This window comes from Pinus tabuliformis, chromosome 2_2 (assembly GCF_031772625.1).
Source record: "Pinus tabuliformis cultivar Carrire ecotype Pingquan chromosome 2_2, CPIR1, whole genome shotgun sequence".
Lineage (NCBI taxonomy): Eukaryota > Viridiplantae > Streptophyta > Pinopsida > Pinales > Pinaceae > Pinus > Pinus tabuliformis.
Window position 1 is genome coordinate 1087230047 of NC_142300.1, and position 72089 is coordinate 1087302135.

Below are 72089 nucleotides of genomic sequence, written 5' to 3' on the forward strand. Positions count from 1 at the left end.
CATTACTCTACAAAAGATGATTAAACTTTAGGTCCTCAAATTACTCAGCCTCCACTAGTTTATACGTATATTCACGTGAGTTGTATACATGAAAGGATACTAGAAATACATGGGTTATGTCCTTCGATGAAGGAACAAACGAATTTTGTTTATTTTATATTTGTATTTACATATGTGTATAAAATGTATATGATGTCTTCAGTTTCCTGAAGATCATATAATACACATAAAATCTAGATGTTACCAGGCACAGGTCTTGTAAGCAATTTGAGGTTGTCTCTGGAAGTGGCAACATCTTGTTGTGCCATTGTCAGGGAAAGTATTGAAGGATGCTTTCCCTGGGATACGAGAAGTTAAGAACTATTTGTGTAGGTGAGAAAAGACGTTTGGATTGCATTGTCACCACCTTGGTGACTCCACAAATCTCATTATCATTTATCATCTTAGCTTTTAGAAAGCCTCAGACTCACTCAAATGCCTCTCAGTAGAAAACCCCTTCTCTATCTAACCCAAAGAAATTAATTTTCAGAACAGTCTAGAAGGATAAAACTCCTACTACCTGCGCTACTATCTCATCATTATCTGAAGCTTTCTCCTCCAGCTCCCAATAAACTACCATCCACTACTCAGATTTTATTCCTAAGGTCCTTACATAGCATCGAGAAGCTGAGCCAGATCATTGTGCCCCCAAATCATAGATTGAAGAGAAAGAAATCTCAGTTATGACTCCTTTCGTTTCATTTATTCCTCCTCATGAGATTAGAAAAGGTTAATCTATCCTCAATAATAGAAATATCCATTATACACTCAGTCACACTACTCTAAGCCTAGTTACTCCAACCATTGTGGTTTTGGCCCAAGTTCCTCCCATAAATATTAATCCTCCCCCATTAATGTAGACAGTTGCTCTGGGTTTCTTACTAAATAAATATGCCCCTATTGATTTACCTCAACACCTAAGTGATATGCCTCACGACTACCTAAATATTTTTCTTAGGTTCATTGGGGAAGACAAAAACACTGCATAGAGACACATTGAAACATTTTGTGCTTTTGTTGAGAATATAAATGTATAACAATTGGATGTGGTCATGAGACTCTTTGTGCAATCCATTGATGGAGAAACTAGAAATTTGTTTAAATTCCTACCCAATGCATCCATTACCACCTTGGAAGAACTCTAAAACTCTTTCACGCAAAAGTGGGGTGACAAGAGAGATCATGAGTATGTCCTCACAGATTTCAATGCTATAAGGAAGAAACTAGAAGAGGATATTTCAGATTTCATAAAAGGGTTCAATAAGAAGTATAATAACATGCCTCTTGAGATAAAGCCTCCTCCAGCTGCTACTCGTGTAAGATTTTTGGAAGCCTTTGAGTCCAAGTTTGGCTTCACCCTAAGGGAGAGGAAGTCTCATACTTTGGATCAACTCCAAGTTGATTCTCTTGAGGTAGAAGCAAAATTTCACCTCGACAAGGAAGTCAAGAGGAAAGAATGAACCTAATGAGAAGAAAAAGGGGAAAGAATAAACATCCTCCTCTGGTCAAGGTAAAGAATTACCAGACCCAAAGTGTGAAGAAATGGATAAACTCATTAAAATTTTATCTCATAAGGTGGTCATGCTTGAGCTTGAGAATAATAGGCTCCCAAAATAGAATGCTGAAGGTAAAAACTGAGGTTATAACCCACAGTACAGAAGGACACCATTGCAGATACTTGAAAGAGAAAGAAGAGATCAACTCCATCAAATCTCTTCTGCACTATATATAGAATCTTATCGATGAACAATATTCAGATACACCTGAGATGCAAGGAAACTTGTATTCCTCCTTCTCTGAAGAGGAATAGAAAACATGGCTTGCCATGAGATGTGCCATGATAGAGAAGCAACAGTAAATGAGTAACACATAGGGGTTTATTGTAAGAAATTTTCGGATTTCATGCAAGCATAGATACATCGAAAGTATGACCTCAGATCTTTAAGAAAGAGGTCAAGGGAACCTAAACAACAAAAGGAGTTTTCTCCCCAAAATATTCCCCCGGTGTAAAGTAAAGGGAAAGGGAAGTTGGACCCTGACTTATCCAAAGTAAAAGTATCCTTGAATAAGGAAATTATTGCTCGGAGGAACACACAGAAAAGAAGGCACTTGTTCTGACAAAAGCTACTGGTGATAAAGATAGAGAGGTAGAGTTGGGAGGCATAGAAAAGGACCAGTCTGTAGTCAATATTCAGAAGCAACTCGAGACGGTAAATATCATTGTTCCCCTAACTGAACTTATAAAAAAAACAACTTATAAAGCTCAAGTATCCCAGTTCATGCTCCCATCCACCGTAATACCGAGCCATGACTATTTAAACCTTCAGGAAGAGAGACCAATGGTTGTCTTTTGGCCTCATGTCAAATAAGTTGATCCTTCCACTGCACCCTTCTATGTGGCCATCGTAATTCATGACCTCTTATTGCACAAATACATGTTGGACTGAGGAACCTCGCATAACCTCATGACCTTAGCATTGATGGAACAACTTGGCTTGTAGATCACCATACCCTACAAGGACCTATAATCCTTTTAATCCAAGAGGTTCAAATTCTTGGGAATGATAAAAGATATGGTGGTAAACCTAGCTTTGATCCCTATGAAGAGTGTAGTTGTGGACATAGTAGTGACATATATTCCCCCTCGGTTTGGCATGCTCCTGTCAAGGTCTTGGGGTTCCAAGGTGGGGGTTTATATCAAATTAGATCTAACTTATGCCACTATTCACAATTTTGGAGGTGAAGAAAGGAGGTTGTACAGATAGTCTAGATTTCTCAAAACTGTCACCCCACCTAAAGGTTCTAAAAGTTCTCTGGTGTATGGAAAAGAAAGCGACCTCTCCTGCCTATGCCTAGAAGAAGATGAGACCATCTCAGAAGAAACTCAAGTACATCTAACGATGTCGTTAGATGACCAACCCACACATAAAAAAATATGGAAATTATGACTTGATGGAAAAATTCCCAAAGAGGGAAATGGAGTATTTTTGGTAAGACTTGAGGTCGTCTTGATACCTCTCTCATCCAAGCTTGAGTTTGAGGCAACCAAAAACGTGGCAGAGTATGAATTGTTTCTTCTTGGGCTACAAACAACGAGGAATATGAATGTTGAATGTTTAACTGTGCATGGAGACTCTAAGATGATTGTAAAGAAGATCTGAAACCAGTGCCAAGCTAAACACCCCAGATTGAGGACTTATCAGAATGAAGTGTGGGATTTAATTGATAAATTATTCTTGGCCTTTAATATCCAATTTATGTCCAGAGAATAAAACAAAATGGTTGATTCCCTTTTTTTAGTAGTAATTAGTTTCAAATCTCCTCAAAATTTTATTCTCAGGTACGAGGTGGAGGTCAGACATAGACCCTCTATACCTGATAATGTGAAGCACTGGCAGGTATTTGAGGATGATGAGAAGATCAAACAATTTATAGAACTAGTTGGGGAGTTCACTAGCCTGACTATTGATTAGGAAGAGGAAAAGGATGCACATCAAGAACCAACTTTGTGGGAGAACACGATCGCTGGACAGAAATTTCTACAATTCAAAGCGAATACTATTCCTTGTGTGCTAGTTCCACTCGAACGATTATTTAACTAGAATTTTGTAGCCTCTAAAGCAATGGCTCTAGAGATGGATGAACAAGTAGAAGATTTCAATATCATCTCAGAAGATGAACCCGACATGGTCAAGCTATCAAAAGGAATCCCCTCAAAATACAAACAAAGGTATTTAAATCTATTCAAAATATATAAGAATGTTTTTTATTGGTCTTATGAGGATTTAAAAGAATTTGATATTAACATCATACAATGTAAGATACCTTTAAAGAGTGGAACAAAAGCGTGCAAGTAGAATCTCAAGGATATTAATTAACTCTTACTCCCCTATATTAAAAAATAAGTGAGGAAACTTCTACAGGCTAAATCATAGTGCCTTTAAGGTACTCACAGTGGGTGGCCAACCTAGTCCTAGTCTGAAAATAGAATGGAGAAATAAGGTTATGTGTATTTTTTTGTAGCCTTCACAGGGCATCTTTGAAAGAAAATTACCCACTGCCCAGGATGGATTATATATTATAGAAGGTGGTGGGATCAATTAGAATTTCCATGATGTATAGGTTATCTGATTACAACCAAGTGGCAGTTCACCCTGATGATCTTAAGAAGATAGCTTTCACCACCCCTTGGGGAACTTTAATGTATGCTTGCATGCCTTTCGGTATTTTGAATGCACGGGCCACGTTTCATAGAGCTATGGATATAGTGTTTTTATGGGAGAAAGACAAGTTTGTAGTGGTATATTTGGACGATATCACGGTCTTTTCAAACACCAATGAATAGCACATCGTCCACTTGAAGCTCACCTTTCAGGAATGCAGTCCAAGTATGGACTATCTTTGAATCCGAAGAAATCTTAGTTTGATCCGAATGCGGGGAAGCTACTAGGAAACATAGTAGTGCAAGAGGGAGTGAAAATTGATTTTAAATGAGTTGAAGTTTTCAGTCACATTCCTCTACCCATAAATAACAAAATGGTCCAAGTCATTTTAGGGAGAATAAATTTCTTGAGAAGGTTCATACTTAACTATGTTGAAATAGTGAAGGGTGTTACCGATATGCTTAAAAATTAAAATGAAGTCAAATGGATCCCTACCTCTCGAGATTCTTTTACTAGAATTAAAGAAGCTTTTGATGAAGAACCAGTACTAGTCAGCCCTGACTACTCAATGCCTTTCTATATCTTTTCTTGTTCTTCGCTACATATTATTGCTGCAATTTTGTTACAGAAGAATAAACATGGTTATGAGCAACCCTTCACCTTCTTCATCCATGTCCTGAGGGATGTTGAGATGAAATATAACATCTTGGAGAAATAAGCATATGCACTAGTCAAATATTTGAAGGCATTTTGAGTGTATGTGCTACAGTAAGAAATCACCACCTTTGTCCCAACGACAGTGATCAAAGACATCCTTGTGCAAGGAGACAGTGAAGGAAGAAGGGGTCGGTGGATAACAAAGCTATAGGAATATGACTTATACATAAAACCAACTAAGATAATAAAAGGCCAGGCGTTGGCTAAGATTTTATCGGAATCTAACTGGACAAGCTTTGGGAATAAACCTGATAACGGAGGAAGACAAAACATAAGTTCAGTAGAATTGGATTAACATAGCAGAGAAAAATATCTATGCTAAATATGAGGGATCACCCTGGTGTAAGAATATCATCCATTATCTCTTATTCCTAAGGTGCCCACTAGGGCTTGACAAATCCAAATACAGGACATTGAGACTACAAGGTCAAAAGTATATCATATCCAATGGTTAACTCTATTAGAAAGACCCAATGGGAGTTTTTTGTTATGCTTGGTAGAAGAAAAAACTCATAAAGTGATTGAATAATTTCATGGGGGAGTTTGTGGAGGTCATTACAGCTAGAAGACCAAAACTCACAAAATCCTCAAAGCGGGATTCTACTGGCCTACACTTTTTGGAAATGTGCATTTACAAGTCATTTCATGTCGTAAGTCCTAAGTATTTGCTAAGAGACAAAAAATTCTCCTCTTTCCCTGATCCTAGTGCATGTGGACGAACCCTTCTAATAGTGGGGACTAGACTTCATAGGAGAGATAAACCCACCATCTAGTGGCAATCAGAAGTGGATATTAATGGCCACAAATTATTTCAACAAGTGGGTGGAGGACATCCAAGCCAGAAATTCTACAGAATCAGTGGTAGTTAAGGTTATGGAGGAGAACATATTATCATATTTTGGTTGCCGTATCAAAATCATCACTGATAATTCCCAAATCTTCAAATCTGAAAAATTCAACATCTTTTGTCAGAAATTCAATATCATCATAAGGCACTCCACTACCTACTATTCTGAAGGAAACAACTTAGCTGTGTCCTCAAATAAAAAAGTGGTGAGAGTGTTGAAGAAGACCATCAACAGAAATTATAGGAATTGGGACACCGAATTGAAGTTTGCACTCTAGGCTAACTGATTGACTCCTAAACATTCTACTGTAAGATCGCCTTTGGAGCTAGTGTAGGGTAAGGTTGCAGTCTTCCCAATCCAATTAGAAATTCCTGTTGCAAAGTTACTACAGGAAGCTGATGAGGAACCAAGTGCTTTGAAACAAAGGGTAAGACCAACTGGTTAAGCTCCATGAAAAAAGGGAACAGGCGGTGGTTAAATTGGTAAATTACCAACAAAAGATAAAATCCCTGTTTGACAAAAAGGGCAAGGATTTACCTCTTCAAATGAGAGATTTAGTTCTCTGATGGGAAGAAAAAGGTAAACATAGCAATTTTTATTCCCTTTTGTTCAACCCTTTCACAATTTCAAAAGAAAAAGTAAATAAGTCGTACCTACTCGAAAATCAGGAAGGTGAATCATTGGAGCTACTAGTAAATGACTAGTTCCTTAAAATCTATTTGTATAATTATATTGTCTTGCACTCATTCTAAATACTTGTGTGTGTTGTAATAATCATATGAAATTTCCATTTTTCTGTTTAAAGTTCTATTTTCACAAAATTTTGGCTTGTTTAAAAAGACTCCATGCCAAAAAAAGAGTAGTTCACAGCATGCAAGTTCTCAGCACCTTGCTAGAAAGGCATTGTCCCCAGGTGGAGCCAATGTTGTCATCTTCCGAAAATAGAGTTCTAGTTGTACAAAGAGGATAAAATAAATGATAAGTTTGCAGCCATCTTCTAAGCCACAGAAGCTCTCAAATGAAAATCTGACCCTCTCCAGTGGATAGTGCTTAGAGTAAGCTTTCCAATGGTACATGGAAGTCCAAAAATGGACTTCTGCATCAAAAATTAGATCATATTGAAGCTACCATTTGAAAGCCAACAAACAAAGAGAAGAAGACCAAGGGTAAGGCTCATCGCAAATCGTAATCAAAGTTTCCAGTAGTGGCAGGCAAGGGTAGTGAGCTCAGTGATCAAGCGATCACCAATATAACAAATTGTAGATTGGAGGTCTTAACAATCAAGAGATATAAACATATCGACATATCAACTATCAACGACTATTGATATCGCATATGAGCGATCAACGGGTTTTAGGATCTAGGGATATCGGTGATTGATGGGTATAGGGCATCAGATATTGATGATCGACGAATCGTCACGTTGACAAGGTTAGAATTCCAAAAGTTGTGATATGGCGATTTGCGATATGTGAGTGGTAAAGCATCAGGAGAGCTAAAAACACTTTTACAAAGGATGGCAGTGAAAACCCGAGGGAAGGTAGGCCCTTTGTCTCTCCTCTAGGGGGCCATGTGGTAGAGCACTATTGTTCCTGAGAAAGCCACATGGCACTAACATCATCATGATGTGACAATACGAAGGACACATGGCATGCTAATCTAGGATTTTCAGGGACCTATGGGGGCATGTCCGATGACATGTGTCACAAATCAGGAAGTGACACACGATAATTATGATGTCATCAATCGACCATCGATGATCGGTCAAACAACACACCACTCCGTAGTGAATCCTATAATTGCGATCCTCTCGTTGAGGGGCTCTAATACAGGGACTGACATGTGGTCAAAATGAGTCAAAGAACTAAGGGCTAAGAAGAAGGGGGCGATCACATATCGACGATCATAACCATGGAGGAGCACGTAAACAATGTTGTATAAAGGTGCATATCGGGGAAATACCTAATATCATGGGCCTGAATCGAGGCAGACATGTGACATAAAGTGGGTCACACGATTATGTACGCTTTATGTTTCAAACCAATGGTTGGGCATAGAAGTTGCTAAAGGTATTTTATGTGTTAAATCCTTGACGCTGGCGCTACCTTATCCTCTTTCGACATGGGACAAACCACATTGCATATCGCAATCGCAGGAATTGGGAGGGTGAGACCATAGGAAAGGACTAGAGATTCCAGATCTAGAAGCGCCGATATTGAAAAAGGGGCACAGGTTCATACGTAGTTTGGTCCTACATATTATGTGTTGGGACTCATTACAATGCGATATATTAAACAATCAGCCCTTGTCCCAGCTAAACGAATTTTAGCTTTAGAAGGGTTAAGACTTGAGTCCCCAAGCTTCTACTATGCATTTTTCACATAAGTCCCTCGGGCTAAGGCATAAGGGACCAAAGTAGATTGACGGTCGTTGCTTTATGAATCATGTTCAGTTTAAAGTTCCCGAACTACCAAATCCCCAATACACTTGCATGATTATTTCACGGGGCACCATTGGTTGCGTTGGTTTAATAAAGAATGTAAGAAGGGACGGATATGTTGGTAGCAGTGTTTAAAATCAGCTATGACCATCATGGGCGATCACTCCCTCTTCCTGCGAGAGAAGAAGAAAAGCGATTAAGACCGAAAGCGATGGGGAACCGACCAAGATAGCACAGGGCATGATGTAGCAGAAGCTCAGTTGAGTCGGAGGTGAGAAAAAAGAGTGGAGTAGAGATATTTTCTACAGGACCATCATTTCAGTTCACTTGTTAATTATTTTTTGTTGTTTCTTCTTGATATTGTTATTCTATTTTATTTCCAAGAAAAGTATCTTTCTATTCTAATAATTGGAGGTGATAGAGCCAGCACAATGAGACAACTAGTCATGAAGGCTATTGGAAATTCTAACCTGAGATATTTCTTAATTTTCACATTCTTCCTCTCCTTATAAAAGGGAGGAAGAAACACTTAGAAAAGGTTATGAATTCTAAAGAAAAACTACAGGTTATTTTTGAAACTGAATGACTTCCAGATTTACATCTTTCAAGATATAAATGAAATTGTGGTGATTCCAACCTTCAAGTACTACAGTATGTTACCTCTCCGTTAAATTCCATTATGTTCAGATTCCTCTCTCATTTCATGTAATTGTAGCTGCTATAAATTTTTCATATGTTTTTATAGATTCATTCGTATTGATTTGTTAATGCACATGCGTGTATGTATCTTTGAGATCATATCTTTAGAAGTGCACTCCACGAATCACAACATCCAATCCTCTTACATCCATTATGTCTAATTTAACTCAAACAAGTGTAGAATTCTTGATGTTTCAATCTCTATGTGATGAGTTACTCTATCTCCTTCTCTTCTTTCATTACTCTGCAAAATTTGATTAAATTTTATGTCCTCCAATTACTCATCCTCCACTAGTCTATACTTATATTCCTATGAGTTGCATACGTGAAAGGATACTAGAAATACATGGCTCATGTCCTTGGATGGAGGAACCAACCCATGTTGTTTATTGTATATTTGTATTTACATATATGTATAAAATGTATATGATGTCTCTAATTTCCTGAAGATCATATAAGACACATAAAATCTAGATGTTACCAAGCACTGGTCTTGTAAGCAATCCAAGGTTGTCTCTGCAAGTGAAAACGATGTCATTGATATAAGAAATTTGATTCATTTATGTTGGAAATGGTTTTAAAATATGAGAGGTTGATCATTTTTTTTACATCAAGAAATATGAAGAAAAGGTACATTATATTATATTTATATGTCGATGACATGCTAATTGTTGGTCGTGATAAGAACATGGACCAAAAGTTGAAGAAGGATTTAGGCAACATCTTTAGAATGAAATATTTGGGTCCTGTATAGAAGATACTAGACATGAGAATCGTATGTGACATGAAGAGAAAAGGGTTTTGGCTATCACAAGAAAAATATATTGAAAACGTGTTAGACAGGTTTAATATGAATGATGTCTTACTAGTAGGTACACCCCTTGCACCTAACACCAAACTCAGTGATAACTTAGGTCCCTTTCATGATAATAAGAAAGAAAGAACGAGAAGGAATCGTTTTGCTTCATCAATTGGTATCCTATGGTATGCCATGTTATGTACTCGACTAGATGTTGAACATTCAGTCAAAGTTGTAAGTAGGTTTCCTGAAAATCTAGGAAAACAATAGTGGCAAGTGGTTAAATGGATTTTTAGGTATCTAAAGGGTACTAGTAAATATTTTTCATACTTTGGTAAAAACAACTCTAAACTTAAATGTTATATAGATGCAAATATGGTTGATATGGTGATAGTAGAAATTCCACAACTAGTTATTTGTATACTTGTGGAGGTGTACTCGTGTCATGGGTGTCGAAATTCAAAAAGACAGTAGCTCTCTCCACCACAAAGGAAGAATATATAGTTTTAAGTTATGCTTATAAAGAGATGTTATAGATACAACACTTCTTAGAAGTGTTGGGAATAAAACAAGATAGATATGTGTTGCATTGTGATAGTCAGAGCACTATTCACTTAGCAAAAAAACCCAACATATCATTTCAAAACAAAACATATTGGTGTTAGATATCATTTTATTCGCTATGTAAGAGATGATGGGATGGTAGAGTTGAAGAAAATACACAGAATAAAATCCAACCGACATGTTAAGAAAAGTATTGCCAAGCAAGAGCTCTATAGAATCTTCACTAGTGCGATATGAAGGTGATGAGATATTTTTAGGAAAAGACGAATGGCTCTAATATTTGGTCTCAAGTGGAATATTTTTAAGTGTGAGTCTAAATATGGTTAAGAGTAAATGAAAATATTTAATTGTGAATGGAAATATTGAAGCTTGAGTTCAAATATGGTTGAATGAGAGTGTAATTATTTTTAATTTTTTAAAATATGTAATGGAAACTTATCTTAAATTGTAACAAATGATTCTCGTCAAATATAACAGAGAATTCTTCTATAAATAAAATCTGGTTCATTCAGTGTTGAGCATTGAGCAATTGAGAGTTGAGCTCTCAAGAGAAGGTTCATGTAATTATTATTGCTAGTAATAAAATAGTTGTTGAGCTTTTCCCTATGCTTTTACCAATACACTATGGGTTTTCCACTCAAACTTTTGTTATTCTCGTTCTCAATCATTGTTTATTTTATTTCGTTTATCAAATTTATGATATTTTACAATCTCTTTTCTTAACAATTAATCCATATCATGGAATTCCAATGTTCCCTTATAATCTTAAACTTGAAGAATTTTAAATTTATAGATTATTCAGATTACTCTCCATTAATTCACTTTGAAATTTTGATATTTCATAATGAATTTGGCATGTATAGCCACCACAATGAATATGTTAGGAATTTTAATATGAAAATTTATTTTATTTATTTTAATATGGGTTTCGAATTTTATGCTTATAACATAGACTTTTTGGAGAATTTTCTAATAGGTTATTTCTTAGAATTTTTGAAGGGTTTTTCAGTACTTTTTTTTGGTCAAAATTGCATAGAATTCGATGGGGATTTGCTAGAATCATAAGTTTTACTTGTGAACTATCCATAATCCGAGCGCTGAAGGGATTTTCAAGGTGTTGAATGCATATGCATGGAGTCAAAAACCTAGTTTTAACAACATAAATGAATATGTGGTTCTTATGTTCTTGACTATAGTATATACAATGTCGTTGTTGGTCTAGCCAGTATGCGCCCGTCTCCATGGTGAGGGTGATCCTCCCTCCCAATAAAGCCTGACTCGGCTAGACATGGGGACCAAGAAACACAAATACAATATTTGGACCGAGGAGTGGAGGCGCTAGGGCCTTGCCCAGGTGGTAGAGAGTGGAGCACTTCCGGTGAAGGGTGTTTGGTGTGTGAGGTGGTCGTGAATGTGGCAACTCGGTGATGCGGTCTCGGGAGTGGTCACAACAGCCACAGCGGAGCGATGGCTTGCGACAAGGTGATATGGGAAGGCGCGGGTCTGCAAGGTGTTCGACACCTAGTGCGAGGGAAATTCAGCATTGATGTCTCGAGAATTGTCGCGAGTTGATACAATCCCTATTGGAGTGGTTGGAAACGAGTGAACGAATCTGAAGAGAGGAGTACGCTGAATTGCTAGCCACCTTGGATGGAATGCACTACATCCAATGCCGCATTCAAGAAGAAGTGGTGGTGGTGTGGCATGGAGAGAAGCTGCTATCAGTGAAGGTGGAGGAGCTGGAGTCCTAGATGGCTCACCTCGAAGGGCATGTCCAATGCTCCTTCCATCCTCTTCCCCCTCTTGGGACAGCGTCGAACAACCTAGCTTCCATCACATCTTATGACTGGCATGACTATAGGTGTTCACTTTGTTTTACTTGTCTTCTCTATCTCTCGCCTTCTTGGTTGTGGACGATGTCCTTGGGTCTCTCTTTTCTTTTTCCCATATGCTGCAAAGCTGATCGGGGTGAGACCACATGTTTTTTGTTAATCATGATCTACATCGTTTTTTACTAATGAATAAAATTTCGACTTACAAAAAATATAATACTTTTCATATAATATATAAATTTCACATTCTCTAACTATCACTTTTTCTCTCCCTACATATATTAAAAAAATATAAATTTAAATATATAAATATTTTTATTTAAAATTTTTCCATATAAAATGCCTTGGCATAAATTTTTATATATTTATTTATTCAATTTATTCGTTATGGTGATCGACATAAATTATCTTGATTTCAATTTATATGATATAATTTGGACGAGCTAAATGGTTCAAAATATGTCTTTCTTTCGAAAATAAGAGTTAAATTCATAAGGAAAAAAAAGTATTCTAAATATTAAGTTTTTACATATTTATTAATCTAATTTATTTATTAGGATGTAAAGTAGATTATCTTTATTTTAGTTTTAATTTATTTATTAGGGTTATCAACACATATTATCTTTATTTTGGTTTATATAATATAATTTGAATAAACTTAATAATTAAAAGTATGTCTTCCTTTCGAAAAAGTCAGGGATTAAAATCCATAAGCAGTAAACTATATATATCAAATAAACATATGAACCTGAGCAATCAAATCTCTTCTCCCATAAACAAGAAAAGTCACCAATTTGAAGTTTGACTTCAAAGTAACCTTATTAATTGAAAAATGAACAATATGGTTTTCCATTTATGCTATATTTGTTAGTCGTTAAAATCTTGATTCAAATGGTTAATTTCTTCGAACCATATAATTAACATTAATTTGTCCATAACAATTACGAAGAAGGGTTAGTCTACAAGCTTCGAATTATGTCGAGAGCAGGCTAATTCAAGAAAACGGTGATATTACAGGCCACATTCATTAGCTTGGAATATTAAGGCTCATTTCCTCTTCCAAATACCTTACATAATCCATGGACTCCGCTTTCCTTTCTTCGAATTTCTTGATATCAATCTCATCCTGCTCTTCGTCCCCCAGCTTGCATGGAGGGGAAGGACTGGCACTGGTAATTATTGAATCCTCCATACATTTTTTCTGTGCTTCAGTCTCAGCAAAGCAAACAATTGTCTCAGACCAGCACTCCACAGCATTTTCTGGAACAGATGGCTTATATTTCAAAAGCTTCGAATACTCGTTTAGAACATGGAACATGTAGTCGTATACATTGGACATTTTTAATTCGTTCAGAATAAATTCTCTGGCTGCCTGTCCAATATCTTTTGCCTGCAGAAAACCAAATTTAAATTTGCTGTCTGAAGAGGCAATTATTTCAATGGCAGCTATACTGTAGACAACTTTACCTTATCTTTATTATTGTTTCCCCAGTTGACAGCGAACTGTATGGATTCACACTTTTGATCGGCATTCACAGGCCAGTAATGGTATAGGGGAAATAGACCTCTCAGAAAGAATTCATAGTATTGTGGTGTTATCAACAGAGTTGGCGAGTCACATGCCAAAATATTTTTGAGACTAACCGACCAGGCGTTTCCTTCGATGTATATCTTGAATCTGGCGCACAGAAATTAATGATAAATAATATTAGAAAGAGCACTTGTAATCATGAATCAGTAAAAATAGATAAAGAAGACTTCATGCGCTGAAATTACTATTTCTAGAAGGGCAGTCTAACTTTTATTTGATGCTGTGAGCTTGTGAATTTCCATTACTCTGTTTTTAATATATAAATGCATTGAGTATGGCATTTCAATTTTCTAAATTACTTATGTCAGCTTACTATTCTGCCAAATCTCGTACAAGTTTAAATAAAATCAATCAAAAAATATATTTACAAAAATTAAAAAACGAAAAAATTAAAAAATGTAAGATAAGCTAACTAAACTATTTATTAATCAACATCTCAAAAATATTAAACAAAATTAATTAATGAATCATAGCTGCAATCAAATTTTTAACCACCATTGTTAAGTTTTTCAAAGGGAAATAGTTAACCATAAACGAACAGTATATTAATTCTATATATTAAATATCACTCCGTAAGGGTCATTAAAAATAGTACGACTTTACCAACATCTCATTTAAACTGATATTAGAGTGACGATAAATATTTATTGTTTCCTCTCTGCCTTCTTTTTTTTAAATGTAGTGGTTCATAATCCAGAATTAGAGATCACAATAACGTAGAAAGATATCATCGCACATTTTAGGTTAAGTTTTATCTAAATAAAATATGTTATTTTTGCATAATATTTATAATATTAATTTTTTTATCATATTTAAATTCTCTAAATTATAAGATAAAATTAACTTAAAATATGAGGTGACTAATCATGATATAGAATATTACAAATATTTTTTCAACTATTTTAAAGAAGAAAAATAATATTGCTAAAATAAAAATAAATGCTCATGAGTTGCATACTGAAACTAGATCCGGAAACATTGTAGGATGAGTGACTTTTTCATCCTTATAACACTAAGAAGGTTGAAGATAAAAGATATGGTACAGGTTGAAGATAAAAGATATGATAATGTTGTAGATAAATACAAATTAAAACAAAATTTGAAATAAAAATTATTACAAAAAAACCTCTTGAATCTTCTAAATGGTCAAAACTATAATGATCTTTCAAAACTTCTCTTAATGCTTTTCAAACACAAAAATAGCAATTTAAAAATTCAAAACCATCTTTTACCATATTTAAGGTTCAATAAACTAAATTTAATTTTAATGGATGTTATAGTTATCATCCTATACATTGAGATTCTTGAGTTGTAATATTGAATTTTAAAAACATAAGTTTCATAGGTAAAAAAGTGAGTGATTGGGTTATACATATGTTTTTTAAAAATGTTTCATATTACTACTTATTATTAATAAATAGAAAAAGAAAGATAATAAATAAGATGATTCATAATAATTAATAAAAAATAAAATTTTATGGAAAAAAATAAAAATAGAAATGTAGTTAATAAGTAAATTTAGTATGTTTATTTTTTCTATTAATTTTTTTGATAAAGTAAAAATATGGTGTGGCTGATTATCTGGTAGAGAGTCAGCTTGTTCGCATGATAAAATACCAGAACATGATGGTATGGTATAGTTCACAATGTTACAAGTAAAATGGTTCCTTCAACTCACAAATAGGATTCAACCAACTCATTTAGCAGGTAAATCATGAAATTTATAATGATTTTTTATACATTTCTCTATATTATGTATAATCCTATTAGAAATGTGGAATATTACCTATGCTAGGAAATCCTTGTTATAAAGTTTTATCTGTAAATTCTTATGTTTTCATGTACTCTCTTAATTTAAATTTATTAAATATACATTAATGGAATTAATAATCATAAACATTTGAAAATCGAGAAAATATGTTGTCAAGTTAGAATAAATTAAATCATTTCATATCAACAGTTGTGTGTATGTTTTTTTCTATTAAATCTATTACATTTCTCAAGCATGAACACCAGATAATCAATACTATGTATATACTAATAATCAACTTTTTCTCGTGAATTTTTTTGCTGGATCCTTTTGGTAAATATTTATTCCAGCAACTTGCACCTAGTCGGCTGTTGTCCTGTCTTCTCAATCTATTTATTCTTTTATCCTTTTTGGCCTTGCAAAAATATTTGCCACAACTCATTATCTTTAATGTTGTTTAGGTTCGAATCCAAGCAATGGGTAGTTCTTACAGTTGTTTTGATTGCAACTTTGCCTTGGTATTTTAATTTAATTGAATAAATTCCAGTTCTCCAAAAAATTAAAATTTGTTGTATAAAAAAATCCACACATATCTTCTTATATAATAAATTATCCTTCTATCTTATTAATTTTCTTGTCTATTATAAAATCGAAGCTTAAGGAATTAAAAATCAACGAGTTCCATATCTAAATTTATCCTTCTTCCTCCCTGCCTAAATCCAAAGTATTTTTTGACATTGGACATATTCATCGTCATTGAATAGCTAAATCTATGCTTTTTTTTAACTGAGGTCATCATTTCCAATCTCTATGTAACTTTTCTCGTTGTTTATGATTATTAGTAATCTCTCTCACATGAAGACTGTCAATTTTCGTTGATCTTAGACGTTTCTTTAGCCGAGGATTTGTTTCTTTTGGGCCAGAAAAAAAACTTTGGTGAATATTAAAAGCATAAAAACAAGTACATCATATCATGCTTGTAAACAATATATGGAGTCCACCATATGTGGGTAAGAGCCTCATATGATCATATACCATTCGCACAATGTGCAAACAGTAAGCAAAAACATTAGAGTTGGAGATCCTTCAAGGTTGCAACCAAAACAAGTACCCAAAACCATCTCCCTATGTATGAAAGCCAAAGATTATAACGAGAGAGGTTGTGTCATAAGTCTCAAAAATTTTAAACATGGCAAAGCAAATGCCAAAAGAAGTATGGTGTGGACCGAGAGCAAACTGTGGGGAACATAAATAGGGAACATCATCCACGGAGTGGCATGGAGTCAACATCCATAGTGTAGCTGCCTAACCCCAATGTGATATGCATGTTTTCAGTAGGATCTGAAATGCCCAACTTTGACATGTCATTTGTAGTTGTAATAAATTTTCAGTGGATATGGTAGAAGGTAATATTTTGAAAGGTTCTTTTAAGATATTTAATGTTCCTAATCCAATTGTGTAAATGTGGATGGGAGATGGTGGAAATTCCTAGCACATGGTTGATAATGGCTTGTGAGACCCCATAGATTTGCACTCTTGGAATATTGTGAACCATAATAATCCCCAAAGTGCAATGGCTTCAGCTCTCGTATTAGTCCCACTGCCACATGAGAAATGTATTCAATAATGTTGGTTTTGGTTGATGTGAATCCGCACACAACATCCACATGATCCACTGTGTTCTTCATGATCAAAATACCGATCTCCAAAGGATATATTCGAGGTAGTTTTTCTATGAGTGACGGCAGTATACACTGTGTTAGTCTGCAACCAAGGCCTCAACCATGATACTATATTGTTAATAATATGATCAATATTGAGTGTTTTGCCTTCAAAATAATGGAGTTCCTTGCCTTCCAAATTTCCCAAAAGATCACCAGGGGGATTGCCATTTTTCTTTTGGGCCTCCATCTCCACCATAACAAGAAATCTTCAACAGTATCATGTGTTATATGTGTGAAAGAGAATAATAAAGAGATCCTAGAACATATTTGCTCATCTATTGGGGAGAGAAGCATGATGTGAAAATTGTTCTCCTCCTTCAATATGCATAAGACGCATTGTCGTGGTCCATTTATGCCTCTCTTCCTCAGATTTTCCCAAGTCAATATCTTATTTTTCCATGCTAGCCATGTGTATAGTATAATATTTTATGGGACCTAGACCTTCCAGAATCTGGTAAACCAACATGTATTTTCTATGTTGTGTATGTTGCAATAGATGTATAGGTAGGCATTCGTGACACAGATAGTACCTGAGTGTAATCGCTCGTTCGACCTTATCTGATTGCCTTCCTAAGCATTTTTTAGGTCGCTATAATACTAATGATGCCCCCATTACTATTGTAGTTGTATCCCTTATTAATATTGTTGTGCCCCTATTGTCCCCATATTTTTATTACTATGCCCCATAGAATCCCTCTACTGTTATTTTTGTGCCTTTATATTATTATTGTTAGGTCGGCTACGTTATATTGTGACTCCTTAGACTCCTATATATAGAAAGGAGGTTTAGTCATTTGAATTATCCAAGAATTGTTCATTCATGTTATGTAAAGGAGGTTGCCCCCTCGAAGAGGCTGAATTCTAAGGCGTTGATCTATCTTTTCTATATTTTTGTGAGCTGGTTTCATAAAATTTGGTATGAGAGGTTTGGATTATAGGGTTTCGCTGCTCCAAATAGGTGATCATTGCATTTTCGCTATAACTTTTTTTCTGCGACGTTTTAGAAGCGCAAAAAAAAACCCATTTGAGACAAAATCGCGCCAAACCTCGGGTGAGAATTTCAGATCTTTTCGTGCTATATTTGCGGAGATATGATCTGAGGAAGTTGGTCTTTTTGCAAACTCCTGAATTACATTCCAAACAGGTGACCTTGGGAAAATTGTCATAACTTTTGTTTTGAACATCAGATTTCAATTTTGTAAGAAGTTACAGAAAGTGGACGGACTGTAGTTTTCTGTGTATATTTGTAGACTTGAAGGTCAAAATAGTGACACATGGCACTTCATACAAGTTCGCTCTTCTAAAAAGGTATATAATCAGGTCATCTTGGGAGATTGTGCATAACTCTTTCTTGGAGAATCTAAATTCGATCAGATTGGTGGCATTTGAAAGAGGACCCAGAGGGTGACTGCAGGTCGCAAATTCAGAACTGGAAGATATGAAATTACAGAGATACATCAGATTCAATATCGAGTGCCTACAAAGTGAAAAAAGGTGCATATTTTTTTTATATTTTCATAAGCTTGGTTTGAAAAATTAGTTTGAAGGAATTCAAAGGGAATAGTGAAGCATTATTCTCGGTAATTAACGCCCCAAAGAAAGAAAATGGAAACACCTAGTAAACAACCTAAAATTTCTAACATGACTCATGACGAAGAGGAAGAAACGCTACATGATATATCAAAATTACGAGACCAAGTGCAACAAATGTTACTCTCACAAAAGCTAACAGAAGCTAAGATAATTGGCGTGGAATCTAAGATAAAAGGCGTGGAAGCTAAGATGAATGGCATGGAAGCTAAGATGAATGGTGTGGAAACTAAGATCAATGGCATGGAAGCTAAGATGAGTGGCATGGATGCTAAGATGGATGGCATGGATGTTAAGATGGAAGAATTGAAGATAAATTTGAATAAGTTGCTACAAGAAATGGTCACTAATGGTGAAAGGGTAGTAAAGGAAACTCATGATGAGAACAAAAGAAATTTTAATCATGATCTCATCGACTCTGATGTTGGATCAAAGACCCACCATATTTCAAAAATTGATATGAGGAAGTTTGATGGCAAGGATCCCGCAACATGGATACTACAGATGGTGCAATTTTTCGATCTCAATAACGTGCAAAACACACAAAAGGTATGTATTGCAACTTTATATTTGGAACCAAATCAGTTTGTATGGTATCAACGGCTTTGCTCTCGTAAACAAATTGTCACTTGGGCAATTTTTACAGAAGAAATGACAGCACATTATGAGAATACAAAAAGAAAGACCTATTTTAGCCAATTGATAACTCTCAAACAAAACGGTTCAATGATGGAGCACATTGAGGAGTTCCAAAAATTGAACATAAGGGTAAAAAATATTCTAGAGGAGCATAGGATTGATGTGTTCATAGGGACTTTAAAGGAGAATATCCAACATGATGTTCGCCTTTGGGAACCTGATTCATTGGAGAAGGCACTCAAGTTAGCAAGAAAAATGGAAAGCAAAATTATGGCAACCAGGAAGCCTACCACTCACAACTATAAAGATGGAAGTGTTGTTGCCCCTAGCCTTCCACAACCTATAAGGTTGACACACAACAATTGGAAGAAAAAAGAGCAAAAGGGCTTTGTTACAGTTGTGATAGCAAATACACTTAAAGGTCATAAGTGTGCTGAGAAGACATTATTCTACATAGATTGTAAAGAGGAATAAGAAAAGGAACAAGAAAGGTCAAAAGAAGAAGATATACTCCAGGAATAAATCCTAGATAAAGAAGAAATCAATCCGACCATATCTTGTAATGCATTGGCTAGAATTACCACTCCTCAAAACATCAAGATAGTGTTGGAAATAATACTGAGAGGGGGGGGGGTGAATCAGTATTATCAGATCAGTAAAACCTTTCCAATTTCATACTCAGAAACATATACGCTACTTCAGTTAAGTGAACCCGCGTGTACACGCTACTGTGTCTAAAGCAACTAGCGTATATCCAGAGATCTTATGATTCAGTTAGCTTATCTTCAGTAAATGCATCAGAACATTATTAACCATATTAACAGTAAACAAGTGCAGTATAACAGAACAGATCATCACACAAAAGCCACACACATGAACACCATGATATAAGGTGGAAACCCAATGTGGGTGAAAACCACCTGCTGCAATTTGTCTCTTTCTTCTTTAATGAGAAACTTCTTTTACAATGTACTGGTGCAGTCCTTTACCAGTACGCAGGCTACAACCTGCAGAGGGCTACAACCCTCTCTCGTTTTCCAACTACTTTTGGAAGGGAGCTACAACCCCCTCAGCTCTTGTACTAGCCGATCCATTTACTAGTACGTAGGTGCTGACCCTACAACCTTCTTTCCTTCAGGGACCACGTTTCATCAATTTTCAAACTGGATCCAAGAGTACAAAACAAACATTACTGCAATACAATCATCAACTTATACTTGCATCATAATTCATTAAACAACCCAATACTGAATCACTGAAACCCTGTCATCAAGACCACAGAACCCAAACCAGAGCCCAGAACTCTGCAACAACCACCAGAATCAACAGCAACCTGAAATATCAAATCTTATTATGCATACGCTACTTCACTGTACCAAAACCGCGTGTATACGCGCTTTCTCCAAAGGCAACCCGCGTGCAGATCTAGAAATAATTACTTATGCCTTCGCTGTCAGATCCGACCCTTGCCAATCATCCCGAATAGATAAACAGTAATACTAGATCTTCTCACTTCGTTAGACACACCTTGCTTGCCTCCACTTGCCTAATGATCTTCTCCTTATATAGCCTTAGGCCCTTTACAATACCACGGTCCAAAACCATAGTAACACAATACCATCAGCTTCAAAACTAGGGATCAATACGTCCGTCGAGACACCATGGTCAAAAACTATAGGCACAACTTCCAAGGAATAACCGCCACGGACCAAAGATAAGTTTTCCACATACACGCTCTTTTACTAAAGCCAACCTGCGTGTACACGCGACTTGGTATATAGCGAACCTGCGTATACGCGACTTGGTATATAGTGAACCTACTTGTATATGCGACTTGGGCTTAATGAACCTACGTGTATGAATTTTCTTTGCCTGCTATACTAAGATCTATCCGCTGATTAAGTTGCCATCACCTGTACCAACCTCTGAGTGAGTTGCCATCAGGGACAACACTTGTATCATAATGCCAACAATCTCCCCCTTTGGACTTGATGGCAACCACCACACCAAGTCACTCTCCCCCTTTGACATCAAGGGCAAAGGGCCGACCAAGATATTCTCTTCTTTGGTATACCTTCTGCTATCCATACTGTTGTCCATACTTCCCCTGAGTGCATGCTGAAGTTTCTGATTTGGCTCCCCCTTTGTATATGCCAAATTGTATCAATCCATCCATGCTCCCCCTGAGCAGATGCAGGTTCTAAGTCCAGCAATAACTATTTATCATAAGCCTGCAAAACCATTCCTTTGATCAAACAATAAGATGTATCATTTAGTTTCATCATCAACTTCTAACCATAATGCCAATAATGAATTATTTGAAGAATATGCTCCCTCTGAGTGTGAGCCAACCATGACTGAACCATTTCCTGAGTCTGTTCTGCTGCCCTTTATGCTCCCCCTGAGCCTGAGTCAACCATGACTGAACCATTTCCTGGGTCTGTTCCTGCTGCCCTTTCTATATATACGCGACTTTGCAGCCTGTAACTCGCGTATATACGCGACTTGTCTTCATTATATCAGTGTATGCAAGATGGAATACTGAATTTCATCACTTTCAGATTCCCCTGTGTCTGTTATGTCAGCTGACTGAGTTATGCCACACTTTTCTGTCTCTGTCTTCTTCAATTCTTGGAACTGTGATGATGTATGGTCCTTTTGTTTTGAATTTTGAAATCTGCTTCTGCATTCCCTTACTATATGTCCATATTTGTTGCATGTATAACATCTTACATATTTCATGTTCCTTCTATCGCAATCAATTGCTTTGTGTCCATATGCATTGCAGGCAAAGCAATATCCTCTGAAATACCTGCGATGCGATGATCTTTTGTAATGGTCTTGAGCCATTCTACTTCTACATCTAGCTGCAACATGTCCAAGATTATGACATACATAACATTCAACATTATTCAGTGGAGAAAATGATCGTCTATCACGTCCATAGTTAGGAGTAAAGGATCTTCCTTGAGGAATTTCTTTCCTTGGTTGTTCCTTGTTGAGCATTTCAGATTTCTCATTAGAGTTTCTTGCCTCACCTTGTGAACTAGATTCACCTTCAACATATTCATGAAAACCAAGACCAGTCTTGATAGCAGGAGACCTTTGACTATTAAGAATATCATCCAAGACTTTAGTACTATCTTGAAATCGTAAAAGCTTATCCTTTTCTTCTATTTTACCTTTCAAGATATTTACCTCAACTTGATGTTGTTCTTCCTTTTTCAGATACTAATTCCTTAGGTCTTCTTCAGATTTTCTTCCTTCTTCCACTCGTCGCTTTAGTTTGATCACTTCATGTTCTTGATCTTCAAGATCTTCTCTGTTCTGTTCTCTTGATTTTTTAAGATCTTCTTTTAGAGAGAGGATCTTTGATTCAAGTCTCTGAATAGTTGTGCTCTAATCCTTTACTATATCCTGCAATTGCTCCCTTACCCTGGTTTCTGTCTCCAATTGTTATTTTAATTTGGCGACTTCTTCAGTTTCTGCACTCTTCTTTTCATGTGCCATGAGACTTTTAATATCTTCGCTATTATTGAATGAAGCATTCTTCTTTTCATGTGCCATGAGACTTCTAATATCTTCACTATCATTGAATGAACTTTTAATATGGGTATAATAGCTTCTACCATCTTCTTCAGATATCTTTCCTTTGTTATGAGGGCATCTAGCAGCATAGTGACCAACTCTACCACATAGAAAACATTTGAAAGGTAGCTTACCTTTGAACCGTCTAGTTCCCTGTTCAAGATTCTTGACAAAATTTACCTCATCTTCTTCCTCTGACACTTCGAATGCGGCTTCTGGTGGTACCTCTTGTCGCATTTCAAAAGCAGTTAAGATCCCGTGAAGCTGTGACATGGTGATTTTCTGCACATTCTCCTTTTCTTCTATGGCAGATACTTTAGAATCAAATTTAGCAGACAGAGATCTCAAAACCTTTTCAACTAAGACAACTTCCTCAAATTCTTCACCCAGATCCCTCATACAATTCACAATCTCATCCATATGCAGGAAATAATTAGCTATGCTTTCATTACTATGCATCTTAAGAGTTTCATACCGGATTCTGAGAGTTTGAAGCTTTGCTCTTTTTACCTAATCATCTCCTTCGTAGCTTGTAACGATTTTGTCCCATATTTCCTTACCTGATTTGAAATGCATGATCTTCATAAATTCTGATTGTGTCAAACTAATCAATAGGACAATAACAGCCTTGGCATTGAGCTCATATTGCTTTCTCTCTGATGGATCTGTAGGAGTTGCTGACGGGAATTTGTATCCTCCTTCTACGATTCCCCAAACTTCTGCTCCAAGTGATTGTAGATATGCAGTGGTTCTTATCTTCCAGTGAGTAAAATTGTTCTCGTCAAAGACTGGTGGCCTGATGTGTGCCTCTCTTTCTAGATTAGCCATTCTGATGGATCTTTTCCTTCAAGCGATCAAGCTCCTCTGAAGGACCTGCTCTGATACCAATTGTTGGAAATAATACTAAGAGGGAGGGGGGGGGGGGGGGTGAATCAGTATTATCAGATCAGTAAAACCTTTCCAATTTCATACTCAGAAACATATATGCTACTTCAGTTAAGTGAACCCGCGTGTACACGCTACTGTGTCTAAAGCAACTAGCGTATATCCAGAGATCTTATGATTCAGTTAGCTTATCTTCAGTAAATGCATCAGAACATTATTAACCATATTAACAGTAAACAAGTGCAGTATAACAGAACAGATCATCACACAAAAGCCACACACATGAACACCATGATATAAGGTGGAAACCCAATGTGGGTGAAAACCACCTGCTGCAATTTGTCTCTTTCTTCTTTAATGAGAAACTTCTTTTACAATGTACTGGTGCAGTCCTTTACGAGTACGCAGGCTACAACCTGCAGAGGGCTGCAACCCTCTCTCGTTTTCCAACTACTTCTGGAAGGGAGCTACAACCCCCTCAGCTCTTGTACTAGCCGATCCATTTACTAGTACGTAGGTGCTGACCCTACAACCTTCTTTCCTTCAGGGACCACGTTTCATCAATTTTCAGACTGGATCCAAGAGTACAAAACAAACATTACTGCAATACAATCATCAACTTATACTTGCATCATAATTCATTAAACAACCCAATACTGAATCACTGAAACCGTGTCATCAAGACCACAGAACCCAAACCAGAGCCCAGAACTCTGCAACAACCACTAGAATCAACATCAACCTGAAATATCAAATCTTATTATGCATACGCTACTTCACTGTACCAAAACCGCGTGTATACATGCTTTCTCCAAAGGCAACCCGCGTGCAGATCTAGAAATAATTACTTATGCCTTCGCTCTCAGATCCGACCCTTGCCAAGCGTCCTGAACAGATAAACAGTAATACCAGATCTTCTCACTTCGTTAGACACACCTTGCTTGCCTCCACTTGCCTAATGATCTTCTCCTTATATAGCCTTAGGCCCTTTACAATACCACGGTCCAAAACCATAGTAACACAATACCATCAGCTTCAAAACTAGGGATCAATACGTCCGTCGATACACCATGGTCCAAAACTATAGGCACAACTTCCAAGGAATAACCGCCACGGACCAAAGATAAGTTTTCCACATACATGCTCTTTTACTGAAGCCAACCTATGTGTACACGCGACTTGGTATATAGCGAACCTGCGTATACGCGACTTGGTATATAGTGAACCTGCTTGTATACGCGACTTGGGCTTAATGAACTTGCGTGTATGAACTTTCTTGGCCTATTGTACTAAGATCTGCCCTCTGATTAAGTTGTCATCACCTGTACCAACCTCTGAGTGAGTTGCCATCAAGGACAACACTTGTATCATAATGCCAACAGATAGAAGGACATATCAAGAAGAAAAAGGTAATAGTGTTGATTGATTCAGGAAGTACCCACAATTTTATTCATTGTAAGATAGCAAAAGAATTGAATTGCTTCCTATATTCAGCACCAAAGTGTCAAGTGATGGTTGCAGGTGGGGGTACGATAAATTTCTCTGGGAAGTTCCATAATATCAAGCTATCCATGGGAGAATATGTATTGAATAGCCCAATGTTTTCCATTCCAATGTGAGGTGCTGATGTTGTACTAGGAGTTCAATTGCTACAATCCTTGGGTACAATAGCTTTTAACTTTCAAGAACTTTTCATGAAATTTTATGCGGATGGAAGGGATGTTGAATTAAGGGGTATTGCCGGGAAGCCGGGAAAGATAATCAGCTCTAACGGTATGACAAAGCTTCTAAAAAATGAACAACGAGGTGTAATTGCACAATTATGTTCGCTAGATGTTTCCACATTGAAATCATCTATTTCTCTAGATCTCCAAAAAGTCTTGGACAGTCATTCCAAGGTTTTTGAGACTCCCAAAGGTCTCCCACCTAGTCCTAATCATGATCATGATATTCATTTGATTCCAGGAAGTATTCCTCCAAACATTAGGTTGTACAGATATCCTTATTCCCGAAAGAGTGAAATTGAATGTATGGTTGTAGAAATGCTAGAGGCTAGTATAATTCAACCTAGCCAAAGTTCTTTCTCTACTCCAGTAGTATTGGTGCAAAAGAAGGATGGATGATGGTGCATGTGTCCGGATTATAGTGAGCTCAACAAGCTCACTATTAAAGATAAGTTTCCCATTCTTGTCATTGACAAATTATTGGATGAATTGCATGGATCAATTTACTTCAGCAAGTTGGATCTTCGTTCAGGATATCATCAAATCAGAATGAAGGCTGAAGACATTCTGAAAATAGCATTTAGAACTCATGAGGGTCAATATGAATTTTTGGTCATGCCTTTTGGCCTTACCAATGCACCTTCTACATTTCAAGGTTTGATGAATTCCATTTTCAAACCCTTTCTTAGGAGATTTGTGTTAGTATTTTTTGATGATATACTAATCTACAACAAGTCTTGGAAGGATCATGTTGAACATATTGACAGGGTGCTACAACCATTAGAGGAGAAACAATTATATGCGAAAAGATCAAAATGTTTCTTTGGAGTACAAGAGGTGGAATATCTGGTCATATTGTATCTCATGAAGGAGTTAAGGTAGACCCTAGAAAAATTATGGCCATTAAGGAATGGAAAATCCCCACATCCATAAAGCATTTGCGATGATTTCTCGGGTTGACAAGGTATTATCGCAAGTTCATTAAGAATTATGGGAAAATAGCAGCACGTCTAACAACATTATTGAAGAAAGATTCATTTTCATGGACTCCAGAAGCAACAAAGGCCTTCAAACATCTTAAAGAGGCAATGTGCCAATCATCGGTCTTAGCTGCGCCAGACTTCACAAAAACCTTTATTGTGGAATGTGATGCTTCGGGAAACGGAATTGGTGCTTTTTTAATGCAAGATGAAAGACCCATTACTTTTGAAAGTCATCCAATCAAGGGAAAGTATCTACACAAAGCTATTTATGAGAAGGAAATGTTGGCAATACTACATGCACTTAAGAAATGGCGACCCTACCTAATGGGAAGACACTTCAAGGTAAAAATGGATCATGATAGCCTTAAATACTTTTTAGAACAAAGATTATCCTCTAAAGAACAACAAAAATGGGTCACAAAGATGTTGGGTTATGACCTTGAAATCATCTACAAAAAAGGGAAGAAAAATGTTGTGGCAGATGCACTCTCAAGAAAGGATGAGGATGTGGAAGCATTGTTGTGTGCCATTTCTATTATCCAACCAGATTAGATAAATGAAGCAAGGGGGGAATGGAAGAATGACGAAGAAGTGTGGGCACTTATTCGAAAGTCACAACAAGGTTCCACTACATTTGATACATTTAGCTGGAAAAATGATTCGTTATGGTACAAAGATCGATTATACCTCTGTAAGAATTCCCAACTCAAACAAAAGATTCTTCTAGAATTGCACGCTTCTCCCTTAGGAGGGTACTCAGGATTTTTAAAAACTTACCACAAGGTTAAGAAGGAATTTTTTTAGGATGGCCTTAAATCAAATATTCAAAAGTTTGTGGTGGAATGTTTGGTTTGCCAACAAAATAAAGCTAAAACAATTAAGACACCAGGTCTATTACAACCTTTATCAATTCCAAGCCAACGTTGGCAGGAGGTTTCAATGGATTTTATCACAGGTTTACCCAAGTCTGAGGGAAAGAGTGTCATCATGGTGGTAGTTGAGATACTTACCAAGTATGCATACTTTTGTGCATTATCACATCCATTTAAAGCCAGTATAGTCTCTACTACATTTATGGAAATAATTCGAAAGCTACATGGAAACCAAAAGATTATTGTAAGTGAAAGAGATCCCATTTTTACTAGAAATTTTTGCGTAGAATTGTTTTCTTGTCTTGGTACTGAGTTAGCTCATGGCTCCTCTTATCATCCTCAATCTAATGGACAAACTGAGATAGTAAACAAATGTTTGGAAGGATATCTTCGTTTCTTTGTATCTGATAAACAAACACAATGGGTCAAATGGTTGCCTCTGGCTGAATGGTGGTATAACACTTCCTTCCATACTGCAACAAAAATGACCCCACTTATGGCACTTTATGGATATCAACCACCATCCATCACGTCATATTTAAGAGAAAATTCTAATGTTAAAGTAGTGGAACATCACATCGAGCATCAACAACAAGTTCTCCAACTCTTAAAGGATACCCTCATGTTGGCACAGAATAGAATGAAACAACAAGCAGGTCAACATCGTAGCAAAAGAAATTTTGATGTAGGTGACTGGGTATTCCTACGGCTACAACCATATAAACAAATGTCCCTCAAGCAAGCTAAGAAGGATAATAGATTATCACCAAAGTATTATGGTCCATACAAGGTGTTGCAAAAGATTGGTACTACGGCATACAAATTGGAGCTTCATGCAGCTTCTCGAGTGCACCTAGTTTTCCATGTTTCATGTTTAAAGAAGGTTATAGGTGACAAGCTCCCAGTTCAAACAATATTGCCAGAACTTGACGAGGAAGGAAAAATTATATTGGAACCAGAAGCAGTCATAGAAACAAGAACTTGACAACTACGAAATCGATCCATTTCGGAGTATCTCATCAAGTGGAAGAACATATCCACTGAAGATTCAACATTGGAGGATGAGAACTTTATACAGAAGCATCCAAAACTACTCAAGCATTGAGGACAACTGTTTTTTGAAGGAGAGGGGCATGTTAGGTCCCTATAACACTAATGATGCCCCCATTACTATTGTAGTGGTATCCCTTATTAATATTGATGTGCCCCTATTGTCCCCATATTGTTATTACTATGCCCCATAGAATCCCTCTATTTTTATTTTTGTGCCTTTATATTATTATTGTTAGGTCGACTGGGTTATATTGTGACTCCTTAGACTCCTATATGTAGAAAGGAGGTTTTGTCATTTGAATTATCCATGAATTGATCATTTATGTAATGTAAAGGAGCTTTCCCCCTCGAAGAGGCTGAATTCTAAGGCGTTGATCTATCCTTTCTATATTTTTGTGAGCTAGTTTCATAATAGCATTGAAAATTCCCGACCTACACAATGCATGAATCAAACTCTCCGAGCTCCCAACAACTTCTCATATCAATAGAATCTCCCCTTCCCTCTTCCATATTGGTGTGATTCCATTCCATTTTTTGATCGTGTGTGCAAGGTAAAAATAGCCTTTGTAATTTAGACTTTGTATAAGAGTGTCAGTGTAATTTAGCTCAATCCCAATGCTTAGGATATGGTCCCAAGAAATAATGATCTCCTTCCCTGAGCCAAATATCCAACATGCTCGCTTCGAGAGCCAACACTTAATATTATTGAAGCTCATTGAGATGGTGGATCATATTGGTCTTCCAATTAGACCATCTCTCATCGAGTGTGCAACCTTCATGCCCACTAAATATTTCAATCTGATGATTTCTCCCCATAAAAAGTTACGAAAAAAACCCCACCATAAGGATTCAATCAGAAGATCCCATCCAAGGAATTTTAGATTCAAAACCCCCCAGCCTCCTAGCCTCTTAGGAATGGTGAGATTTCCCATCTTGATGAGATGGAATTTGAAAGTTTTTCCAGATCCTTCCCATATGAACTTTTCCATAATACCATTTATTTTCCTAATAATCAGGAGGGAGAAAAAAACAATGAACCCAATACATCTCTAATTGTTGCATGACTCACTCTGTAAGAGTGACTCTACCTCTGAGAGTTAAGCACTAATGTTCCCATCTAGAGATCCTTTTGTGGAATCTGTCCACAATACACAACCAATAATTGACTTTGTAATTATTTGGCTTAATGTTGAATCCGAAATATTTTAAACTAGAGAAAATTGGTTGTGTTTCAACTCAAAATAGTTTTGCAATATATTTGATATCGTCATGTCGCCCCTCCGCAAATAATAACAAGCATTTGTCCTTATTAATAAGGAGTCCTGATGTACTGCCAAAACTATATAAAATAAAATGTAATGTAGCCCACTTCGCCCTCGAAGGAATTCCAAATACTAATATATTGTCTAAAAAATGCTATGTGAGGCTCTAATGCTGAGGCCCATAGTGAATCCACTAAAACTGTCCTCCAAGAATGCATTTTTTATTTATAGCTGAGGGCATCCATGATAAAAATAAATACCAATGGTGAGAGTGAGCATCCATGTCAAAGTTCCCTATCAGCACCAAATAACTTTGTGGGATATCCATTAATAATGATTTCATATTTAACTGATGTAACACATGGCATAATCCATTCAACATTTTGCATCTCTAGGCCAATCCTATGTAGAATGACATGGAGGAAGTTCCAGCCTACACTGTCATAAGATTTTTGAGAATCCACCTTCACGGTAGTAGCTTCCATTTTCTTAGTGTGAATGGAATGCATTCATTCCTATGTTGTAGCAACCACATCATGTATCAATATGTGTTTTAAGAAACCATATTGCTCCAGAGAAATGTAGGTGGACAAAGTATTATTAATTCTAAGTGAAATGATGTTAGAGATAATTTTGTATACGAGATTACAAAGTGAAATGGGTATGTAGTCTATGAAGGACCCCAATTCAGTATGTTTTTGTATAAGTGCAATGAATGTGGAGTTGATGGCCCCAGTAACGTGTCCTCCAAGCCTACATTATTCAACCATTGGGACCAAGTCTCATCCAATTTGGTCAATAAAATGTAAGAATAATTCAACCGCTCATCTATTTGGTCAGGGGCATTTATCTTTCGTAAAATATTTTAGGACCAAGTGTACTTTCCCTAGATTTAATTTGTTGTATAACTCCCCATTTTCTCCTAGATTGAACATGATGGGATATGATTTTGATCCCCAAATCTCGTCTTCCATACATTCTCCCCACCTTGCTTTGTAGGCATACTCAAAAGAGGTTATTGTCGCCTACTGAATCTCCGGGAAAGTATGTACCATGTTTCCACTTGAGTCCTTAATACTTGATATGGTGTTGACATTCCTCCTATAATTTTCATACCTGTGAAAAACTTTAGTATTCATCTCTCGCTCTTTTAACCACAACACCCTTCTCTTTAATCTCCATGTGACCTCCTGCATGTGGAGGATATTTTTCTTCTTTTCCTCCAACCCTTTGATGTTATTAATTAGATATGGGGAAGGGTTCCCAGCATCCAAGATCTTACCAAATTTTTCCAGCCCCATTTTGATGCAAGCTAACTCCTTAATCATGTTATTTTTTTTTGCACTCCAATTTTCTTACTAATGATTTTAAATCATGTAGCTTCCCATACATAGCATGCATGGGAGGGTAATCTGCATCCCTGTTATGAATCCAGAAATCATGAATCAAAGAATTAAAATTGCATCTTCGAGCAATATGTGATTGAACTTGAAGGGCATGCCCAAAAGCATTCCTTCTCTCCTCCATAGTAATGTGATGGGCTGGTGACCTTTAGAACCTTCGATTGTAGAAATCCCAGTCTTTCCATCAGAGTTTCATGTACCAAGTATCTGTCCAGTCGCTTAGCATTATACTATGACCTAGCTCTACCATTGTGTTAGGTGGGTAAAATTGTTGTGGTCAAATGTCCATCAGATTATTATCACTAAAACTAGATTTGAGTCGATCTGCAAGTGGATCCATCCTTTAAATCGAACCCCAACATTCCTCCAGCATGATAGTGGCATTAAAATATCATACCATAATGAGAGATCCAATTTATAGGATGTCGGATGACTCCAATGTTTCCCAAAATGTTGTCTGTCCCAATATAAAGCATATAGATTTAGGATGCGAGAATGACCAACTAGCCACCTAAGTCGTCTAGAGAGTACTATGCCAGTAAAAAGAACTAGAAGTCCAAAAAGTCACCCATCATAGATTCCACAGTGCCATCGGTCCCTCGGAAAGACCGAGGGTGTTTATTGCCACCATATTCCAATCTGGAAGAATTTTCCTAAAGTATTTTACCACCTGATGAGCAATCATTATGGATTTTTGTAGAAGGATGATATGTGGATTAACATCAGAGAATAGATCTCTAAGGGATAGGAATTTCTGCAAGCCCCCTAGTCCTCACATATTGAGGTAAAGGTAGAGAGTCACGTTGTGTGGAGGTCGAGTGACGTTGCTCTAAGGGCCTGTGGTTCAAAAGAGGTACCAATAGGGATATCAATAAGGGAGGGAAAATCAACAAAAGAAATTGACTTTAATTTCTTCCTCCCTCAGAAATGTCTACTTCCCCACTTCTCTCGGTGTCGAACGATGTTAAGAGCCGATTTTGGGCTTATAATTGGAGAGGTATGAGGAGGCTCGCAATGGATAGACAAGGTTTTGAGGGCCGGGTTCGAAAGAAAAATTATGTGGTTGTCCACCGAGTTTTTGGGGAATATATAGGCGACTACGTGTAAGCGAGTTGGAAGGATGTGGAGGATTATTGGGATTTCTTAACATAGAAGGGAGAGAATGGGATGTCAATAAATCAAGGGTCATGAAGGATGTTGAGGACAGTGGAGGTGAAATCCTCAGCATTGAGGGTGGAGAAATGTGTGGGGAAAAATGTGAATGCTTAGGTGGCTAAGGAGAGGTAACAAGATGTACAGTACCCGAGTCAGATGAAACAATAGGGAGGTGCAAGAGGAGGATGGTCCGGCAATGAGAGAAGTGGAAGATGGGTATTCCTTAGACATCAAACCACAAGATGAGGGATGGGTGCAAGGTGAGGTACCTTATTTTTGAATCTGATATTGTGATATTTCTACCTAGTTACATCATTCCCATGACCATAGTGCACATCTTCTAGTCCAACGCCATTTACAATTTGAGCCACTCCACCCACTACCCCTTCTTTTTGTGTATCTGAGGGAATTTCGACATAATATGTTGCCTCTGGTGGAAAATCTGACACCGAAATGGTATAAACCAAAAATCTACCCTCTAATGTATATGGATCTTATCCCAAACCAAATCTATGTGCGCAGGAAGGCCCCCAAAGAAACCGCATTTAATTAATATCAAGGCAACCCTTTTGTATCAAGCCCCAAAACACTTCAGATCTACATAGATGAATTTACCAATGGAATTTCCAATGTTTGTAAGGACCCTTCTTGTCCAAAACTTAATGGGAAGATCTAGAAGATTAACCCAAATCATCTTGTTGTGAGGGATATCCCTGAGTGGTTAAAAACCAATATACGACAGATGAAGTGATAAAAATCTGCACCCTCTAACCCACGGTAGCTTGTGGATTTTCTCCAGCTCCTCTTGGTGTAAGAAGTGAAAGTTGCAACAAGAATTGATGAGGTGGTTGACTATAGGAGTGTAGCCAAGGAGCAATTTCAGCTGAGTCACAACCCAAGTTCTAATCTCCTCTTCCTGCATATCTGAAAAGTACCAAAAACCCACCAGTGATCTTTTATGTAGGATGTTCACCCAGTCTAGGAGAAAATCATAACCAAAACTCAATAATTGCGTCTATGGAGAAGTCTTGATAGCCCGACATCGTCGTTTGATCTTAGGGACTCGAGAAGAGTATTTTTTACCTTTTTATTTCTTTAGCTTCTACATTAGAAAATATAACGTTATGGTATGATAGGTGATGTAGATTCTCAATTCAAGGGATTTATTACTAGATTTGGATTATATGAGCACTATAACAACAAACTCATAATAGAGAGTTCCACAAATATACTAGTAATTTTCATTTTGAAACCTTTTTAGATTTTTTCCACCTTCACCTTTTGATGTTATACGTGGAAAACAAAGAGGAGTGAGGGAGGATATCGCAATGGATGCATTAAGAAAAAAAAATTGTTAAGAATATTATTAAATCAACTTGCAAGTACAAGGAAGAGGAAAAATAAAAGCCTAGGTATGAAAAACATACGTTGGAGAAGTCATTAAGTGTGGGAGATGGAGTATGGATATATTTAATAGGGAAATACCATAGGTTGTTGCTAATAAGTTTAAGGCTCTATGGTATCACCCTTCCAATATAATTGAAAAGATGGGAGGTAATTGCTATAGACTCAAACTAGCCCCATACATAAACATGTAATTAGTGGTGAATGTAGAGAATATCATACTCTATGAGCCTTCCATGTTGGATTAAGAGGAGGGGAAAGTATTACCTTACATAGAGGAATTTATCACCATATGCTAAAGTACAGTTGGAAAAGGAAAAAAAAAATTGTAGAAGAGGTCTAGAGCTACCATGACCTTTGGAAAATTATTTTGAAATCACAACTTGTAGGAAAATAAAAAGGATATTTTGGGGAGAAGGTAGAGGAAACTATTTCCTTAACTCATTCAGTAAAGCTTTTGGGACCCAAAATCTCCCCTACATGGGGTGCTATGATCCATATTATTATTTTATTTTATTTTACATCTATCCCAATGCTTTGAGAGTGAAAAAATTGTGGGAATTATCTTGTAGGGTCTTTATTGGAAATTCTCAGTTTCGGAAATTAGGGTAAGAAACATTACACATGAATTTTCAAGCATTAAATGTAGCTTTTTGGGGTCAAACATAATTCACTTGCCTTCATCCCTTAGGCCCTATTATATAATTAGTTACCTTCCTGATGGTGTAATAATAATGTTAAATAGAGTTTGTATGTAGAAACTATGAATCTCGCAATTTAAAGTACCATTTTTATCACCAAGGTATGGGTGGATTCCACATCGTAACCTTTTACTCATCCATATGTGGCTAGACATGTGTTGGATTTAAAGAATAATCTAGAATTTTCAAACATATAACTCTACTTCAGGCTATGTTATATACAAGGCTACTAGAAGTAGGGCTTCCATTCCATGTTATATTCTTTTGCTGCATACTTAAGCAAATGAATTGGAAGTGGGAAGTTAGAGAGAAAATAGATGGAGCTAAGGTTTTGTATAAACCATATATGCCACAAAAGAAAAAAAAAAAAAAACCAAAACAAAACAGAAACAAAAACAAAAAACAAAAAAAACCTCACCTTCTTGCAATGTTATCTCCCACCATGATTTCTCAAGGAAAATATTTGTGTTTATTTTGAATGTTATGTGTATTCGTTTCTATTTTCTAATTGTTGCATTTTAGCTATTTTTATTAATTAAGTGGAAAAAATTGTTAACTAAATAATATAAAATTAAAGGAAAAGTTAATAGTAAATGTTAGGGCTCCGGGAAACTCTCCTAGGTTGTAGCTCGGAGATTCCTTGTAACATATAATCTTCAATATGGTTCTAGGAACTTTTTGGGATGGGTGATGGTTTGGTTCAAGCCAGATAACCACTTCTACTCAGTTTTTTACTCCAGACATGCATGAACACCCTCAGACTACAAGGCTTTAGACCACAAATGCTCAACAATTTGGGAATTAGGTTAACACACAAAGAATACTAACCACACCAGCATATGTATACAGAATGTATGATGGCCAAGTGCAACTAGTAAAGAAACTTGAAAATCTAATCTATCAATGCAGAGATAAGATGATAGTTATCTTGCATTAGATACATTAGAAACCTGAGTGACCTACTCACTGATACATTCAATTGTCTAATCGAGAGATAAGATGACAGTTATCTAGCATTAGATGTAGAAGAAATCATGAATACAACACTTTAGCCACAAGATTAGAACAGAGGAGAAATGGGCATTGAGCAATTAACAACAAAAGAAGTTTGCATTGTTGAAAATGCAGATGAGACGTTGCAAGCTACAGAATATCTACAGTCTCTAGAAGTTGAACCGAAACACAATTGCCAACCTTGATTACATCTTCCTTCTGGCTATTTATAATCTATCATTACAATGGCCCTTAGCCATTTAGGGATGGAGGGGTCTTAATTGACCACCAACTACCATTAACTGTCTGATAGTGTCTTTGAACGTAGTTGCTTTCTCGACTACGAAAACCTGATCAGTTCTCGTATAGTGTTGTCCTCCAGGTGGTCGGATGGATCATGGCAGTGGAGTTCCATGACTGTTTAATTTGGCTGTTGAGTCATGTTGTGTCCTTTTTTCCTCTGGCCATGCTCTTCTTTTAATTCAGTTTCATGTTCAGACTGTCGCCAGACTAACAGAGTCGGCCATCTTCTTCTTCACGTAACACACAGGATGTGGGGTATGGAGTGCATGGGCAGATGAACGGTTGTGAATGATCGTGAATGGTGGCCATCGAATCAAGGGAGGTGTGCGGAGGAGATCGTTTTTGGAGGCTAGCGGTCATGATGTGAGAGGAATATGTCTGGGCCATTGGATCTTCAGGTGAGCAGATCGGAAGGTTGTTGGGCAGCGGAGATGTGTCGGCGATAACGCGTGGAGTGGTTTGATTTGAGCGGTTATGGTTTTTATCGAGCGGGCATTGGGCGGTAAACGGTAAGTGTCAAAACTCACCTGATGCCATTCAATGGATGACACGTAGCAGTGGAGGAGGGAGAAAAACCTCCCTCATCGGGCGGGTACTTTTTGCGCTTGTTGTCCACGCGATATCGGCACTGATCGTTAGATCTAGTGGGGTTGATCCAACGGTGGACAAGCGTTGGACAAGTTGGTGTATCAGATGGGATGTGGACCATTGGATTAGCGGGGAAATATCAATGGCGAAGATGCTGTGAAGGTACGAGATGTCTCCGGGAAATGCGCTATAGGCGTAGAAGGCATATGGGTGAGGTTTTATGGGGATTTTGGCTATTGCGCTTAGGACTGAGGCCAAAGGGGAATTTTTCGGGGCGCGAAGGTTAAGTTAGGAAAGAGAAAGGGTAAAGTGGGAGCGGATTAAGGTAAGGAGTAGGAAATGGCCTACATGGGACCCCTTTTACGAACAATAAAGCAGACTGAATTTTCTCGTTGACCTTCAAAAAGTCAACACTGCACATCAGGGTTAACACTGGCTCCTTCTAGGGATGAAATCCTCCTTGTGAGGTTTCATGAACCGTAAACCACTACCTTTTACATAAGAAACAAGATTAGAAATATTGCCTAATATTCCATTGGGCATGGAGTCTATCTAAGCCTACACTAAAACTTTGAAAAATAACATATTCATGATACTGAGGCCTGGAAGCCTTAAACAAAATAAAATTTCAAAAACCGCCCATTGATTGGGCCATCAAAAACAGTTTCTCCCTGCACACTTTACAACATGAAAGTATTGTTTCCCTAGACCTGAGACATGACAAATGGCCTTGTCCATAGAGCATCAAATTTACCATGATTTCCTTTCTTTTCCTTCAGTGCGTCCCATTTGAGAACCCAGTCACCAACCTAAAAATTGTCCATCTTTGCCTTTCTGTCAAAAGCTCCCTTGATTTTCCTTTGATGTATTTCAGACCTCTCAATCAGTTGATCTCTGATCTGATGAACTTTAGCCAAGTCACTCATCCTCCTTGCCATGTCACTTTCCTCGTTCGGTGCTTCTTGCAAGAATCTGGCCACAGGGAGGATCAATTGGATTGGAAAAACAACCTCAGTGCCATATACCAGCTTGAATGGAGAGTTCCCTATGGGCTTCTTGGTGGTGACTCTATCAGCCCACAATGCAAACTTTAGTTTGGAATCCCAGCTCCGCTTGTTGTCTTCCAGCAACTTTTTGATTATCCTTACTAGGCTTTTATTAGATGATTCTGCTAGGCCATTACCTTGAGGATAATATGAGGTGGAATGCACTAGTGTAATGTCCGTTGTCTCACACATGTCAACCAATTCTTTTGCCCTGAAAGCTGCTGCATTGTCTGTAACCAATTTGTTTGGGTAGCCAAACCTGGTGAAAATGTTTTCTGTCAAGAATTTCATGACAACCTAGTGATCAACTTTCTTAGTGGGGATGGCCTCAATCCATTTGGTAAAATAATCAGTGGCTACTAAAATCCATCTATGCTGGCCACTGGAATGAGGATTAATATCCCCTATGAAATCCAAACCCCACTGCTGGAAAGGGCCACTGGTATGTATTGGCTTCAGGGGCAAAGATTTCAGTTGTTGTCTTCCTGCTGAGCTCTAACATTTGTCACAAGAATTCAAAAATGAAAACACATCAGAGAATAGAGTGGGAAAATAATACCCAGCTCTCAGGAACTTGTGGGCCATGGTTTTCCAATAATGATGTCCTCCACAGATGCTAGAATGGAACTGGTGCATGACTTCCATAGATTTCTCTTTGTCTAGACATCTTAAGAGGATTCTAGATGGGTCCCTCCAATAAAGCAGGTTCTTAACAATACAAAATTTGGCTACTCTGAGCTTGATGGTTCTGGCTTCGCTTGAACTAAGGCCTGGGGGAACTTCTAGCTTCAACAAAAAAGAGCTATACTAGAATACCATTCACAAGTAGCCAAGTTCTCATCTAATGACTGGCTTTGCTTTCATTCTTCTGTTGTTTCCTCTGATTTTTCAACCTCTGAATTTGTACCCATGCAATTTATGTCCAACATTCTATAATTTTCTTCAACGATCAGCTGAGCAAGGCCCTAGCCTTGGACAGGCTTGGTTGGCTTCAGTTCTATGTTGAACTCAATGAGCTTTGCAATCCATTTAGCTGTTCTTGCATCAACATTTGTCTATGCTAGGACATCCTTTACTGAGGTAGAGGGTACATAGGCAATCACCTTGTAGTGTAGAATGTAAATTTGGAATTCCTTTAAAGACTTAATAAGAGCATAAGCCTGTTTTTCAATAATGTCATATCTTAATTCAGCATCCCTTAAAGTTTTGCTGAAAAAGGCCACTGGGTGCTCTGTACCTTCGTCATCCTGATACAACAAGACTACTGCAGGGGTGTCACAGGAAGCAAAAGAGAAGATATGGAACTCATTGTTATAGTCCGGGCTGATTAGAGTGGGAGCTTCCATAATAGCTCTCTTGATGGCTTCAAAATGTTTTCTTACTGCATCGGTCCATTTAATCTCTGATCCCTTTTTCATCATGGAGGTAATATGTTTCACTAGTTCTACAAAATTGGGAATAAACCTCCTCACAAAGTTGATCTTGCCCAAAAAGCATTGAATATCCTTTATCAATCTTGGGATGGACAATGTCTGTATTGCTTGAACCCTTTCTGGACTGATCTTAATACCTGCAGCATAAAAAATATGTCCTAAAAGCTTGCCTTCCTCTAGAGGAAACTGTGACTTCTTAGGATTTACTAAAATCCCAAACTTTCTGCACTTAAGAAACACCTCCCTTAAATGCTTCAAATGATCCTGATGACTGCTGGAGTAAACTGTTATATCATCTAGATAAGCTAGGACAAACTTGTCATTCTCTCCTGCAAAAGCTATATCCATGGCCCTCTGAAAGGTGGCCCCAACATTCATCAGTCCAAAGGGCATCTTGGAGTACATAAAAGTGCCCCAAGGAGTGGTGAAGGTGGTATTTTCTTGGTCCTCTCGATGTACAGCAACCTGATTGTACCCTGAAAATCCATCCAAGAAAGACATGACTCTAGCCCCTGAAACCCTTTGCAGCAAATGTTCCATCTTAGGCAAGGAATAGTTGTCTTTCTTAGAGCATTTGTTCAGGTTCCTGAAGTCAACACACAGGCTTATTTCCCCACCTTTCTTCCTCACAACTACCAGGTTGGCTACCCACTTCGAATACCTCAGGGGAACTATGATCTTGGCAGCCAATAATTTTTGAATTTCCTTTTCAATCAAAGGGAGTAGCTGAGGGTTTATGTGTCTTAGCTTCTGCTTGAAAGGGATTATGTCTTTCTCCAGTGGGATCTTATGCTGAATGATGTTTTTGTCATAAGTCTTAAGGTCACTGTATTCCGAGGCAAATACATCGGCAAATTGCTTCATTATGGTGCAGTATTCAGAACTTTGGGCAGTAGACAAGTGGGTGGATAGATTTATATACTTTGGATGATCTGGGCTTCCTATGTTATGGCTATGGACTACAGACTTATTTTCTTTTTGGGCAGTCTTATAGGGTACATCATTATGGTCAAACAGCTTCTTTAGAGGCACCAACTCTTTAGGTATATGGATACTAGGCAATTGTACAATGCTGTCTTGGCAAATTTTGTTTCTTAGCTGATACTAGTGACATTCCTCCATGGCTTCATTCTCTTGATCAATATGCATTTCAGAGAATTCATCAATGACTTGCAGAAACCTATTGACCTCATCATCATACTAAAAAACTTTCCAGTATTTGACATTATCGGGCAGAGATGGTCTATATTTTACTTGAACTTCATAAGCCAATTTAGGGGGCATGGGAGGGATGAACATGCTAGCAGATAAAGTGAGGGAATCAGCAAGCTGATTTTTTACTCTAGGAATATAGGAGACACAAAAGCTACTAAAATAATCTTTGAGCCTCCATACGTCATCTCTGTATGCTTTCAGCCTGGGGTGCTTTGCTTGGAACATTTTGTTTATTTGTTGAATGATGAGATCAACATCTCCAAACACCTTTATGTCTCTGATTCCCATTTCTTTAGCAGCATTTAAGCCCAATATCAAACCCTCATACTCTGTTATATTGTTGGTGACCTGAAAAGTCAGCTTGAAAGATAGATGTATGCATTCCTATGTTGGGGATACCATCACTACACCTTCTCCTATAGCTTCCCTAGAGCAAGCTCCATCAAAGAACATATCTGAAATCTATGGCCCTTGCTTCTCCATGACCTAGCATACTAGTTTCTTGAGCTGCACTGAGGCCAGTTGGGATTCTTCAATTTGGAGAATACATGCTCCAAAATCAGTGTCCATAGCATAAATGGGATGATTAGTGGGATTCTTTTCATCACTGATGATATATGCCAGCTGGGCTTCCCTGTATAACCTTATGCTTTCTCCCCTAAAAACCGGGGCAGTGGCATAGGACAGGTCATTTTGCAAGGTCCCACCCAACCTCTTCATCCATCCTTTGGAAAGTAGCATGCGAAACTTAGGGGGACATTTGCTACTACAATATCCATCATCATGCTCTTCATAGGCAGCTGAGATAAGGTGATGGCCAAGTCTTTGATCAATCCTAGACATTTCACTTTTCTGGAATCGAAAGAGAACAGGTCATGATAAGGTCTGAGGATATCAAGGCCTAACTCATCCATGATAGCCTTGGGCATTATATTATGACTAGCGCCTGTGTCTATTATTTAATTGTGAATGATTTTGTCATGAATGGTCAAGGAGACATATAATGATGGGAAATTGTCATCAGCAGGTTTAGCCATGGTACTAAGAACAACTAGAGGTCTATCATCTTGCAAATTGACACAGTCATTTGATGCTTGTGTGGCTTTGAGCTCAAGGGCATCAAGGACGGGTTTCTTAAAGGCCTCATTCTTTACTATTTCTATCAAAGGTACATATATTTTCAACTTCTGAACTTCTGATTCAAAACTAAAAGGGGAAGGAGACTTGTCAAGACCTCTTACCTCTTGAGCTGGTGTTTTGAGGATGTTCGGACCAGCTGCTGGCCCCTTCTGCTTGATAATCTACTGCTCTGTGGGGACAACAGTCTTTTGGACAGGGCTCTCTTTGCCATTACTCATCCTTGACCTTAGGTTATATCTCTGCTGATCTTTAGTTTGCAGAATAGCTTCTCTGTCCCACTTTTAATTGGTCTGGTCCTTGAGTAATGACTCCTCATAGGCAGCTAAAGTCAAAAATGAAGTGTTGCCTTCATCTTCCATGCAGTGGATCTCATCCTCCTCATCGAACTGCTCCTCCTCCATGACTGCGTTCTAGAAATGAGTCTTCACCTTCTTTTCTTCATTGGCCTCATTGCCCCTTTGCATGATTTGCAATTGTTCATTTTCTCTCTTATGCAGATTTGAGTTTCTAGGAGCAAATGTATTAGGACCCCTTCCTTTCCTCGAATGTTGCTCAACCTTCAGCTTGGAGATTTTGGAGGTCAATGACTCTATCATCTTGGTCATTTTGTCTATGTTGGGGTCTGAGGATGAGGAAGATTCACCCCTCTATCTCCTTCGATTAGCATGTCCTTTGAGTTTCTCTGCAGCCATGATATTAGATTCTACCTCCAAGGCTACATCCTGCATCTCAACCAGAGAAGCACATCTTCTTTGTCTTAAAAGTAGGCAAAAGTCAGAATCAAAGGCATTGGCATAGGTGAGCTTGGCAGAGGTGGGAGTAGGTTTCACTTTAGCTGGTATCTTGATGTACATGTGGTTGAACCTTTTATTGAAATTGGACAAGGACTCCCCATTTTCCCTTTTTAGGTTGCCAAACTGAGTATGATAATAGAGCAGATCTTTATTATCCCCCCAATTCTTCACGAACACATCATCTAAGGCCTCAATGTCATTTATAGACCTAGGCGTTAATTTTCTAAACCATTTTCTAGCCTCTCCATCTAGGCTTTGGACGAATACTGTCATCCATACATCATCTTCACTAATATCTAAGTGATCAGCATAGCTATAGAATGACTCAAGATGTTCCTCTGCTGTGACTCCTTCTATCACAGTGAACTTAGGCATGTACTTCTGATATTCTCCTATAGGCATGGCATTCAATGGAGTAGGCAATACCAAGGGCCCATACTTAGCAGCTATGATTCTTTCCATTTTGGTGGGTGCTTGTGGGCCTGCCATGACTGGGGTAGATGAAAGAGTGTTGGCAGTCTAAAAGGTAGGGAGTTGAGAAATGACTGGCAGGGCCAAAGGAATATGATGGACAGGAGGGAAGGTTTCCTTTGGGCTGAAATCCAAAGGAGGACCTAAAGAGTAAGGAGCTTTATGAATCTCTGAAACTTTTTCTTCACTGCTAGTGCTAAAGGCTATATTCTCAACATGTATGTGCTCTGTTACAAGCCTTTCTTGTAGAGATGCATAAGATTGTTTAGGTTTACCTGATCTTGATGCTCCCTTTTGTGATGTCTTTCTCTCCTTGATAATCCTCTTAGGGTGAGGTACTGGGTCAGCTGGTGATTTCTGAGGATTTCTCCGAGTGTGCCTCACAAATTGAGCCAGAACTGTGATGTGGAGTCACTAAGAGTTTTGGCCTCCAGTAGAGTCGCTAGATAGATTATTACAACCAAAAATCTGCCCAGACTTTGTCTATCATCAAAGCTGGATCTGTGTCGTCTCCTAGGGAAGCTGAGCTTCAATCTCTTCTCCCCGTCAACGACGCATATTAATGTTAGGGATCCAGGAAAATCTCCTAGGATGTAGCTCGAAGATGCTTGGTAACATATAATCTTCAATATGGTTCTAGGAACTTATTGAGATGGGTGATGGTTTGGTTCAAGCTAGATAACCACTTCTACTCTGTTTTTTACTCCAGACATGCATGAACACCCTTAGACTACAAGGCTTTAGACCACCAATGCTCAAAAATTTGGGAATTAGGTGAACAAACGAAGAATACTAACAACACCAGCAGATGCATACAAAATGTATGATGGTCAGTTGCAACTAGTAAAGAAACTTGCGAAACTAATCTATCAATGCAGAGATAAGATGACAATTATCTTGCATTAGATACATTAGAAACCTGAGTGACCTACTCACTGATACATTCAAATGTCTAATTGTTGGGTCCCTATAATACTAGTGATTACCCCATTACTATTGTAGTTATACCCTTATTTATATTGTTGTGCCCCTATTACTCCCATATTGTTATTTATGTGCCCCATAGAATCCCTCTATTGTTATTTTTGTGGCTTTATATTATTACTGTTAGGTCGGCTGGATTATATTGTGACTCCTTAGACTCCTATATATAGAAAGGAGGTTTTGTCATTTGTATCATCCAAGAATTTTTCATTTATGTAATGTAAAGGAGGTGGCCCCCTCGAATAGGCTGAATTCTAAGGCGTTGATATTTCTTTTCTATCTTTTCTTGAGCTGGTTTCATAACATTTGGTATCAGAGCTTTGGATTCTAGGGTTTCGCTGCTCCAAACAGGTCATCATGGCATTTTCACTATAACTTTTTTCTGTGACGTTTCAGAAGTCGCAAAAAAAACCCATTTGAGAAGAATTGGCGCTGAACCTTGGGTCCGAATTTCAGAGCTTTTTACGGGATATTTGCGGAGATATGATCTGAGAAAGTTGGCCTTTTTGCAGACTCCTGAATTACATTCAAAACAGGTGACCTAGGGAAAATCGTCATAACCCTCTCTCTGAGGATCGGATTGAAATTTCGTAAAAAGGTACAGAAAGAGGACAAACTGTAGTTTCTTTTAAGTGTGTTTTAGATTCAAAGGTTGAAACAGTGACTCGTGGTACGTCGTACAAGTTCACTCTACTGAACTAGTCTAAAAGCAAGTCACTGTGGGAGATTTCACATAACTCTTCCTTGGAGAATCCAATTTGGCTCAGACTTGTGGCATTGGAAAGTGGACGCAGAAGGCTACTGCAGGTAGCAATTTCAAAACTGGATGATCCGAAATTACAGAGATACATCAGATTCAATATCAGGCTTCTATAAAGTGAAAAAAGGTGTGTAGTTTTTTTTAAATTTTTGTGTAAGCTTGGTTTAACGGAATTCAAAGGGCATAGTAAAGCATTATTATTAGTAACTGATGCCCCGAGGAAAGAAAATGCAAACACCTAGTAAAGAACCTGAAAGCTCTAGCATGACTCATGAAGAAGAAGACGAAATGCTACATGATATATCAAAATTACAAGAACAAGTGCAACAAATGTCACGCTCACAAAAGCTAAGAGAAGCTAAGATAAGTGGCGTGGAATCTAAGATAAAGGGCATGGAAGCTAAGATGGATGATTCAAAGACAGATTTGAAGAGAGACATGGCAGATTTGAAGATAGATTTGAAGACAGATATGGAAGAATTGAAGAAGTTGCTACAAGAAAGGGTCACTAATGGTGAAAAGGTAGTAAAGGAAACTCATGATGAGAACAAAAGAAATGTTAATCATGATACCATAGACGCTAATGTTGGATCGAAGACTCACCATGTTCCAAAAATCGATATGAGGAAGTTTGATGGCAAGGATCCCGCCACATGGATATTACAGATGGAGCAATTCTTCGATCTCAATAATGTGCAAAACACACAAAAGGTACGTATGGCAACTTTATATTTGGAACCAAATCAGTTTGTATGGTATCAATGGCTTTGTTCTCGTAAACAATTTATCACTTGGGCAATTTTTACGGAAGAATTGATAGCACATTATGAGGATACAAAAAGCAACACTTTTTTTAGCCAACTGATAAGTCTCAAACAAAAGCTTTCAATAATGGAGCACATTGAGGAGTTCCAAAAATTCAACATAAGGGTAAAAGATATTCCAGAGGAGCATAGGATTGATGTGTTCATAGGGTCTTTAAAGGATAATATCCAACATGATGTGTGCCTTTGGGAACCTGATTCATTAGAGAAGGTATTCAGGTTAGCAAGAAAAATGGAAAGCAAAATTATGGCAACTAGGAAGCATACCATTCACAACTATAAAGACGGAAGTGTTGTTGCCCATAGTCTTCCACAACCTACAAGGTTGGCACCACAACAATTGGAAGAAAAAAGAGCAAAAGGGCTTTGTTACAATTTTGATAGCAAATACACAAAAGGTCATAAGTGTGCTGAGAAGAAATTATTCTACATAGATTGTGAAGAGGAAGAAGAAAAAGAGCAAGAAAGGTCAAAAGAAGAAGATATATTCCAGGAACAAAGCCTAGATGAAGAACAAATAAATCCGACCATATCTTGTAATGCATTGGCAGGAATTACCACTCCTCAAACCATCAAGATAGAAGGACAAATCAAGAAGAAAAAGGTAATAGTGTTGATTGATTCAGGAAGCACCCACAATTTTATTCATTGTAGAGTAGCAAAAGAATTGAATTGCTTCCTATATCCAGCACCAGAGTGTCAAGTGATGATTGCAAATGGAGGAACAATAAATTGTTCTGGAAAGTGCCATAATATCAAGCTATCCATGGGAGAATATGTATTGACTATCCCAATGCTTTCCATTCCAATGGGAGGTGCTGATGTTGTACTAGGAGTCCAATGGCTACAATCCTTGGGTACAATAGCTTTTAATTTTCAAGAACTTTTCATGAAATTTTCTGTGGAAGGAAAGGAAGTTGAATTAAGGGGTATTGCAGGGAAACCAGGAAAGATAATCAGCTCTAATGGCATGACAAAGCTTCTAAAAAAGGAGCAAAGAGGTGTAATTGCACAATTATGTTCCCTAGATGTTTCCACATTGGAATCATCTATTTCTCCAGATCTCCAAAAAGTCCTGGACAATCATTCCAAGGTATTTGAGACTCCCAAAGGTCTCCCACCTATGCGTGATCATGATCATGCTATTCATCTGATTCCAGGAAGTGTTCCTCCGAACATCAGGCCGTACAGATATCCATATGTCCAAAAAAGTGAAATTGAACGTATGGTTGCAGAAATGCTAGAGGCTGGTATAATTCAACCGAGTCAAAGTTCTTTCTCAGCTCCAGTAGTATTGGTGCACAAGTAGGATGGATCATGGCGCATGTGTCCAGATTATAGGGAGCTCAACAAGCTCACTATTAAAGATAAGTTCCCCATTCCTGTCATTGATGAATTACTGGATGAATTGCATGGATCAATTTACTTCACCAAGTTGGATCTTCGTTCGGGATATCATCAAATCAGAATGAAGATTGAAGACATTCCGAAAACGGCATTTAGAACTCATGAGGGTCATTATGAATTTTTGGTCATGCCTTTTGGCCTTACCAATGCACCTTCAACATTTCAAGGTTTGATGAATTCAATTTTCAAACCATTCATTAGAAAATTTGTGTTGGTATTTTTTGATGATATACTAATCTACAGCAAGTCTTGGAAGGATCATGTTGAACATGTTGACAAGGTGCTACGAATATTGGAGGAGAAACAATTATATGCAAAAAGATCCAAATGTTTCTTTGGAGTCCAGGAGGTGGAATATTTGGGTCATATTGTATCTCATGAAGGAGTTAAGGTAGACCCTAGCAAAATTAAAGCCATTAAGGAATGGAAAATCCCCACATCCATAAAGCATCTGCGAGGATTTCTTGGGTTGACAGGGTATTATCGCAAGTTCGTTAAGAATTATGGGAGAATAGCAGCACCTCTAACAATATTATTGAAGAAAGATTCATTTTCATGGACTCCAGAAGCAACAAAGGCCTTTAAACATCTTAAAGAGGCAATGTGCCAAGCACCGGTCTTAGCTACACCGGACTTCACAAAAACCTTTATTGTGGAATGTGATGCTTCAGGAAATGTTCTAATGCAAGATGAAAGACCCATTGCTTTTGAAAGTTGTCCAATCAAGGGAAATTTTTTAAGCAAAGCTATTTATGAGAAGGAAATGTTGGCAATACTCCATGCACTTAAGAAATGGCGACCCTACCTAATGGGAAGACACTTCAAGGTAAAAACGGATCATGATAGCCTTAAATACTTTTTAGAACAAAGATTATCCTCTGAAGAGCAACAAAAGTGGGTCACAAAGATGTTGGGCTATGACTTTGAAATCATCTACAAAAAAGGGAAGCAAAATGTGGTGGCAGATGCACTCTCAAGAAAGGATGAGGATATGGAAGCATTGTTGTGTGCCATTTCTATTATCCAACCAGATTGGATAAACGAAGCAAAGGAGGAATGGAAGAATGACGAAGGAGTGTGGGCACTTATTCGAAAGCTACAACAAGATTCCCGTACTTCTGATACATTTAGCTATTAAAATGATTTGTTATGGTACAAAGATTGCTTATACCTTTGTAATAATTCCCAGCTAAAACAAAAGATTCTTATGGAATTGCACGCTTCTCCCTTAGGAGGGCACTCAGGATTTTTAAAAACTTATCACAGAGTTAAGAAGGAATTTTTTTGGGATGGCCTTAAATTAGATATTCAAAAGTTTGTGGCGGAATGTTTGGTTTTCCAACAAAATAAAGTTTAAACAATTAAGACACCGGGCCTATTACAACCTTTATCCATTCCAAGCCAACGTTGGGAGGAGGTTTCAATGGATTTTACAACAGGTTTACCCAAGTCTGAGGGAAAGAGTGTCATCATTGTGGTAGTTGACAGACTTACCAAGTATGCACACTTTTGTGCATTATCACATCCATTTAAAGCCAGTACAGTTTCTACTGCATTTATGGAAACAGTTCAAAAGCTACATGGAAACCCAAAGATTATTGTAAGTGACAGAGATCCCATTTTCACTGGAAATTTTTGGACAGAATTATTTTCTTGTCTTGGTACTCAGTTAGCTCATAGCTCATCTTATCATCCTCAATCTGATGGGCAAACTGAGATAGTAAACAAATGTTTGGAAGGATATCTTCGTTGATTTGTATCTGATAAACAGACACAATGGGTCAAATGCTTGCCTATGGTTGAATGGTGGTATAACACTTCCTTCCATACAGCAACAAAAATGACCCCATTTACGGCACTTTATGGGTACCAACCACCATCAATCACATCATATTTAAGAGAAAATTCTAAGGTTCAGGCAGTGGAACATCACATCGAACATCAACAACAAGTCCTCCAACTCTTAAAGGATAACCTCGTGTTGGCACAAAATATAATGAAACAATAGGCAGATCAACATCGCAGTGAAAGAAGTTTTGATGTAGGTGATTGGGTATTCCTACGGCTACAACCATATAAGCAAATGTCCCTAAAGCAAGCTAAGAAGGATAATAAATTATCACCAAAGTATTATGGTCTGTACAAGGTGTTGGAAAAGATTGGTACTATGGCATACAAATTGGAGCTTCCTGCAGCATCTCGATTGCACCCAGTTTTCCATGTTTCATGTTTAAAGAAGGTTATAGGCGACAAGCTCCCAGTTCAAACAATATTGCCATAACATGACGAGGAAGGAAAAATTATATTGGAACCGGAAGCAGTGACAGAAACAAGAACTCGACAGCTACGAAATCGATCAATTTCAGAGTATCTTATCAAGTGGAAGAACTTATCCGCTGAAGATTCCACATGGGAGGATGAGAATTTTATGCAGAAGTATCCAGAACTGCTCAAGCATTGAGGACAACACATTTTTGAAGGAGAGGGGTATGTTGGGTCCCTATAATACTAGTGATTACCCCATTACTATTGTAGTTATACCCTTATTTATATTTTTGTGCCCCTATTACCCCCATATTGTTATTTCTGTGCCCCATAGAATCCCTCTATTGTTATTTTTGTGGTTTTATATTATTATTGTTAGGTCGGCTGGATTATATTGTGACTCCTTAGACTTCTATATATAGAAAGGAGGTTTTGTCATTTGTATCATCCAAGAATTGTTCATTTATGTAATGTAAAGGAGGTTGCCCCCTCGAAGAGGCTGAATTCTAAGGCGTTTATCTTTATTTTCTATCTTTTCTTGAGCTGGTTTCATAACACTAATCCAAAGATAAGATGACAATTATCTAGCATTAGATGTAGAAGAAATCATGAATACAACACTTCAGGCACAAGCTTAGAATAGAGGAGAAATGGGCATTGAGCAATTAACAGCAAAAGAAGCTTGCATTGCTGAAAATGAAGATGAGACGCTACAAGTTACAGAATATCTACAGTCTCCAGAAGTTGAACCAAAACACAATTGCCAACCTTGATTACATCTTCCTTCTGGCTATTTATAATCTATCATTACAATGGCTCTTAGTCGTTTAGGGATGGAGGGGTCTTAATTGACCACCAACTACCATTAATTGTCTGATAACATCTTTGAACGTAGTTGCCTTCTTTACTACGAAAACCTGATGAGTTTTGGTACCGTGTTGTCCTCCAGGTGGTCGAATGGATCATGGTAGTGGAGTTCCATGACTGTTTAATTTGGTTTCTAAGTTATGTTGTGTCCTCTTTTCCTCTGGCCATGCTCTTCTTTTAATTCAGTTTCATGGTCAGACTGTCGCTAGACTAACAGAGTTGGCCATCTTCTTCTTCACATAACAGACAGGATGTGGGGTATGGAGTGCATGGGTAGATGAACGGTCATGAATGATTGTGAATGGTGGCCGTCGGATCAAGGGTGGTGTGCGGTGGAGATCATTTTTGGAGGCTAGCGATCATGATGTGAGCAGAATATGTTTGGGCCGTTGGATCCTCGGGTGAGAAGATCAGATGGTTATCAGGCGGCGGAGATGTGCGAGCGATAATGCACGGAGTGGTTTCATTTGTGTGGTTATAGTTTTTATCGGGCAGGCATTGGGAGATAAACGGTAAGTGTTAGAACTCGCCCGATGCCATTCAATGGATGACACATAGCGACGGAGGAGGGAGAAAAACTGCCCTCATCAGGCAGGTACTTTTTGCACTTGTTGTTCGCGCGATATGGGCACTGACCTTTGGATCTGGTGGGGTTGATGTAACAGTGGAGGAGCGTCGGACAAGTTGGTGTATCAGATGGGACGTGGACCATTGGATTGGCACGGAAATATCAACGTCAAAGATGCGGTGAAGGTACGAGATGTCTCCGGGAAATGTGCTATAGGCACGTAAGGCATATGGGTGAGGTTTTATGGGGATTTTGGCTATTGCGCTTGGGGCTGAGGCCAAAGAGCATTTTGTCCAGGGCACGAAGGTTAAGTTAGGAAGGAGAAAGGGTAAATTGGGAGTGGATTAAGGTAAGGAGTAGGAAATGGCCCGCGTGGGACCCCTTTTACGAACAATAGAGCAGACAAAATTTTCCCATTGACCTTCAAAAATTCAGCACTGCACCTTAGGGCTAACATTAAATATTTTAGTAATTTTACATGATATACTATGTTGAACTATTTTAGTGGAATATCCATGGAAAATTTAGAAATTAGTCAAAGTCGAGCACAAGAACCCTACATATCTACTACAAGGTCTATGACTCTTAAGTGGAAGTGGAAGCTATATCAATACTTTCCAACATGAGCTATCAATGATGGAAAAGTGAGATGATGATTTTAGGGTTATGGTTCAAAGGGTGTGGAGAGTTTCTCATTTTCTCCCCGTAAATTTAACCCACAATGTTATTAATAATGAAATTTTTATGAAAGAAACTTTCAGACTGCAACAGTCAACTAAAAGAATTTTACTTGATAGGATGTATAGTCTACATAATTTCTTTTAAGGGAATTCCTTCAAGTTTTGCATACATAGTTAAATTTTATCACTACCTATCACCCCCAAATGGATGGACATTATAATGAACAAGCTAGTTATTAGAAGATATAATTGACATGTGCATCATGAAGAAGCCAGCAAGGTGAGAGGTGTTCTTACATTTATTATAATTTTTATATGAAAATGGTATCGAAATTCATTGAAGACAAGGAGATTTCAAGCACGCTATGGTAGGAAGTGTTAGAATCCAATTATCTACGATAGTCCAATCAATAGAGTTTTACTCGAATTTGAGTTTGCAAACAAAGTGGAGCAAGAAGTGATGAGGGTTAGGTAAAATATAAAAGCATCCCTATACATGCATAAGAGTTATATATATAAGAGCAATATGCGTAAAGGATTTAAAGTGGGAGAGCATGTGTACCTCAAAATGACACCACAAAATAATTCCCTAAGACTATGAACACATGCTAAGCTTGCATCTCAATATTATAGTCTCTTTGAGGTCTTTGGGGTGATGAGACTCATATCATGCAATCTTGGATGACCACCTAAAATTAAAAACCATATTTTTTTCTACATCTCATTTCTTAAAACATATGCACAGGATTCTAACCAATCTATTGATTGGGTTATGATCTGTGTTGAACTAGAATGAAAGTTTTAGCTACAACCCGCACCTATAATAGATAGGTGAAAAATTTTGCTCCAAATTTGATTCATTTTACAAGAAAATATGAAATGAAAGCACCTTGTCCCAAGTGAATCCACAAGGAAAATGGAGGATTCTATGAAAAGGGAATTTCCTTTTATGTTTTTACCATAAATATTATTTTTATAATTGTTAAAACAGCAAGGATGGTTATTGTGAGTGAGACGGTCCACTATGTCTATATTTTTATCCCATGCTTAATTGTAATAAATCAAATTTAACATTATTCTATTTTAGCATGATTATTTCATTATCATTCCAATTTGAACCGGGAAACTGAAACAATTATTATCTCCAATTAGTGAAAAATATAAACAACAAAATAATGCACAGGCTCCTATAGGGAAAATGAAGGAAATAATAAAATTCAATCTAAGGATAACAATACTACTACTCTTTATACAAAAATAACCAAGTCCTTATTCCGAACTTATAAATATTAAAATCTTTGCATCATTTATTCGATACGTGTAACTAATAAATTCTTTCTCTTACTGAAAAAAAATAATAAATTCTTTCCATTCGTACCTAACGCGGTTGGATGGATGTGCCATATGTCGGCCATGGTGTTTCATACATTTGAAAAAGTTTTTTTATAAGATAATGCCACGGAGGGCAAGGTTCTTTGGGTATGGTGCCATGTCGGGTTAGGGTTTACTCGCATAAAGTCAAACGGACTTTACCATTACATTAAACCCTGCTTTACGAGTTTGGTTTTTTTAGATGATGATCAAAAGTTGATAGTATATATATATGAAGTACAATTTGCTCAAAATTTAGTAGAGATGGTTGGGAATCAGAAATTTCAGTGCACAGGCGGAAAAAATAGTTAATAGAAAAACTTGATTATTTCTCTAAAGATGAGCACCAGTAGCAAATCAAAATTAAGGCATTCGCCTTGAATCATAATGAGCTGATCCTCGAGAATGTATTGAATTCCTAGATCGAGAATATGATCCAATGCTAGGTACACAATTCGTTTAGGGTTATATTACTAGGTACACAATTTATTTAGGGTTATATTACTAAATCTACACTTAGATATGGGTATATATGAAATTGGAAATTTAATAACAAAATTCTTGAAGTATCTACAATATTAGTATTGAATCCATATATATAGTCAAAAACTTATTTTAAGTAACAAAAATTAAGATTTGATATGGGGAGAGATTTGACCTAAGGAGTTTTGAGAGAGCTATAGTCAAAAACCCATTTTAAATAACAAAAATTAATATCTAATGTAAAAAAAGAAAATCATTAATTTTGTCAAAAACTCAAAATTTTATAATAGTTAGACAAGGTCGATAAAAAATCATTAATCTATCTTTTACAAGATTTAGAGATTTTCTCGTTAGTTCATATATATAATCAAAAACATATTTTAAATAACAAAACATCAAAATTTCACCAAAAATTGTTTAGCCCAATCTAATTAAAAAACCTTAAAACTTATAATAAAAAATACTCACTAAACTATTAACATAAAATAAAATGTTTCAATTCATATTGAACTTTTACAAAATTGTAGGTGATTTTTTTGTATTAATATATTAATACAATGATAAATTTAATCGTCCTGATTTGATTTATAGCTATATTTATTTGTATAAGATTTTATTTTAAATTAATGGTTTTTAATTTAAATTAACTAAAATTTAATTATTATATTAAATTTTATCAAAATATTTAAAAATACCAACACATAACCTTAGTTAATCCAAATAAGGTAAATTCATTTTAATGAAAAAATAATTGGCCATCCACGCACCTCACAAACGTGATATTAGATCAGAAAAGTTGACTTATTGTTTCGTAGATATATTATAATTTTTATTTTTTTTTAATTCAATTTTGTCCATGCTTTCCAATTTAGATAGAGAGTCGCTGTCTGTCTTATAATTTATTTATATTATATTAAATTGGAAAATAAAAAATATTAAAATTAAATAATCTGTAATAAACAAATTGAAATATGGAGGTTGAATATGCCCGTCACCTTCACGCTTTTGTTTAGATTCCTTTGACCCTCACCCCGTATTTTTAAAATCTCCTTGTTGATAGGGAAGTGCGAGATTATATTCCTTTCGACCCTCACCCCCTATTTTTAAAACCTTCTCATTGGTAGGGGAGTGTGAGATTTTAAAATATATTCAGATGGAACATTTTCATAGGATCGGTACAAGAAAGAGCGGTGTCATTTCTCAATTTTGAAAGGGTATCTTAAATTCGGAAGTATGTATTATCGATTATTTTTATGTTATGGAATCCTTTTGCAAATAAATTAAGTATGTAGTTTTGAAATATGTGTGTAAAATTTACAACACTCATTTAGCTTGACAGGATTAAGATATCCCCTTGGTTATAAAACAAGATTTTAAATTATTTTTTTGGTTAATTAAATCATCGCTAGGGTTTGTAGGTTGTACAGATTTTCATTGCTTACAGAGCTCGGAGGGCCCTTTATGATCGGTGGAAGTCTCTCTCTTATGAATAGTCAACATCTAATTTTATTCTGAATTTCCAATCTTAATTGTTAAAGGTGTTTTTATTTAAAAAAAAATTGTAATCAAATATATGGTTTTAATATTTAAATTAACATGAATAAATTGTAGATTTAATAAAATGTAATATTGACTACATTTTTAATATAACCTTAATTTTTAATACCAAAAAAAATATAAATATTGTTTTGGAATTAAAAAAAAAAATCACAATAAAATACAAAAAAAAAAAAAAAAAAATCACAACAAAATAGAAAAGAATATATATAGAGATAGAGGGGAAGAGAAACAACATGGTAACTTTAGATATCAAAGAACTGAAAATTTGATAATGTATAAAATTGAATAAATAAAATTCTTATCATTGTAATTACAATTTTATATTTGTTATTATAGAAGGCTTATTATAGTATATGTTATGTTCACAACTTCCATCCTATCAATTAAGGGGTAGGAGCCAATGATATTTGGGACTCTTCTATTCTTTAGATGCTAAAGATAAGTATTGGTCATTAAATTATGAATAGTTGTTATTATTAATTATTAACATCTAGCTTTATTTAGCTCTAAATGTACTATGGTGAAAATATTAGCCTCTTTTCAAATTTTTGTAATATTTTTTTTTCAGAAGATACAAAGATTCAAAAATTTACATCATTTTAAAATTATGTACATCACTAATTTGACATTTGGTTTGGTTATGACTGTAAAAAGTAGATTATTATATCTGACTTGAGCAGGCCTAATGGTTAAGATCATGTGTTTCATCTTAGGAGATCACAGGTTCAAATCTAGAGGGGGTATTACTTACAACTTGAGTGGCCCTCATGGTTAAGATTATGTGTTTCCTCTTAGGAGGTCACATGTTCAAATCCAAAGTGGGGTAGAGTATGTATACCTTTGTAGAGTCTAGCGTTCAAATTGTTTCATAGAGGTGAGACCCTTGTCTCATAAAGAAGGGGATGTCATACACCAATTTGATGAGGTGGGTCTCATGTCCCAGAATCGAGGGGTTCTCATACAACAATTTTGGAGGTGGGTCTCTTTTCCGACAAGGGGGTATCATACACTAATAACAAGTGGGTCACATACACCAATTTGGTGAGGTAGGTTTGTTATCCCACAAACAACTTGGTATTATACACGAATTTTTGCATAGCAGTGTTCCCCTTGCCTCATAAATAAGGGGGTAACATACACCAATTTCGTGAGGTGGGTCTCATGTCCCACAAACAAGGGGTTCTCATACAACAATTTTGAAGGCAGGTATCTTTTCTCACAAACAATGGGGTATCATCCACTAATAAAAGGCGGGTATCACACACCAATTCAGCGAGATAAGTTCATTATCCCACAAAGAACTCGGTCTTATACACCAATTTGGTGTCTAACTGAGGAATGACCTTAAAATTGGATTATTATTATTATTATTAATATAAAATATTTATTTTGGTATGGAAGAAAAGATCATTCCATAAAGACATTGAAGTTAAAGGACAAAATCTATTATTAATAATCAAGAACCTTTCTACATATATATGTACAATTTAGACATAAACAATTTTAATAAAAAATTACATAGTGATTGAATGAATTAGAACATGATATTTTTACTCTATAAGTGAAGTTAATATCCTCTTGGTAGGAGAATTTAATGATATAATAACAAATGATGATTTTATTATGTTTAACAACATCTTTATAACTAAACTTTTGTGGTTGGATGAAGAACTTGTTTTAGCACACAAATAAAAATAAGCTCTCAATATATGGGGAAATTTTTATTTGGTTTTTAACTAATCAAGTCTTGTAATTATTAAGAGATAATAATTCACAATGGTTAAAAGAAATAGTTGACCATAATACATATCATAATATAACAACTTTCCTAATAATACATATGATAATATAATAACCTTTCTAATTATAGGATTGTTAGGATTAACCATACTTTATCCATGCTACATGGAATTATTCTAAGAGAGAAGACTCCTAAGGAAAAAGGGATAAATGCCAAATTATATTTAGTATTATGTAAAATGAATGTTGTAATAATAAATCAAACACGTTATGTTTCTTACTTGACTTTAGGAAAGCATTTTATGTAGTATTTAAAATTAATCTTTGAAATAGGCCAAAAGAGCTAAAGGGTCACGTTTTGTTCATCTCTTTTAATGCAACTATAACATAACCTAATTTCTAAGTTGAAGAACACTAATGGTTAGTTAGAATGTTGTAAGTTTTTCCCTTTATATTTACCCTTTTCTATACTTACATCTACAACTAAATGATAGGTATGGAAACACACAAGATGTCATGACACTCGTTTAATTGGAACAACCAATCTATCTTTCTTCTTTATCCTAATGAGATGGTTCTTATTGTTAGGTGTTTATGTGAGGTGTTCATTTAATCTTGGCAAGAAACTAAAAGTTCTAAACTCATTTTCTATTTATCATAAACATGATAATAAACATCAACAAACAATATTATTATAATCAAGCCCAAAATGGTTACATATACTTTTTCTTATGTGCCATTAACAACATAAATGGAGATAATTCCCATAAATATATTGAAGTCAACTTTCATTATAAGCTTAATTGAAAATAATTGTAAATAGATTTCTCTATATGGAACAAAGAAAATCATATTTAAGGTTCTTGTTACCTCCACTATGTAATATGGATGTGAACATTTTAGTTGTAGTATTTCTAAAGAGTGAAGGGGAAAGATGAAATAGTCCAAAAATCTGTTAAAAGTTACTAAAAGCAATATACTATATAGTATCCTCCTCATAAATGTTGGTATTTCCCTGATTGAAAATGTGGCTATAACTATGATTAGATACATAATGCAAAAAGGCAAAACAACTAAAATTACTCTCTAAAATAAGCTCTCTACCACTTATAATGTATTACAAGAGATCATTAATTTTAATGTAAACAAACTAAAAAACTACTTAACCTAGAAAATAAATATTATAGAAAGTGAAAAATTGCTTACAAGTTATGAGATAAAAAAATATGAGTACATCTCTAATATTAAAAATGCAGAAAATGAAAAATATTCGCTTCAGATATATTAAATATTCATATTACATTTGAAGTTTAAAATCTTTTTTATAATATCATTTTTTCTTGAATTTAATTAAATTATCAGAATCATTAAAAAAAAGACATATTCCCTGACATATTTTTCAATATAAAGATAAAATTTTAAAACCCAACCTTTAAATATCTAAAATCGTAAGAAAAATTCAATATAAAAACATTCGAACAAAACCCCAATATTTTGGGAAAAAGAAAAGGTTAAATACTCAAATTTGCTTAAATTTGCTTAACCTGCACTGTATATAACATCGTTCCAAAACTTTTGAATCTAATTGATTTAAAACAATAAAGTTTAAAAGAAATCACTAATTTAACTCAAGTAATCAGAAGTACCTGTGATGGCACTGCTCTGACAACTTGGAGTTGGGAAACCCTTCTTTCTCTTCGTTAACCCAATCCTATATATAATACAAAGATTCAAACATGAGATTTTGAAATCCCTTATAAACCCAATGGGAGTTATTATGCTTCGACGCCTTACCTGAACATAAAGACGACCTTTCCAGTTGGGCTTGTCCTTGCATTTCATAAGATTACGCCTCACATTGGCCACTTGGGGATTCCCTTTCCAGTAGGCCGTGGGATTTCTGTCCTCCCACTTTAATGTTTTGCTGTCATTTACGATCTCCTTCACTAATGTTTCCCATGTTGGTGTTCCAATCTCCGGCCTGTAGTAAACTAAATGTTAGCTTGAAATTCCCAATCTGCCATGCAGCTATTTAATCTAATATCTGTTCGGTAATTGCAATATTTGCAGGAGGCAAACATTATGAACTGAGCAAGTCAGAATTAAATAAAGTATATCTAGAAGATATGCATTCGAGCCTGAATGTATCTGAATCTTTTAAGATCTGACTCCGTATATTTGAAATGTAATCTATTAGATGACTTTGTATACTCGAAATATTTGGCATTTAATATTACAGGAATTTTCCACAACTTCAATGACACAACTTTGGCTAAGTTTGTTTAACTTTTAATCGATAGATTTTTATTGTAATATATAAAAGAAATTATTGTAAATTTTGGAATGCGATATCAATTTTCAATTCTATCTTATATATATATAAATTTTAAAATATTCTAATATCTTTAATGCAAATAAGTTTTATTAAAATATTCTAAAAATTTTAATGCAGTTATTTTTTAATAAAATATTTTAAAATATTCACTGTTGTAACTTTCCATAATATTTTGGAAGTATTCTGGTATATAAAATTTTCAAAATATTCTAAAGTCTACCATCTAAATATTCATTGTAGTTACTTTTTATCATTGTAGTTACTTTTTATCATATTTGGGAAGTATGCTAAATCTGTATATAGAGTTTTCAAAATATTCTAAAATCTACCCTGCAATCGCAGTTAAATCATCCCAAACAACACAACTTTAACTTCGAAAAAAACGTTCATACTCAATTCCGTCCATTGCTAATGAACAAAAACATAAACCTCTGAGCCAATTTAGACCATGTTTCAGATTGCCATGCTAAGCACCACACAGATGTAATAAATTCAATGTTGATAAGATATGGAAACTTCATATATGAAATAGTCCTGTGTTAGTTATAGAATTTAACTAAGTATATTGAACATACCAACCCCAGAAGGACCAATCTGGAAACGCAATATCGAAAGAATCTTCAGTACCGCAATAGCGAAACAGCGGGGGAGGAGACATGGCCGGATTTCTGTAGTCGGCTCGTTTGAAAGTGGGTCTGTCAGCACAATTGAACATCAAGTCTAGGTCGGGAATCATTCCGGGATAGAATTTCAGCAACTGTGCAATTCCCCATATTGTAAACAGATCTCTGGTCTGATAAGACTTTCGATACAATTCCACAAACATCCTTCCATCAACAATCGTCAGCCTGAAATACGCCGATTTCTTTGCTGCTTCAACCATGTCCAACGTAATTCCAGTCTTGGCCCAGGGTTTCATGTCCTGGCGAATCCACTTAAAATAAAACGGGCACGATGAGGCTTCATGATCATAACTAGGTTTTCCCGGAAATTGAAACCCTAGTTGCGAGAACACAGCGCTGGGCGAACAGTTGAGCATTTTCTGGGTCCACGCTATTCTCTCCCCGGTGGGGGCGTTCATTAACATGTCCTGATTCGCAAGCGGCCGAAACATATTGGTGGGCACTATTCGTTCTTCCCAGTTGTCATCAGACTGTTCAAATCCAATTTCAATTCAGGGTTATATTCGAAGTTTCATATAGAATAAATTGTAAAATAGAGCTTAGATCGAGACTGATCATACCCAACTCCTCAGAACGAAGATGAACACGGCGATAATCGCCAAAAACAACAGCGTCGAGCGATATCGAATTGTAATTTTCCGTCCTCTCACTTTACGACGGATCATTTCGCCCATTTTTCTTGAGTCTTTTCTCCAAGAAATCCTGGATCTCACATTCTCGGTACCTGCTCTCCGAAGGGCAGATCAGGCCAGGCCGACTGGATATTTCCTCTTTGGTTGGTATATCTCGGTATCGAAGCGGGTACGGTTGAAAGTCTAATATGCAGGCGTTGTCTGTTTATTATATTATATATTATAAGTTTTAGAATATTACTAAATATTATAAGTTTTAGAATATTATGTAGAAATGAAGAAAAATCATTTTTGGTAAATTTTGTGATTCCTTTGTTATTTGAAATGTGTTTTTATTGTATATATGGTTTTAATACTATGAAAATAGTTGGGGTGAAATGGAATTATAATGAGTATAGATTTTCAAAAATATAAGATTTAAAATTGTTAGTAAGACATTTTTTTTACTTCTAAGTACTTTATGACATATTCAATTTTTTAATTATACCTCACATTATTTTTCTATTCACAAAATAAATTTTATTTTATTTTGAAGGGATTTTGAAAAATATAATATTTAAACATCTTAGCGACACATTTTTTTTACTTCTAGGTACTTTACAACATATTTTTTTTAATCATACCTCACATTATTTTGCTATTTACAAAATAATTTTTATTTTTATTTTAAAGGGAATGGACTGCTCTCGGCTCAAAAAATTTATAGGTCAATCGACAAATTCCTACCAAACTATAAACAAACTGAACAAGAAAACATGTCTCAAATTAGCATAGATCTATCTTAACTCCGGGCCTACCAAAATCCAAGAGGGATCAATCCCATAGATCCATCTTAACTAAAAGCCTACCAAGGGCCAAGAGGGATCAAATCTTAACATGCAATTATTTTATTGAGTGAAAACCATGATGAAATATTTGCAACTCAACGGATTTGATTAAACAAGAAAATATGCCCTAAATTAACATAGGTCTATCTTATCTACGGGCCTACCAAACCCTAAAAGGGATAAATCCCATAGATCCCAAACCCTAAGAGGGATCAATCCCATAGATCCCCAACTCCACTCCTACCAAGGGCCAATAGGGATCAAATCTTTCAACATGCAATCATCTTATTGAGTGTAAGCCATTATTAAATGTTTGCAACTCAATAGATTTGATTCCTCTGCGCTCTTGTAGATAAGGAGTTAAGATTAAGCTATATTGGTTTTAACCTAACACACTATTCAAATTTTTTAACAATATATTTTTTTAGTTGTTTTATTAGTGTATACATGGTTGACACTAAAATATTTTATTTACAATTCACACTCTTCACATTAAAATTTTAATACATGTCTTATTTATAAGATGTGATTTCTCTCTCTATATATAATTATATATTTACCTCACAACTCTATATTAAACATTGAAATAGATTACAGATATTTATTATACTAGCTTAAATTAAAAAAACCTTGAATCATAAAAAAAAATTATTAAAAAAATTAAAACTCTTTAGTACAGCTCAATTTCGTCTTTTTTCTCTTTCTATATATAATATTAAATTATTTTATTCAACATACATATTAAAATATCTAATTGACAATTTAGATTATTTTTCCTTCTTAACATTTTTAATATATTATATAACAAATTACATACCTCTCGTAAAATGAAAACTTAAAATTGTTTTTCCTTAAAATTAATATTTTATATATACTTATTGTTATATTATTAATGACTTACAAAAAAATATTGATATTAATATATATTATTTTTTTTTAACATTTTTAATATATTATATAACAACCCCACGGAGCTTTGGATTGACAGTGAATAGGTGCACTGTTAAGGCACCTATTGCTATAGATCACCCGTTCAAATCCCCATGGGTACTTAGATTAGTCTTAACTAAATATATATATATATATATATATATATATATATATAACAAATTACATACCTTCCCTAAAATACAAATTTAAAATTGTTTTTCCTTTGAATTAATATTCTATATATACTTGATATAAAGTTATATTATTAATTGCTGACCAAAAAAATTGGTATTAATATATAAAAAATTTCAATGTCAATCAATTAAATAATACTAATATATATAATTAAATTTTTTATATTAATTTTGTATAAAACAAAATTTAAAACATAAATATTTTATTTACTATTAAAAAAATATTAGTATTATTTAATTTGATAATATATATTATTTTAATATTTTTATTTATTACATTATAGCATTCCCTCATTCTGCACTATAGAGAGCCTTTCGGCACCCACCTACACAATAACTTCAAATCTTATAGCGGGTAAATAACTTTGCCTCTCAACACAATAATTTCAAAACTTATCACAAGTAAATTACTTTTTAAAACGGACATAGCCGTAGCCGGGTTCTGTGCCCCAGATACCTACGCTGAAATATTCAAAACTAAAACTTCGCTTTCGGTAGGAATGACGTGCAAACAATCGAGTCATATTTCGAATATGCCATTAAAAAATTATATTATATGTCAACGGCGTTACACGTATATATATATTCAAATCTGAATCAACCTGCCTTTTCTTATAAACGACATTGAGAAAACTAGATTTAGGTTTATAATATGTCACTTTTAAAATATATTACAGGTCAATCACGCTATACATATATAAAAAAATTATTTAAACCTAATTCTACCGCCTAATATTATAAAATAGTGCCAAAGCAAATGACGTTGTGATATGTGTTTCATTTTTACAGTTTTCAGTTTCATGTCCGGAAAGTGCATTGTCTCACCCACGTTAAATTCACAACCTTGACTCTATCCATCCAGATCTAACACAGCTATTAAATTTATTATTGTACGATTTAAAAAAAAAACTTTAAATTTAAGAGAGTTTTAATGTTGGGAGGCTTAATAGAGGGTGGAGAGAGTATGATGGGAAAGGCAGACGTAGGTGGGAGAGAAAGGGAGAGAGGAGAAGGGAAAAAAGAGAAGACTTGAAAGAGAGGAGAGAGAGGGGGACAGAGATGGAATTGGAAGGGGAAGAAATACATAGAGAGAGAAATGTGGAGAGAAAGAGAGAAACACAGAAAGAGAGAGAAGGCAGAGAGAGAGGGAGAGGGAGGTGGGGAGAGATGGATAGATATGGAGGGAGAGTGTGTATGTTTTGGGGGTGAGAAGGAGGACAAGGGGAGATAGAGATATAGATGGGGCGGGGGAGAAGGTAGAAGAGAGGCAAAGAGAGGGAGGGAGAAAGAGAGATAGATGGGAGATAGAGACATATATGGAGGGGGTAGAGAGAGGGAGAGAGAGAGAGAGAGAGAGAGAGAGAACGGGAAGAGATAGAGAGGGAAAGGAAGAGGGAGAGTTAGATATATAGATAGGTAGATATGGGGAGATAGAGAGCGTGTGTGACATATATTTATGGGTTGAGATAGAGAGACAAATAAGGAGAGACAGAGCGAGGTATAAATATAGATAGCATGGGGAGAGAAGAAAGAAGAGAAAGTTAGAGAAAGTTAGGGAGATGGAGATAGAGTGACACGAGGGATAGAGGGAGGGGAAGAGAGAGAAGTAGAGGGGGGAGGGAGATAGACAAAAAATGGAAGGTGGAAATAGAAGGAAGAATAAAGAGTCTCATAGAGACAAATACAAACATAAAAGTTAGATCTAGAAAGTCATGAATATTTTAGATTTTCAATGTGGTTGATTATTTCTAATCCTATTTGATCACATGCACTATATGCATTGATTTCAATGTAGATGTCAATTTATAATTTTATTTAATACCTTACACTAGATGCATTGATTTCAGTGTCAATGTTGATTTCTATTCATATTTGATTGCTTGCACAAGATGCATTGGTTTTAGTGTAGATACTCATTTCTAATCCTATTTTATCACTTGCACTAGATGCATTGATTTCAGTTTAGATTTTGATTTGTAATCATATTTAATAGCTTATACTAGATGCATTGGTTTCAACATAGATGTTGATTTCTACTCATATTTAATTTCTTGCATTAAATGTGTTGGTTTCAGTGTAGATATTGATTTGTAATCCTATTTGATTGCTTGCACTAGATGCATTGATTTTAGTATAGATGTTGATTTCTAATCCTATCTGATTGTTTGCACTAGATGCATTGATTTTAGTGTAGATGTTGATTTATGATTTGATGGAACAAGATGTATGATGTACATTAATTTAAAAGTAATTAGATTAATAGTTTGTATTGATTTCAGTGTAAGCACATCTCTACCTCCTCCATGAGATGAAGAAAACTAATAAACAAATAAAACACACTCACTCATAAAATAAATATCAGAAATATAGAAAAACCAGACATGGCGAAAAATGTATGAGAGACTTTCCTATAGTCACTTATTCTCATGAATTTCATTAATATAAATACATATAAATACATAAGGAATTTGTCTCAAGACACTGCATCTATCTTGAACAAACTTGGCTGAGAAAATATCTCAACAACACACTAATCTAGGAGCTTAACTAGTTGGAGAGAATCTTTCAACCAACTAAGCCTAAACTGACTCCTAACCATGAAAAACAAACTCAATCTAGAAGGGTAGGATTAAATCCTAACTTTCATGATTTTAATTAATTTAACTATTTGGACTTAGAATTGTTTTTAATGTGAGAGTGAGGCTAACAATCTATATCTCCTATTGTTTATCATTCTTTATCTCTTTATCTCAACCACTAAAGATACACACTCTCTCTCCATAACTATTTACCTCTCTTTTCCTCTCTCCCTTTCTCCTCCCTCTCTCTCTCTTCCCCTTCTTTCTCTCTCTAACATTTATCTCTCGTTATATATATATATATATATATATATATATATATATATATATATATATATATATATATATACCTCTTCCTCACTCCATGTCCTTCCCTCTCTCTTCTTCCCTCCCCCCACCATATATATCTCTATCTCTCCGTGTCTCTCTTTCTCACCCCCAAAACATACACACTGGCTCTCAATGTAAGGACAAAAAAATTATTCAACCATAAGTACAATACTTGAACTATTTATAATTGGGTACATTCTTATTATTCTCATTTTCCATCATTCAACATTGTCAATTACTTTGCATTCAAACAGAGTAATAGAAGATAACTACCATTGAAAAATATTTGGGGTTTAACACTTCATAAGTCACAGTGATTGAACTTCGTAAAAACTACAATTAATATTGGAGAGCAATAGAGACAAGGTATGTTTCATACCATAGTAGCTTGAGTTTAATATTTGAATGGTCTATGATTCCAACTACTATTTTCATATGATCAATGTGAGTAAATGGAAAAACTAATAGGTGTGACAATAGGTAGAAGAAAATAGTTTCATATTAGTATTCACATTTTCTATCTATCAAAATTGTAACATTGACACTTTGCACTCAAATTTTGTATTTCATCATTTTTCGTCATTGTTACTAAGAGTCTCTCTCATCTCAACAAACTGAGGTAACTAAGCAAATTTTAAATTAAATTGACCAAATTAATCTTAGATATATTTAGCATATTTAAAATGATCAGAATAACTAGATGTTTGTATGAGGTAACTAAGCAAATTTTAAATTAAATTGACTAAATTAATCTTAGACATATTTAGCATATTTAAAATGATCAAAACAATTAGATGTTCAACAAATTTTGTATAACCCAACATGACTGAAACCAGTCTAGATCCATCTTAACACTAGATCTATCAAGTACAGAGAAGGATGAAATATCTCGAGAGATTTGATCCCTCTCTGCACTTGATAGATGCATTGTTAAAACATATCTAGACTGGTAAATATCAATTATATACATAACTATATGGCAATGAAAAATTTATATCTTTTTTATATATTATTAGAAAATAATATATTAATAAAAAAAATTGTTATAATTTTTCTCACCGTACTACAATAACGCAGGGGAGAGTTGTCATTTAATATTAAATAGTTTTGTAGGTAAAAGATTATTATAAAAGAAAAAGTTGTTTTTAATCTAAAAAATATATAAGTTGAATTTAAATTAAATTTAGATTGAGATATAATTAAATACAAAAAGATGGTTAAGTTATTTTTGTAAAAGAGATACTTTATACTCTACAATAGAGGAGATGCGTTTGTGAGGTGACATTTAATGTTAATGATAAATAACTATTTTTATTTTTATTTTTATCCATTATATATTTTTTTAGTGGGATATGTAATTTTTTTACTACTAATTTGTGGCATCTAAAATAGTATTTATATTATAAATTTAAATTAAGAATGTATGTAATACATTATGTGTATATTTATTTAATAGTCATAAATAACATATTTCATAATTTTATACTAACTTTTAATAAAAAGATAAATTAATTGAAGTAAAAATTATAATTTTATTTTTCAACATAAGAAAGATACTATTTAAAATTTTTTCAACATCAAATATATTTCAATATCAATTTCTTATATGTTTAGAGAAAGAGAATGTTAAGAACATGTTTTAATGTTATTCAGAAATAAAATATTTCGACCTTAATTATGTATATTAAAATGAAATAGATATGTCATGTTCCTCATTCTCAACTCGGAGTTGACTATATATGTAGAGAGAGAAGGATTACCATAAATAAAATACTTCCTTTTTCATCTTTTTTTTTTTGTAAGTAAGCACTCATCTGGAGATTTGATCAATATGTTATAATTTTTATATTTATTTTTTTAATATGGTATATATATATGGTTATTAGCTAAATTAAAACACAGACTTTGCAATATCATGGCTATCAGTATAAATCATCACTATTTAAATTTATTTTTATATGATATGCATGCTATAAATTTGTTTGTCAATATGACAAATTCAATTAACACAATTTAATATATATATATATATATATATATATATATATATATATATATATATATATATATATATATATATAAAAGTAATAAAAGTGAGAATAAGAATAGATAGTCTCAATTTAAATATAGATAAACATTAGATGGTGAAATGAGATAATTGTATCTCCTTAAGATGCAATAATAGAATCCTTCCCACCCAAGTTCAATTCCTACAAGTGCGATTTGAGTTTGAAATATTAGATTTATGGCCGACATTAAAGTATTTGAAATATTTTCATTCAACATTAAATATTTTCATTCAATGAATTACACATCTCCTTCATATTTGCTTATAATATCAATATTAATTTACACCATCATGAGTCCATATTGAGTGGGGAAGGCATTACACATCTTCTTCATACTAAAATTCAGATTTCCTCATGCTAAAATGTAGGAATGACATATAGATAAAATTAGAATTATTTTTATTTTCTCTTAATTGTGATATCTATTTCACTATAATGTTGAAGTAAAATTATGTTGCTTAATATGAGTATTGAAGTATATTATTGATGTATAATATTGAAATATTTTTTCCATTTAACATTATTTGATTTTTTAATTCATGAGTATTCTAATTGTAAATTAAGTAGCTCAAGGGTCAACTCCATTGGCTATGGCCTCGTTGTAAATTATAGTGTAAAATATGAGATTCAAAGTTCAAATTCCTTATAGGTAAAAAAACACTAAGTGAAAACATCTCCCCACAGTAACCTGCAAAGCACCTCTAACGCAAGAATATCAATACAACTTTCCAAATCATTGTTTTTAATGTTGATGGACATTTAGTTGTGAGTTTTAAACCTTTTATAGGAATGCAATGCACATATATGTTCTTATAAACCTAAAAGTAAAACAATTAAAATCACATACTACAAAGACATTTACCTTGAAAATATTAATTGGAAAACTAGCAAACAATTAGAGTTGTATCTTTATTTTCTATCATCAATCATCTTCATTCTTAATGATACAATATATAGGATTCCAATACATACAAAAGAAATTTTACATTTCTCCATATTATAGTACAACCTTAATTCATGAACAAAAAATTGAAAATCATGCACTAAAACACCATGCACCATAAAATCCTGAAAACAAAGTTATGTGTTGAAATCCACCAGAAACTGATGCAAAAATTTGTCCTTTTGTTGTTGGGGAAGGGGGGACTTTACCCCTCTACCATATCCCCAAATAAAATGGGGTTTCTACAACCTTGTGAATGATTCGAAATATATATGAATCGTGTGTGAGGCTAGTAGTGGAAGGACATAACACATAACCATTATTCTTCAACTTTTAGTTTTATTTCTTTAGAATGGGTAAGAAAATTACATGTTTAATAATCATATGAAGCAATGCAAAATTTTTCTTTACACCAAGATAAATTCTAAATACTCACAAAATTTCAAAATTCCCGCCTTCACTAGTATAATCTTCATGTCTTTAAAAATATATCCTAGAAGGTGACACAAAAAGTAAATATGTTTTATCCTAGAATGATCAACTTGGCTCTCTATCAAAATGGTTTCATTTTGACTATCACAATCTAAACTTAAAGCCTCATTTAGAAACCCAATACCTGAAAACAATCTATGTAACTATACAACTTCCTTATTTGTGATGCATGAAAATTTCTTCAAGTCAACAAGACCTAGGAGGCCTTGCCACATTTACTAAAAAGAGTGTATTCCATTGATTTAATTTTAGTCAAATTTATATAATTAAAGATAGGATTTAATTTCTAATCTAAATAGAGATTTATTTAGGAAATGAGAAATAATTTCCTCATAAAAATGCAATTCACTATTTTGAGAGATTTATTGAGTTAGAGGTTTTAAGATTAGGTTTGATATCTTACTTGTATGGAAAATTATATACACTTTTATTGGCTCTCAATAGACCAACATTGTTGTATGTAATTGATCATTGTGAATAAGAGTTATATACGATAGAAAAATAGATAATACAGAAAAAAGAGATAGCCAAAAGAAGTTAACAGGACATGAGAGATACAACAGGTAGAATGGAGAGGTTCCGGGTATAAAAAATCCCAATAACTATGTGAATCAGGTCAATTTGTACATATTGTGTGTTAATAGAAATTGTGTGAGTTTCCTCCATCGTGTGATTTCCTGATATGTATGTTTTCATCTCACTTGTGTCTAAACTCTACGGTTCAATGATAATTCTGTATAAATCAAGTTCTATCTATTGATATAAATTTGAGATTGTGTAGGGAGTCAATTCCTTGCACGAAAGTAAAGGTGTGCACGAACAATGTACAATGAGGGGAATTCAAATTGGATATATTAATAAACCAAAGTAATAATGAAAAAGAGTAAATTTGTCAACTATGGTTAAAATAGAGTTAGATCTTTGATAGAGCCGAGAGTGATAATAAAGGACTTAGTAATGAAAAACATGTATAAAGTTTCTATCGGGGTCAGGGTTCCACCCACAGAAGGTTCTAGCTAGATCCATGGGTTTTGCAACCAAATCCTTCGTATTTGGAAATGTTGCTATCTGGGCCAAATAACAAGCATAACCATAAGACTGAAGTGGATCCCTAGATATGTGGATTGTAAGGTGTAGAACCCACATCTAGCACAAAGTGAATTTAGTATATGAGATGGATGCAAAAGAATTTGGCCACCATGCTTAGGGGAGAGAGGATGCCCTAGTTGGCATCAATTTTTAGTATCAGAGTAGATAAGAGTTAAATTTCTTACTACTTAGAGAGAATCATTAGTAACACTAGAAGGAAAACTAGTGTAAGAGATCAAATTTGAACAAAAATATGAAAGAATATCAATATTGAAAGAGGAATAGAGCTAACATATTTATTTTGTTTAATATTAAATGTGAATATATGTAATACATGAAAACAAGGACTTAAGGGGTTTGATTAAGGAGGCAAAGCATAAAAGATTTGGTACAAGGAAGAAGACAATTCTGGCCAATGATCATAGCTCATAAATATTGTTAATAACAAATTGATGAAATCTTGGAGAAGATTGATAACAAAAATCATCTTGCAGTAGTGTGAAGAGAGAAGTAAAAAAAAGTTCTCAAGTATAGATTTCATGATGTTTGTGTAGGAAATGGCAGCCTGTTTCTTACAAGCCCATGTAATAGGTCTTGAACCAAGAGTGAAGACATAACCGGCAGTAGACTTCCGATCATCAGGGTCACCAGCCCAATCAGAATCAGTGAAACCAACTAATAGAGGAGCTGCTTTGGCACTGTAATGAATCCCAAACTGTACTGTACCTCAAACATAATGAAGTATTCTTTTAGCTGCTTTCCAATGACTTTCACGGGGGTTTTGCATAAAACGAGCAACAAGGCCAACAACAAAGGAAAGGTCAGGACGAGTATGGGTTAAATACAAGAGTTTTCCTACAAGTTGACGATATAAGGTAGCATCAACTTCAGGAGAAGTACAAGAGACTGAAAGTTTGACTCCAGACTGAAAGGTAGAAGGGGCTGGCTTATAGTCTTCCATGTGAAAATGACGAAGAATATCACAAGCATACTTGGACTGGGAAAGGGAAATACCCTCCTTGGATTGCAAGACTTGAAGACCGAGAAAATAGTGTAAGTGTCCTAAGTCTGTCATTTCAAATTTCTTTTTAAGGCTGGACTTCACATGGTTTATAAGGTTGGGATCATTACCAGTAAGAATAAGATCATCAACGGAAAGAACAAGGATGATAAGAGAGTTGCCCACTTTCTTGGTGTAGACAGTATTGTCAGAATAACACCTAGAAAAGCCAGATTCTAAAAGAAAGCTATCCATTTTGGCATACCAAGCCTGAGGAGCTTGCTTGAGACCATAAAGGGATTTCTTAAGTCGACATACAAGGCTGGAGTCTATTTGGATGAAGCCAATGGGTTGTTCCATATAGATTTCTTCATGCAAGTCCCCATGCAAGAAGGCAGATTTAACATCCATCTGATGGACTTCCCATTTTAAAGAGGTAACAAGGGAAAGAACAAAGCGGATAGAGTTCATTTTGGCAACAGGGGAGAAGGTTTCAGTGTAGTCAATGCCTTCAACCTATGAAAAGCCCTTAGCAACAAGACGAGTTTTATGTTTGTCAACTTTCCCATCTGGTCCATACTTGGTTCTGTAAACCCATTTACATCTAACAAGTTTGCGTCCCTTTGGTAGAGGAACAAGATCCCATGTATCATTTGTCAACAATGAATGATATTCTTCATTCATAGCTGCTTCCCAATGTGGATGGCCTGAAGCTTCTGCAAAAGTGTCAGGATCATGATTTACTGGAGCTTGAGCCAATAAAGAAGAGGCTCTTTCAAACTGAGAACGTGTACGTCGCTGATCTGTAGGATCACCGGCAAGATCACCTGCTGCATCCCGAGTAGCACGGACCCATCTTGGAAGTTGAGGATCCTGAGAAGGTGGGGGAGGATTGTCATCCTCAATTTCATCATTTGAAGAAGAAATGTTTTCAAAAGTAGAAGAGATAGGAAGAGGTGGCACATCCGCGGGACTAGGCTCGCAGGCCGATTTATTTTCATCAAATTTTACATCTCTTCTAATGATAACATTTTTGGACTTAAATGGAATAAGTCTATAACCTTTTACATCTTCTATATCCAACAAAAGTACATTTCTTACTCTTAGGTTCTAAAGCTTTATGCTTTTCATCTGGAATATGGGCCCATGCTTCACTTCCAAAAACACGAAAGTGACTTACATCTGGTTTAATGGAACTCCAAGCTTCTTCTGGAGTGAGATTCTTTAGAACCTTAGTAGGAGTGTGATTTATTATATAATTTGCACAATTAATTGCTTCGGCCCAAAAACTAAGACTGAGTTCTTTAGATTGCAGCATACAATTAGCCATTTCCTTTAAGGTGCGATTTTTCCTTTCAGCTACACCATTTTGTTGTGGAGTGTATGGAACAGTATGTTGCATTTGAATTCCATTTTCGGTGCAAAAGTTGATGAATGTGTTTTTAACATATTCTCCACCATTATCAGTTCTTAGCTTAAGAATTTGATGTCCAGATTGTTTTTCAACAAAGGCTTTGAAGGCCAAAAATGTGTTAAATACTTCGCTCTTGAGTTTTAAGAAGTATACCCAAGTGCGTCTGGAGAAATCATCAATGAAAGTTAAGAAATACTTGCAGCCAGAGAATGAAGCAACAGGAAGTGGACCACATAAATCACTGTGCACAAGCTGTAAAGGGGTTGAGGGGTGCCAAGAGGCACATTTTTCAAAACTGTCCCGATGATGTTTTCCGAGTACACACCCGGAACAAACACCATCTCTGCAAGATACCATAGGAAGACCTGTCACCATATTTTCTTTACATAGATGCTGAAGGGAGCGATAGTTTAAATGACCAAATCGCTCATGCCAAAGTTTGCTCACTTCATCATTATGAGCAACAGATATTGAGGGAAGATTTGATGACCCAAAGTTGTGAAACTTATACAACCTTGTGGAATCATCAGCAATACCAGTAGCTAGAATCTTTTTAGGATCTCTTAGATCCTTGATTACAACATCATGAGGTGAAAATTCAACAATTTTACCTTCACCTGAATGAGTTATCTGATATACAGATAGAAGGTTGCAG

The 72089-nt window shown here is 35.6% G+C and overlaps 1 protein-coding gene across 1 annotated transcript; it reads right to left on the reverse strand.

The window, feature by feature from the left end:
- Positions 1–12969: 12969 nt before the first annotated feature.
- LOC149197168 (uncharacterized) lies at positions 12970–59703 on the reverse strand. The gene is made up of 6 exons (XM_089403866.1): positions 59496–59703; positions 58828–59405; positions 57712–57898; positions 57564–57628; positions 13569–13779; positions 12970–13491 (listed from the first exon to the last, which is right to left on the reverse strand). Exons 1-6 carry the CDS (start codon positions 59607–59609, stop codon positions 13129–13131), a joined length of 1518 nt encoding a protein of 505 aa, XP_089259992.1. The 5' UTR covers positions 59610–59703; the 3' UTR covers positions 12970–13128.
- Positions 59704–72089: the final 12386 nt, after the last annotated feature.

Coding starts and splice junctions, on each gene's coding strand:
- LOC149197168 (XM_089403866.1), bottom strand. CDS start 59,609: ATGGGCGAAATGATCCGTCGTAAAGTGAGAGGACGGAAAATTACAATT. Junction 57,899..58,827: donor GATTGGTCCTTCTGGGGTTG/GTATGTTCAATA, acceptor AGTTTACTACAG/GCCGGAGATTGGAACACCAA. Junction 57,629..57,711: donor AAGGTCGTCTTTATGTTCAG/GTAAGGCGTCGA, acceptor TATTATATATAG/GATTGGGTTAACGAAGAGAA.